Source organism: Cupressus sempervirens, chromosome 9, assembly GCF_028749045.1.
Source record: "Cupressus sempervirens isolate cs-2001-9-10 chromosome 9, ASM2874904v1, whole genome shotgun sequence".
Classification (NCBI taxonomy): domain Eukaryota; kingdom Viridiplantae; phylum Streptophyta; class Pinopsida; order Cupressales; family Cupressaceae; genus Cupressus; species Cupressus sempervirens.
This window is the reverse complement of record NC_143126.1, coordinates 629,600,487-629,672,575: the sequence shown is the minus strand read 5'-3', so window position 1 is coordinate 629,672,575 and position 72,089 is coordinate 629,600,487. Positions and strand designations below refer to the sequence as shown.

At 35.8% G+C, this 72,089-nt stretch overlaps 1 protein-coding gene and 1 pseudogene across 1 annotated transcript; both read right to left on the bottom strand.

The window, feature by feature from the left end:
* Positions 1-9,781: 9,781 nt before the first annotated feature.
* Positions 9,782-10,258, bottom strand: LOC149540284 (homeobox-leucine zipper protein MERISTEM L1 pseudogene; annotated as a pseudogene).
* A 16,790-nt stretch (positions 10,259-27,048) lies between these two features.
* Positions 27,049-61,245, bottom strand: LOC149540283 (putative UDP-arabinose 4-epimerase 2). The gene is made up of 10 exons (XM_089801420.1): positions 61,116-61,245; positions 58,135-58,259; positions 48,037-48,150; positions 47,751-47,858; positions 47,567-47,658; positions 47,288-47,429; positions 47,053-47,147; positions 46,786-46,915; positions 27,829-27,973; positions 27,049-27,702 (listed from the first exon to the last, which is right to left on the bottom strand). The coding sequence occupies exons 1-10, from the start codon at positions 61,174-61,176 to the stop codon at positions 27,461-27,463; spliced, it is 1,254 nt and encodes a 417-aa protein (XP_089657546.1). The 5' UTR covers positions 61,177-61,245; the 3' UTR covers positions 27,049-27,460.
* Positions 61,246-72,089: the final 10,844 nt, after the last annotated feature.

The window sequence follows — 72,089 nt, the reverse complement described above, 5'->3', positions numbered from 1 at the left end:
TTTTAGTCTTCAAACATAATCAATAGAAATAGAAAAACACAAAAAATAGCTAGGAGCTTATCAAGGGTTCTGAGCTTCTGCTAAGGAACAAAGAAGATTGTCTTCCAAAAGAACTACTAGTGGAAACTTCTAACCGAATTTCCAAACAAAATTTCCAGAAAGGAAGAACTTCTAATTTGGTGAAACTTCTAGACTTTAATTTATTTTTAAAAGATTTTATGACGATAAGATTTTCCTATTTTTATAAAAAATAATTTTACTCATTGCTCCACCAATCAAAAAATAGAAAAGTCACATTTATTAATTATTAAAAGTAATTTTTAATATCTAAGTATAATCTTTTCATTCAATAAAATGTAATACTTTACATTGATTGTTTGGTTAAGAAAGCAATTGGCTGGTCAAATAGAAAATTTAGGAGTAAATGGATTGTTTAGTTTACCTACCTATGGTAGGAACTAATAATACTGAATATATAGTGAAAAGGTGATCAATAATTAAGGAATACATGTTAATGGACACAAATATGAATTGTTTGTATATCAACATTTTCAGTAATCATGGTATTCATGTGCTATATTATTTTTCTTACAAACTTGTAACACATGACACTTTTAAAATAATGTTTATTTGAATGTTTGAAGCTCCTCTTAACATTGACTAGCGTTGTTTTTTTTTTGTTTTAAATTATTGGTTTCTATTGTAAAGGCGTGAGACTAAAGTTTTCAATTGCATGTAGGAGAATTATTTTGTAAGTTGGAAATCGTGCATTTGACATAAACTTACACTATAGCTTACAAGATATGATAAAAAATTATGTCATTAATATATTTTAAAAAATTCCTATAGGTTGTTTTTAATTTCTCAAGTTGTCTTTTCTTTTTTCTATAAAAATATTACCCTAAACGTGTGAGCCATAGCAACTTTCATTTTCTAGGAAAATTACGTGTCTTTTGTTACAAATCTTGAGACATGTAATGGCAGCATAGAAACAAAACTTGTTGAATAAGTTTGTTTACATGTGATGAAGTGTAAGTCATTTGAAGGGTTTGGTACATAAATTCTCATGAAAATAAATAGAAAAAATGCAAAGATATTTTTAAGAGTTTTCAATGATGCATTGTCAATGGTTGTAGATTTTTAGAGTTAAAACAATATAATGTATTTTAGATCAAAACAAGTTGTTTGACATTTCTGTTAGTTTGTACAATAAGATTTAGATTGGAACAAAAAGTGAGTAGAGAAAACAATTTAACAAAAAAATAAAATTTTTTGTAAGTTAAAAAGTTGTTTTGAAAAGGTCATTTTCTTCAGTTGCCCATTCTCAATAGTTGGCTTGACAAACAAAATCATCAAGGAGGAAAGCTATAAGGACCTGTCACAAATCTTAAGTGGTACGTAGTTGCACCGTATAACTCTTAAAAAACTTGGATATTTTACTACTACCTACTCAAATGCCCAAAGAAAAAATACAAAGTTTTTTGCATCAATTATAATCTTCTTTAAGTCACAGAGGGGGAATTTGTAGGGGTTTAGTGTTTTCCCTTTACTATATTTGGCATATTCTACTAAATTTTCCAAGTTTTTCATCGAATGTGCTTTCATATATTCCTTAGTAAACGTGTTGGCTTTTCTTTTGTCTTTCTCGTTATCAAATGTGCTATTTTTCTTGAGATGATGGATTTTATGTTTTGGGAAGATTTTGGCATATCTAAATGCACCCAAAGTTGCAACAAAATCCTCAAAAAAATTGAAAACTAATATTTTTACTTTTTTTAATTTAGGACTGAAATTTTTAATACATGTATACTATTGGCAATCATAATGTAGGACTCTCGGTGGCTAACTATCTCTGATGGTCATTGTCTTAAAGAATATAAGAATAAAACATACACTTTCTAGTACATTAGCAAAAGGAGCACTGCAAGCTACTAATTTAATAAAAGGATCTGCAAATAGATAAACATAATGCTCCAATATTCTTAAGGGAGGCTAGGGCATCTCCATCACTAAAAATCTAGGTGGGACATACCTTAGGGCAACATCGCCCAAAGGGGAAGATGTACCAGCCTCCTAGATTTCTCTGCCATTTTAGGATAGTAAATAACATCCTCTCTACATTTCCTAATTCCCAATCCTAGGAGGATGACTGCAACTGTCACCATTTACATCATGTGCCACATGCATGATGACTTATATCAATCATATCATATAGTAATAGGATAGGTGAATGGCAAGACATGGGCCAAAATTCATTTGTCCATTTACTTGTACTATTCTTCAAAATGGACAACCCCTACATAAATATTTGTTTCATTCACTAGTCACAAATTTTACATTAGTTGGGAAAAAATAAATGACTGATGTTGTAACTCATTTCAATAATTATGATATATATTTGCATGAGGGTTGTCATTTGTAGCTAGTTTGAAGACTCCTCTTTAGTTAGATTGCATATGGTGGCACTCAAGAGATGCCTTTCCATATAATGAATTTCATTCATTATAGAATACATCACTAACCAAGAGTGATACTTAGTACACCCCAGATATTCTGAACAAGTTTTTAAATTGATCTTTACATATTACAAAAATTTTCTATAGAATTTTTTTTATCCTGGTCCATTTTTCACCATATCAATATATTTGACTAGTGATAAACTACATTTTTTTTTATCCAACCATGATGAATATAATATTTAAGTAATTTCTCATATACATAGTTACTAGAAATGTGACATCTAGATCATGTTTCACATTTCAATAGCGACAGTGGGTTTCTTGGTGCAAAACAATCATTTCCCTTGCATTCACTTATAGATGCTCTCTCATAGATTAGACTAGAAATTTTGGCACTTTCATCTCACATTTTCAAGGTTTTAAACTATAAAATAAGTAATGTTTGTTGAAGTTGATGAAAGACCAACCCTATAGCTCCCAAGAATCACCTACATGCAAACACCTTTCACAGAAGAGAGAAACAAAAAGCTATGGAGGTTGAAACTGCCAAATCCATAGATGAGACATTCTTGATGAGCAAAAAGAGAAATTGTTGTTATCAAAAGTGAATTGGTTCAATGATTACAAAGAGAGATCATCCTTATAAAGGAGATCGAAACCTGAAAAAGGTCTAACCCAGGATGCATCATAATAATTGATAAAATAAATAATTATTAGATGTCTAAAGTTTAGCTTTAAGAAAACTAAAGTGAATTAGGAAATATCTAATTACTCTTCCCGCCAAGATAAACATAATGAGTAGCTAAAAACCTAGAAACTACTACAAAAAGTAGAATTGGGTCCCAACAACAAAGCCTAATGAGGTACCCAAGCACAACCAAATCTCTAAAAAGAGGATAAATAGATAAAACCACATGAGAAAAACCCTACTCCAAAAAGAGATGGAAAACATGCTGAAAGAAACTAGTGAAGGACTAAAGAAGCCTCCAAACTAGGGAATGCCCCAGAAAATAGAAATAAAAGATGATCATGAAGAAGACCACTAAAGCATGTAGAAACTACAAAGCTCTATCAAAAGTAACTATGGATCTGGAAAACCTCCACTGAAATAAAACCTGACCAGGTAGAGAAGACTATAATCTGCATCGAATCAAGAGGCACACAAAGGAAAACAACTTAACTGAAAGATATAGATGGCATGAAACACCAAAGCTTGAAGAGTTGATCAATCAAAAATGGAAGGTTGCAACCAAAGCAGGAACGAAAAGAAGAGTGTTTATATGGTAAATAATCCATCTCACCGAAATGCATAGGTACCCAGCCACTACATCCGCCTAGTACATAAGAACAAAAACTAAATATATAGCTCACTCCATCGAACCAAGGAAGCATAAGAAACAACAGAATAACCCCTCTAATGTAGACAAGGGTGAGGTGACAGGAAACTAGAAAAGTGGGCCAAAAGAACTGCATGACAAAGAATCACAATCAAGATGCACAAAAGAGTACATATGTGTTTACTAAGGTGATCAATCTCAGACATGTCATGAGGCTAATGTCATAGAATGGAAACTCATTGGACAAAGAAAGATGGCAAACAATGGCAAAACATCAACCCCCCATGGCACTTTAATCACGAGTAGTGCATGTACAGTATGGCACAAGATATGATGAATCCCAAGAATAGAATAATCTATATGAGTGTCCTCAGATTACACTACTCAAATCAAAAGGCAAAACCCAAAACAACTAAAACTAAAATACAGATGAAATATGGCACTTTATCTCAGTGCTTTTGCAAGAATGCATACAAATGAGATCTAACTAGACTAGAAGAGACATAAGACTAATAAAATAGATAGTACAAGTCACTACAAATCATCTGAAGCAACGAAATTGATCATCAAACCTAGAACAACCAAGATATATATCCACTAAAATACAAAAATGCAAAAGATTGAATAGAATGTTCTTAGAGAAGAATCTAGAAAAATAATCGACATCATTGGAAAGAATTTGAAAAGACCTTTCCAATGACATAAAGAATACCCAAATCGAAAATTGGATGCTCAAGATGTATCCCGAAGTGTGAAATTGTACCACTAACTTTGATAGCAAAAAAGCTATCAAAAAAGCATCAAAATTGAAAATCACCTATATCACTGTGACAGGCTTGGAACTAGCTTTCCGACGATATCTCGTTTGCAAAAAATATAGTTTGTATGCCTGAGATACGAGCAAAAACACGAACTTAGGTCCAAACAAAGCCTGAAGAGGTGACAAGATATGTTGATGTAGTGCTAACATGGCGCTGATGCCAGCAAATGATGAGCCCAAATTTGATGGAAAAATGGCTGTCAAGGCAAAAAAATCCCATAAAATGACCCCTTCCAAAAAAAATATCCAGTTGCCAAAAATAAGCTGGAAAACTAAGGGCCAATGTTGGATTAAGAAACTGGTGGCCAAGTAATTTTGCATGTGCTAATGAAAAGGCATGGCTATATAAATAAACATTGTTCTAAAGAAAACTCCACAACTGTCTGTGTACACTGAGAAAAAAGCCTCATAAATCAGGGGGGATGCATTGGCAGTGCCTCCAAAGTTGAGCACAAAATCACAAAGCCCAAAATTCAGCGAATTGCCAAAATAAAACTAGCGATCCAGCTAAAGAAACACGCATACTTCCAGATGTGTGCTAAAAAAAGGTCGTGATTGGTGGGTGAAGCAAATTTTGATGGTATCAACTGCATAGATGTGAGTATTGTCAATTAATCGACAATACTAGAAAAAATCACAATTTTTTGGGGCCGGTGATTTAGTCGCCCCAAAAATCACAAATTTTTTTTGCATATTTTTTCAAAAAAATCACAGATTAATAGGCGATTAATCACCTAAAAACCGCAATTTCTTGGAAAAAATCACCTGCGCCTAGCAATCACATAAAGTGACGAAAAAACATATTTTTTTCATTCGATTTTTAAATTTCTTAAGGCGTTTTGGAGAGGAGAGGATAAAGGAGGAGTTCTTGGCAAGAAAGAGGCGAAATTGAGTGCATTTGTAGGCCTTTTGATTTGATTTCTTCGTTACTAGGTAAGTGATTTGAATCTTTGTTTTTTATTTTTGCAAGAGATTGTATTCTTTTTTCTTGCATGTAAATGGATAAAAATACATTCCTAATTAGTTAGGAATGCATTTGATGAATGTAAGAAAGATTAAATGCATTCATTTTCATTTTTTTCCATTCTAGATCGAATTTATGTTAGAAATTTGCACTTTTTTGAAAAATTTGAAACCCTAGCAGCTAGTTTGTTTGAATGTTATTTGGGTTTCAATTTATTGGCACTGTTATTGGAATGTTGCTTGAATTCTTTGTTTAACTATTAACTTTGATCTTGTTATAATTTATTTATAGTTTTTTTTTAAATTTGTATGCATAAGGAAGCCTGCAGCAGTTTTAAATGGCAGACAAATGGTCATTGACTCCATGCCCTTCAGGTTACATTGGCACTAGGCCAAAGAATGCGAGAGATCAGGCATGGAAATATGCCTATGAAGCACCCAATGAACCAACTAAAGTTATTTTCATTCGATGTGAAAAAGTAATATCCGAGGGCATTTATCGATTCAAATATCACATTGCAGGGATCTCAAAATATGATACGAATCCTTGTGAGAGTACAACAGAAGAAATAAAAAGGTTTGCAAATGCCTTGCTTGTAGTTGGAGAGAAAAAAAATTTGCAAAGAGAGCAAAATAAATTGCATGTCAGGGCAACCATAGCAGAGACCCAGGGCAGTTTCATTGATGTTTAGGAGGAGGAGGCAGCCATTGAAAGCATGGTCAGCTCTTATCGTGGGCCACGTGTGCACAAACAGGGTGGTTTTTCTTTCACGAGTTTCGCTCCCACTCCCACTCCTACACCTCCTAGCACTTCCGCACCATTAGGATCAGCAGGTGCTTCTGGGATAGGGAGCTATTTTGTGCCGAGGCACACACCTAGTGCACAACCTTCATTAGAGGCCACTAGATGGAATAAGGAGGTCCATGACAAGGTGGACAATGCACTAGCAGATTTTTGGGTTTTCAACAACCTTTCTATTAGTGTTGTTGACAGTCCCTATTGGGAGGCTTTGGCCACAAGGTTGACAGTTGCAAGAAAGGGGTACAAGTCCCCTTCTCATTTTGTGTTTGGTGGCAAGTAAGCGAATAAATTTATTACACTCGATTTCCTTTTGATTTTTAACTTTTTACTTAGTTCTAAATTTTAATTAATTTATCTAGAAATTAGAATGTTGATTACTAAAGTCTAAATCAGTTTTAAATTACTAAGAATCTAAGACATAACTAAATTTCATTTTTGTAGGCTTATTGGAACTACTGTTGAAAGGGCCAAAGCATTTGTTGAGGAACAAAAACAATAATGGATAAAATTTAGTTGCACCATTCTTTCTGACGGGTGGACGGATGGGAAGAGCAGGACCATAATTAATTTTTTGGCCTGCTATAATGATAATGTGGTGTTCCTGAAATCAATTGATGCCTCCAGCAAGGTAAAAAATGCTCAAACATTGGCATTGATGTTGGAGAACATGGTCTTAGAGATTGGCATTGAAAATGTGGTGCAAATCATCACAGACAATGCTGTTGCATATGTATCAGCAGGTAAACCATAATTTTATGTTGCATGTGCATTGTGAATTTCACAAGAAGAATTTTTGATAGTTTGATATTTTTGAAAAGTTGGAAACTAATTAGTATTTTCTTTTAAAATTGGTAGGAAAACTCCTACAACAGAGGCACCCCACTCTCTCTTGGACCCCGTGTGTAGCACATGTCCTTGACCTTCTTTTGGAGGACATGGGCAAACTTGAGTGGGTCACTCCAATTGTGGAGGATGCAAGGCGGGTGAAAAAATACATATACAATCACCCATGGGTCCTTAGCCTAATGAGAGAGCACACTTATGGCAAAGAAATTGCCAGGCCTGCCGTCATAAAGTTTGCAATGATTTTCTTGACATTGCAAAGCATTCTCGATAATTTGGTTTCTTTGAAGCAAATGTTTGTTTCTAAAAAATGGCTTGATTCCACATTTTCAAAGAAGAGTGAAGGAGAGAATGTTGTGTGGATTGTGTTTGATAAATATTTTGCAATAAGGCCGATGAAATAGTAAAGGCAACTACAAAACTTTAAGTTTTAGTTTACACTTTACAACTTTATAACATACTAAGTTTGTAACTCAAGTAAATAATAATTTTGTAACTTGTCAACTAATTTCAAATTTATATTGGAGGTGTCTGAGCCTTTAGTCAGAGTTCTGCATTTGGTTGATGGAGACCAAACACCAATGGGTGAACTATATGAGGCCATGGACAAGGCCAAAGAATCTGTCAAAAATTACTACAAGGGGGAAAGCATCAAATATGAACTCATTTGGCAAATCATTGATAGAAGGTAGAATAATCAGCTCCACCAACCCATTCATGCAACAAGATATTTCCTCAACCCACGTTTTAGGTATACCGTAAGCTCATTCTTACTCAAATTTAAGTTAACGAAGACTTGAGTTCATTTTGCTTTCGTAGGGTATTAGGTGTGTACTAAAATTGCAAGACTTATTTGTTTTTAGTTTTTGGTTTTAGGGCTGATGGTACATATGCAGATCCTGATGGAGAGGTCATCAGAGGCCTAAGTGAGTGCATCCAAAAGATGTTAACCAGCGAGGAAACAAGAGATAAAATCATCGTTGAGCAGGAGATCTTCACTTCAATAGGGGGCAAGGTGTTCTCCACTCCTCTCTGCAAGAGAGCAAGGCTTACATAAACCCCAGGTAATACATTTGCAAACTTCTGAATCTCAAATGCTAAATTAACATTTATGTTTCACTTTTTGTTGTCTATTAGTATTTTCCAACTTGTACAATTTTTGTGATGCAGTGGCTTGGTGGACCACTTGGGGTGCAAGCACTCCAAATCTTGCAAAATTTGCTCTCAGAATCCTATCACAGCCTTGTAGCACATCACATTGTGAGCGCAACTGGAGTTTGTTTGAGGCCATCACACAAAAAAGAGAAATAGGTTGTCCCAAAAGAGGATGAATGACATGGTCTATGTGCAATATAATCTTAAATTGCACATGAAAAGGGCACAACAAGATCCTCTTGGGCCAATCAATTTGGATGAGATAGATCCTTATTATGATTGGACGGCATAGGAGCAGGTTCCCTTATTTACATAGGAGGACATCTCCAATTTGGAGAGGGAGGTCGCGGAGGAGGCTGTTAAGGAGGAAGGGGGTGGAACTGGATATGACATCAATTTGGATGACATCGAGGAGGGCAATGATGAGGATGATGACATTGAGCTTACTGTAGAGGACCTTGACATCTTGCGCACAGCGAATGTGGAGCTACCGACATCTAGTTCTATAGCTACACCATCTCCTGCATTGGCACAAACATAGACACAGGCACAGACCCTGCGGGGTTCTAGTTCTAGAGCTTTACCCTCTCCCGCACTCGCTAGTAAAGCGACTAGGAAGAGGAAGATGTAGTCCTATATTTGACATTTGTGCTTATTTGTAGTCATGTTGATGTGCTTATTTGAACTCTTTACATTTGACACTTTATTTATGAGAATACAACTTCTCATGTGTTGTGAACTTGTTAGTTGTTAGTAATTTAGAACTTGTCACTACTTACTTGTTAGTAATTTACCAACTAATAACTCTTTTTGCATTGATATATATCTAAACATGATTGTTTCTTATGTATTGTTAGTAATTAAGTCATTAGATGCAAAAAAACATTGAATTTTGTAAAAAAATTGCTTTTTTTAATTAAAATTTAGTGATTTTTGAGTTCCCGATTTTTCCCCTGATTTTTTTGCCGATTTTTCCCGATTTTTCTCGATTAAACTTTTTCAGACCTAAGCGATTAATCTCCTTAGACGATTTTTACATCAGTGGTATCAAGCACTGAGAAAGTGCAACTCGCACAAATATGTGGCCTCCAAACTAAATGCCTCCCAATCAAATCCTCTCGCAGCATTTATGCTCCCTCCATCGAGCATATCAAGATTAGAGGGCCAATGGGGATGCAAGAAATTGTGGCCTCCGAAAAAAATTGTGCCTCCAAACACACGCGTGATCTTCAAAGCATGTGGTTGTGGCAAAGATGAGGCCAAAAAATCAAAGGCCCTCCATTGCACAAGAAGCCCGTTGATGATAAATATGGTGAACCGCTCTCTCGTCCACCTCAACATTCTCCACCCGTGTCCCCTTGGAATAGCCATTAGGCATCTCTTGAATGAGGCAGTCGGATGGTCATCTTCGATATCTTATCATATTGGCAGGGTTTCCTCGTAGGCTGTCCAATGAAACATTAGCAATAGCCCATAATCCTTCTGCATGTTTCTTACTATACCTCACCAGGTAATTCTCACGAGTGGGCACTACTAGCGAAGGCACATGAAATTCTGCATACATCACTTGCAAGGCACTGTTGTAATTGTCTGCTACACCTGTGGAGAAAACGTCCACCGTGAAGACCCTCGATATTACGTCGGGGAACATGCTCGACCATTGGTTCACGTCCATGAGAGTCTCAACGAGATTGATGGCGTTCATGTTAACAATAGAAGCCCTGGATGCCTCGATTCTGAATCCAAATGGAGTCAGGCCGAGACCTCTGGGAAAACTTGTGATATATTCATCCTGGTTAAGAATTTCGGTACAAGGGTACTCAGGATGCCATGTCCACAAGGGTTCACCCATATGTATCATTCTAACTAGTTCCTCCATTGCAGTAACAAGCTCAACGACCTTGGGCTTCTCAACCTCACTTGGCCCCACAATGGACTTACTGTTATTACAATTACTCCTTATCTCACTGAGGAGGACCCATAACAAAAAAAAATTGTGCTTGAAAAAGGAGACACAGGGGCCAAAGGTGCAGAAGGTGAGGCCCGATGCTTGCATGATGTGACAAAGTCCACAGTGCTATGGAAAAATCAAGTTGCCTCATTTCGAATAAACATGCATGCACTTTTATAAAGTGCCTTTGCTAAATAAACACCTCCAAAAAAATTTCAAAATAAAAACTAAATCACTTCTATCACAATTTTCATGCTCACGTCAATACGAGCTAGGTGTAAAAAAATTTTGCCTCAGATTTTAATGGCATTCAAACCAGATGTATTTTATATAGAAATGGGGGTTTTCAAGTGCTCTGAGCTCAACGATGATGTATGTGTTTTCTCAAAGTGCCTCCAAAAATAGGCCCCCCATATCCAATACAAAACACTTTTGAAAATTGAAACCCTCTAAAATAGAAAAATACAGGTCTAAAAACCATGCCAAACCTCTTAAAAATAGAACAGGGACATGAAGATCTAGTGCTCTGATACCATGTTGAAGTTGATGAAAGATCAATCCACAGCTCCCAAGAATCACATGCATGCAAACACTTGTCACAGAAGAGAGAATCAAAATGTTATGGAGGCAAAAAATTTCAAATCCATAGATGAGATATTATTGATGAGCAAAACGAGAAATTGATATTATCAAAATTGAATTGGTTCAATAATTACAAAGAGAGATTGTCCTTATAAAGTGCTTCAAGCTTGAAGTGCAACTTGGGATTTTCTCAGTAAACATATTACATTGTTGTAAGTTTCTCCTTCTCCAACTCTTTTTCTTGAATCATTTATTTTTAAATAAATAGTTTTACATGTCACTACGAAGCATATTGGTTGTTGTTTCAATTGAGATTGAAAATCACCAATTGAAGTATGGTATTTTCTGAAATTATTGTATAGTATTTTTTGAAACCCTAAATGTGAAATTTTTATGATCATTCTATCGTAGCCATTTATCCATAGATTATTTTCAGCAAGTCATGGGTAGTCTATTGGTTCCAATGGATGCTCTTTTTGCCTTGTCCCATTCTTGAAGTCAGTCCTTGCCATGATTTCAAGGAATTATTTCCAAGTATTCATTTAGGGCTACATCATTTCTCTGTATTCTAAACTAATTTAGTCTCTTATTGGTTTTATGTAGGCATTGGTTGTATGGTCTATTTTGTGAGTTGTTTTATGCTTTTATTAAATTGCAAAGACTCAAAAGGTCTTTAGATGTTCAGTATTTAACAATTAATCATTTTCAAATGATATAGTCTAAGAGACATTTTATAATGTCTTACTTCCTTTAGTCCATACCTACTATTGTTCTATAGGATTCCACATTCAAATTATATAGTTGTTGATGCTAATATGTTCCAACCTTTGTGGGCTTGTCTTCTTGATCCATCTTTGTGGGCTCTTCAACTTCATGTTCATGTGGTTACTCTACCTCTAGCATAAGTGGTTGGTTTCCTTCATAGGGGCCGCCATTTCTCATGTACTTAATCAAAATCTACCTTTTCCTCTAGTACTATTATTTATGGTCCTCCTTTATATTGGTTTGTTTCTATATGTGGCTTCATTGGATTGATTGGTTGTGTCTATGAAGTGTATAAATGAAGATTTGCTTAACTAGTAAACTTTGCATGCTACAAGCCATCTCATGAATTCAACTTTCAAACTTGTTTGCAACTAACTTGTCTAGTTTATATAATTGAGTAGTTTTCATATTTAAAGACATGATCATTTATTTGTATGGAATAAAATCAGCATTCTTCTCTATCTATCTATTTTCCTCTCTTAGGGTGTGCATTTTTCCACAGCTCTTACTACGATGTTTCAGATTTGATTTATTATATGCTTAGTTACCATTTATGCTTCTTGCAATCTCAATCCACCTAATCAATTGAATCTAATCGATTTTTCTTCACATTAAAAATCTGAGGTTAATGAACATTACATGAAAGAGGACTTGCTCATGTACTTTCTTAATATAATTTGAGTTTTACATTAGTGTCCCTTCATCTCACTTGGATTTTGTTAATCTAACTGGGGTTGTATTAGGACTTATGTTTGGAAGCCCCTCTTTCTCTTGTATTGAATGGCTTAGGTCAAAATATTTAACTAATAAACTTATCACATCTAGTTTACATTACTAAATTAATTGCTTTAATTCTTCTCAATATTTTGGTGAGCCTAACATGTGACTCTTTCATCTATATATTGAGTGTTCATCTTCTTTTGGTGAACCCAACCACATAGATATCCAATTTGGTTTTTGGAATTAGATTGTCATTGTTAGCTAGATATACTTTGCTTCATTATCTTGTTAATATTCATTTGCATTGCATTTCTAGATCTAATTTATATGCACTTCTCTTAATCTAATGTTGCAAAATTTGTTTAAAGCATTTTCCCACCACCATTCTATCACCTTTGCAATAGAACAACATCCCCCTTTAAAATATGTTTGCCCTAAAAAGAAATGATATAATGTATGTGATGTTTTTGTCTCTCTTACATCAACTAATAAGGACCTATTAGAAAAAGAAGAAGATTTTCACCTTTCTCTCAATGGTCTTCCTCTTTGTGGAGGAGAGTTGAGGATTAATATCAACTCTTTTCCTAATATAAAACCTATCTATGGTGCCACTTTTGTTAAGAATTACATTATACCTTCTTTCAATTTCTTTCTTTTTCCTTCTATAGTGTGCTTTCTTGACAGAGATACTCTTACCTTTGATGATTATCCTATTTGGGATGAACCCTTAGATAATGACATGGATTACTTTATTCCTCATTAAAGGGCCTTAGTTCAAAAAGATGATATCATGGTTGACATATATTCCATTTCATTTCAACATGACATACTCTGTGTTTCTCCTTCTCCTAAAACATATCCTCCTCTTAGGGATATTTTAGAGCAAGAGGAAGACATTATAAATTCTTTTATCAATGTGACTTAAATTCCTTGATTTGATTCTCCTAGTGGAGATGTATCTTTAATGGAGGATAATAATCCCTATTGTAAGGACTCCTTAGAAAAATTGAATCATATAAAACCCCTTAGTGATTTACTTCCTATTGGTGTGTTTATAAAGAAGCAATATCCTAATATGGTTAATGTGCTCAAACCATTATTATCAACAAACCTATTCTCACTCTCAAAGGTTTCCCTCAATCTACTTCCTCTCACAAACCTTTAATCAACCTTAAAGTTTTTCCACTAATAATTATCAAAGGGAAACCTAAAAATCCTTTAGATTATAATGAGATGTCTCACACCTATCATACAAGAAATAATCTTCAATTTATTACTTCTCTCCCTGAAATGTCCCTTTACTGGTTTTGTATGATATTTCCAACCTCTAATCAGATCTTTAAGATCAAACAACCAATATTTCAAAGATCCACCAATTTCTCAATAAACCCCAAATCGAGTATGCCAGAAATAGTGTCAAAAGCTTCACAGCTTCACCTATTATTAATAAATCTAAAAGTGGACATTTTTACAGAAATTTGAGCAGCATAAAAGCCTATTAAATGACATTTCCATATCTATATAACATGCACACAATAGCTCCCAAACAGAGGACAAAAACAATGCTCATCGGGCTCCCAAAAATAGCACAAAATAGCCCAGAATCACCACAAAAACTTAATAATCTATCACAGAAGTATAATCATATCCAAATACATATTTTCAGCTCTATTTTGACATTTAAAAGTCTGATATATAGCAGCAACCCAAACTGATATGAAATACTCAACTGGAAACACCAAACTCTTACAAAATATACACTCGAAAACCCACAAATTTGCACTGTTCAGCACAAAGGCAAACTTTGCATGAGCATGCACATGGAATGGCTTCAAACTCCCATCTTTAGCCTTCCTAGAAACCTGCAAACTCCCGTTCTTGGGTCTCCTTCTCCACAGGTTTGGCAGCCTCTGAAGAATAACAAAGAAATGAGCATAAATCAAGTTCTGGAATGAGCCCAAAATGCCTCCAAAACCCCTTGAAAGAGGGCATAACCCTAACTCACGTCCAAGAGGGGTTAATAAAATATAATTTAATAATAATTTTATTTATTAGTCCATTGGTTTCCAAAGATTAGCCCCTTTTGCCGAAACTTCACTTTTTTTGAGCCTGCCTGCCTTAGCAAAGTTTATTATTTTTAATTATTTGAAAAGGGGACATGACAAGTCCTCCCCTCCCAAATATTGCTTGTCCTCAAGCAATGGCTAAACAATAAACCAATCAATCCACCTGGATCCCAAATGCAGTCATGAACTATACTACTGTCAATTAACACAGGCTCCTGCAATATCCTCTGCAATATAACCAAGAGGAATCCATAATCAAACTGACAATTACAGGTCAACCAAACTCCAAAATAACCACTACCACAGTCAGAAACCCATGATACACAAACTCTTAGAACATCAAAACTCAAGTAAAGTGGACAAATCAAATTGCCAACATAGTAAATACCATCAACGCATCCCACTAGCCTATACGGAATGTACAATCCAACTCTGCAACAATGGTGAATGCTCCCGAATGAAACTGTACCAAGTATGGAGAATCCACACACTGTACAACTCCTACAGTCAACACAACTCTGCAGATCACCGGCCACTGTCTCATAACCATAACTCCCATGCACCCCTGATGATGAAAAGCCATCACAAGATAAACAGCAAGAAATGGAACCCAAACCAAGTTTGTCTGCCATCAACTCCTCAGCACAAGGATCAAATGCTAACTGATGTACATACCCTGCAATATAATGTTGATAAAAAAAACCAACCTCAGTCAACAGCTCACCATGAACAAGTGATACAACCCACTGTGACTGATCACCAGCTAAGTCAGGAGATGTCATAGCCAAAGGAGTAGAATCAATAACAACACCCGTTGAAGCATCACTCCAAAACTCCTACTCTAAGTCATGTATTATCAAGCTGTCAACTGCGGGACCTATCGCCATGTCATGCCCATCACAACTCTCATCCCGAGGCATCAAACTATCCCATAACTGATGATAAGCACTAGGAACCAAAGTACATCTCTGTATCATCATCTCATCAACATGGTCATCAAAGGTGAATTGATGAGCATACCTCACAATGTAATGTCGATAGAATGCGCCAATCTCAGTCAGTGACACAGACTACAATCCAGATGTAACTAACTGCAATTGATCACTAACCAAGTTGGAACTGACTACTACCTCTAAAGACATCGCCAAGGGAGTAGTATTACTAGCAGGAACCATGCCAACTGTCGGCTCACCAACATCACACATGGTCTTTGATACATCATCTCTAGTCTTCGTGTCGTTAGTACTAGAGGTCACCACCATGTCAGGCATACCACAACAATCTGTTGCAGGACCCAACTCAACTGAACCTGACTCTAGTGGGGACAAACCCAATATGCCAATGTTAGTATCAAGGATCTATGCATCCCCATCTCCACTATCTTTGACAATCTTGACCATGGACATCCTTGGATCACCAGACACCATAGCTTGTGACTGTATAGAATCTGGTAAAGACTGTAGTTACTCTAACTCCATGGTCACCTTAGCCAAATGAAACTGTGACTCCTTGAAAGCCAACTATGTACTCTCAAGAATCTCAGAAGTCACCTCAAGCTGCTAAGTAAGCTCACTCACCTCATCTTCATTAGCCAACAATGCATCGTATGTTGTACTGCCCCACTCCATAAGATAATCTCTATCGACTACCAACTGCATATAATCCTGTCTCAAAATTTGGATAGCCTCCCATAAAGAGTGGAACTCTGTCAAGGAAAGATAACTGCCTCCCTGCTCATCACTAGTAGGAGAACCCCATCCATAAACTGCTAACAATTGACGAGCAGCATCAAAATGCTGGCAAGCAATAGCAATGTCTCGCTCACTAACTCTCAACTGATTAGACACATGATGGCACTAGCTAGACTATCTCCTACAAACCTCCTCTGATGCACTGTCTAAAGGAGTATCCTCAAAGTTACTAGTCTCTAGAGTATTACCATCCATATCCTGTGAATCAACTCCAAAGCTCATATCAACATATGGAGTATCAAAAACTGTAGCACTGATGTCTAACTCCTCTGTACCAAAAGAAACTACCAAGGAAACTAAGTCTTCAAAACTACCCACTGCATCCTCCTGGATGTCATCAATGTCAATATGATCCTGGGACTCATCTGTACACACTGCCAAATATGAAAGATCATCAACACATTCCAGCAAGTATGGTCGACTGGATATATGAACAAAACTCAACACCGGTGTATAAAAACTAATACCAACATTGGACAAGCTGTTGGCACAAGAAAAGACAACACCATGCAATCTACTAATCAAATCCATGATAGCACCCAAACAAACACTGCTACCAAAAAGTGTTAAAGATTTCCAGTCAACTGAATCCCAAATGCCAATATAACAATCTCGAGTCCATATACGTAAACTATAATCAGCTGGTAACTCAAGCAAACTCCTCACCTGAGTAATATGACCAATACCAACTAATTCCACATACCTGTCTAACATTGTCCCTATATCTGGGATGTGAATGCAAGATGAACTCGCAACATTATCAATGACCACATATGATCTACTATTCACAGAAAGTTGAGTATCAGGAGTGCAAGATGAAACTAAACTCAATTCCATGCCATGCTTATCCTCATGTCTCTCCCAGTCTTGTAATGCCAATGGAGTATTCACCAAAGAATCTAGAGTGTCCTCAAGCTCGTGAGAAAGCCTGTCAACTTCCTCCTCAAGGCATCTGAATAGTCTCTAAAAAGGCTAAGAAGATGGTCACAATCTGATAGAAGATGTAAATAACTCAACTTCATCGTTCCCATTCCTTCCCTAATCGCTTGTAAGTCAACACAAGAAGACTTTGCCTGAACTCCCTTATGTCTACCCTGTAACTGAATCATTCGAATGTGATCCTCTATCATATCCCGCATCCTATCATGATGAGATAATGAAGTCACAATACTATCTTTGTTCACCTTCAGCTAGCTGGACAAATCATGTGAAGTACTACCTGCCTCAACCTCATGTGATGAAGCATCTAACTGTGCCTGGTACTCTTTCTCAACAAAGTCATGAATGCTCAATGTCTGCTCATCTCTACCAGGTATCTCACCATCATGCACCACAACATCCTCATAATCATCATCTAAACCCACTATGTTGTTGTCACTACCTGTTGTAACTATACCATCCTGAATACCTGTGACATCAACCTTTGATGACCTGTATACAATTGTCTCAATTTGAGTATCAAGTTGGCCATTACTATCAATCTGCGTAATATCCTTTCTCACTACCTCCTGTGGCGGAGTAGAATCTGAGACCTCAGCCTAGCTACAAGCTAGTTTCTCAAACTCCTCATGCAAGTTCTTGGTAATTGTGTCATCTGCCCTATGAGAAAATCTGCCAAATAGAAATCTAGTCAACTTATCCACCTTAGCTGGGTCAGAGAACATGTCGTTCATTATACGGTGGTGCTCAACCAACTGTTCAGACATGTCGTGGCTTATTTTCCTAAGTTTATCTCTAATGTCTAAATAACCATCCTTTCTACTATTCTGACTCTGGATATCAATTGTCCAAGATTGTGTCCTCTGAGACTCTGTACTATACATGTCCATTCTGGATAAAGTAGAGTGTAACCTCAATAGGTTATAACTTCTTCAAACACCAAGAACTAACATGCAATTGATTAGAAGTAGCATGCAACCATAGATTTTGACATGCAGCTGATTAGAAGCAACATGCAACCACCAAATCCACCAAGAACTAACATGCAAATGATTAGAAGTAGCATGCAACCATAGATTTTGACATGCAACCATAAATTATGACATGCAAGATCTGGGTAGTTGTCAAAACTAACATGCAAGATCTGGGTAATTGTCAAAACTGACATGCAAGATCTGGGTAGTTGTCAAAACTGACATGCAAACTTCTACAAACCCTCAGGCTGGCAAGATCATGGCTCTGATACCACTGAAATGTCCCTTTACTGGTTTTGTATGATATTTCCAACCTCTAATCAGATCTTTAAGATCAAACAACCAATATTTCAAAGATCCACCAATTTCTCAATAAAACCCAAATCGGGTATGCCAGAAATAGTGCCAAAAGCTTCACAGGTTCACCTATTATTAATAAATCTGAAAGTGGACATTTTTATAGAAATTTGAGCAGCGTAATAGCCTATAAAATGACATTTCCATATCTGTATAACATCCACACAATAGCTCCCAAACGGAGGACAAAAACAATGCTCATCGGGCTCCCGAAAATAGCACAAAATAGCTCGGAATCACCACAAAAACTTAATAATCTATCACAGAAGTATAATCATATCCAAATACTTATTTTCAGCTATATTTTAACATTTAAAAGTCTGATATACAGCAGCAACCCAAACTGATATGAAATACTCAACTGGAAACACCAAACTCTTACAAAATATACACCCGAAAACCCACAAATCTGCACTGTTCAGCACAAAGGCAAACTCTGCATGAGCATGCACATGGAATGGCTTCAAACTCCCGTCCTTAGCCTTCCTGGAAACCTGCAAACTCTCGTTCTTGGGTCTCTCTGGAAACCTGCAAACTTTCGTTCTTGGGTCTCCTTCTCCACAAGTTTGGCAGCCTCTGAAGAATAACAAAGAAATGAGCAAAAATCAAGTTCTGGAATGAGCCCAAAATGCCTCCAAAACCCCTTAAAAGAGGGCATAACCCTAACTCACATCCAAGATGGGTTAATAAAATATAATTTAATAATAATTTTATTTATTAGTCCATTGGTTTCCAAAGATTAGCCCCTTTTGCCGAAACTTCACTTTTTTGGAGCTTGCCTGCCTTAGCAAAGTTTATTATTTTTAATTATTTGAAAAGGGGACATGACACTCCCACCTTCTCAACCCATTCTTCCTGGACTCCACTTTGTCTTCCTCAAAATCTTGGAATGGGATATGACTTGACACAACAATCATGAAACCTTGAAAAAATACTTAAACTCTCTTTCAAATACACTTCCCAATCAAGATAACATCAATACTTTTTTGTAGTGCATGCATGTCACCTTGATCAACATAAATTTGTTTCCTTACACACAAGAAAAATGGAATTTTGTTGGGGGGAAGAGGATTCCCTTGGTCAAGCCCACATTTAGGAATTAACCCACAACCTCCTTATTGAATTTTATTTTTCAAGGATGACAGATAAAGTACACTAGGATAACACAACTTTCTAGGGCTAGTTATTCTTCCTTTTTTCATATCTTAGATTGGTTGACTAGCATAATGCAACTTGCTAGACCATTTGATCTATTCTAGTACATACACAAACCATCCTTGTGACATAGGAGTACTATATCATTGGGGTGTACACATGTAAAGACATCAAAAGACACAATTTTTGTAGGATTGACAACTAGACATACAATCCCACTAGACCATTCAATCCTACCTTTTATTTTTTGATGGGATTGACTATTAGACACACTAACCCACTAGATTATTCAATGTTATCCATTTGGTGTGGTTCACAATAAGGAACACCAACCTTATAGGGAAATCGATCCCTCTCTCTCTCTCTCATTATAATTTTGGGATTGGCAAAAACTCAATTTTGTTGAGGACTTGGTAGTTTCGTTGTCTCCTTGGTCATGATAAGATTTTCTCTTTCTTTTTATTCACTTTCAGTGAGCATGAGTTAGTCTCATACTCCTATTAAAGTTGGGGCTAAATGTATCATCTTAAAATGAATATACCTATCATGTAAGACCTTTTAGCTCCCACCCTTTAGTGATTTTATAGTCGATGTATGCATTTGCACTTAAACAACTATTTTTTTCAATTACTTTTGGAATTGAACATCTATGAAACCTAAGGATAACCTAGGTATAAGTTAACCCAGTCAACCTAGCTATACCTAGGCCATTTTTCAATCTCGAGACTGTAATTACCTCAAGCATTTAATTTTTTATTTGGTGCCCCAATCAGCTCACTTTGTTTTCAATCCCAAAAACTAGTATTTAAGGGAGCTTGGGAACTTCATTTTCACATCAAGCATATTACAACACATGCAAGGAGACTACTCAAGGCATACAAAAAGGTTTCTCAAATATTTCTCAAGTTGCATTCAAATATCCAAGGATTCATGTGACCATTTCCTCTTCAAGATCTAGCATTTCATTCTTGGTCACCAAGGGAGGAGAACTACACCATCTTGGCACTCTTCTTCTTCATCCTTTGTGCACATCTACAACCATGGCTTCATGATTTGGTATTTTATTATTTTCCTTGCATTTGTGGATGTTTTCTACATTTCTCATTGAAGACTCAACATCAACAACATCTAGCATTGTGAAGCTCTTCCTAACAAGGGTTTCATCAAGTAATGTAAATTATGTATTTGTCTTACTTTTTTACTTTTTTACGTTCTTTTATATACTTTTCTCTTTCAATGTTAGTTCCCAAATGGGATCTTGAAAGAGGCAAGCCCCTTCCCCCCAACAATTACCCATTTTTCTTGTGTGCAAGTTCTAGAAGCATATTTTGAAGACAAATTTGCATACACTTTTTGTGAAAGATTATAAATTTGCAAAACTCTCAGGCATAAGTATAGGTCATTTTGGTCAACCTATATATCTTATGTCAACCGATACTAGTATATGATCCACCACATCGACCTATACATGGGAAAAATCAAAGACTGACCTAGTTCATATTTTGAGGATTTCTATTGGACAATGTAGAGTTTTTTTGGTTCACAAACTATAGTTGGTAGAAAAATAGTATTCTTCTCCATCTGCCTATTTTCCTCTGTTAAGGTATGCATTTTTCCATAGTTCTTACCTTGATGTTTCAAATTTGATCTTTCGTGTGCTTACTTACTATTTACTCTTCTTGTAATCTCAATCCACCTAATCAATTCAATCTAATCAATTTGCCTTCACATTGCCAATCTAAGGTGAATGAACATTGCATGAAAAAAGACTTGCTTGTGTATAATTGAATTTTTTATTAATATCCCTTCATCTCACTTGGTTTTTGCTAATCTAACTTGGGTTATATTGAGAGTTATATTTGGAAGCCCCTCTTTCTCTTGTATTGAATGGCTTAGGGTGAAGATTATTAACAAATGAACTCATCTCATCTAGTTTACATTAATAAATTGCTTCTTTCCATTTCCCCCCTTAAATAATTTGTCTCAAACTCAATAGATTCAACCCTTTTTTTATGATTTTTGATAGCCTCATACCATCCAAGATGTTATTTTTATGTGTTGGTCATTGTAATGATGTAAACTTTTATTTCCTAGATATGATCATTTAACTACTTTATAAATGAGTCATTTATTTTACTTACATTTTTCATCAAACTTTCTTATGTAGACTTCTTGGATGAAAGCTCATTTACATGTTCAACAATACATTTGGAACCAAACTTGCAATATCACCTAAATAATGTTTCTCTAAAGCATGAGTGATAAGAGCTTAAATTCTAGCTTTATCATGCAATGATCTTGAGAAATATATGTCCCTAGATCTCTTTATGCCTTCTTTTTCTCCAATTGTTTTTTTATATCCTTCCTACTTCATAGTGATCTTCATATGTGGCTTTTGAATCTTCCTTAGCTATTCTTCCTATTCCTCGTATGTTTCTTTCTATTTCTCAGTGTCTTCCTCAATATGCTTGGGCTCATCCAACTCATAACACTCACAATTTGTTTTTTACTTTCTTTTTTCTTCCTCTTATTTCTTGAATTGTGTTGGAGGGAGCCTAACCTCCTCTAGACCTTTCCTTTGCATAGGAAAATTCTTACAGAGTACCACCTATCAACACAATTGTAACAATAAATTCTTCAAATGTCTCAAAATTCTCCTTTTATAAATATACAAGGCACTTGATAAGTTCTTCCACATTTAGTGATTTCATAATGATTTCATAACCAAATTCTTTCAGCTAGAATTTCCTAGGAAGACTTGCTTCCATGAAGCAATGGTTTATACCCACTAAGAATGTGATGTTATCTTTGTACTTTTCCATATGTAATCTATTGGAATTTTGTACCTAAAACTAAGATACCCCTAGATTTCAATGGATATTTTATGTATGCATAAATTTCGGTGTAGAAGTCATACAAGTGGCCATAAATCTATTTTCCCATGCACAACACTTCATTCCATAAAATATTCTCCTTCAATAGAAGTGATATCATAAAATAAAATACAAAGAAAACTACGAGGGACCCAAAACAAAAAGCATATCCTTCCTCCTTTCTCAACATGAAGCTATGCAACAACTATAGTCTCAAAAAGTCACATTGATCAACATCCTTGGCTTCTATGACCATCAAATGTGGAACACATACTACAATTTTTGAAGTGGAAACTTCCCTATTTTAGGAGTAATCTTGTAGGTTTTTCAATATGTCTATTAAAGGATTTGTGATTAAATCAATTTGTAATTCTTCCTCAGTTGTTGTTATAGTGGTCAATTATGTAACTTGTTTTTCTTAACTAGTCTCATGATACCAATCAGTTGACATAAACCTATCACAATGTGTCTTTAGTTATCTAGTAGGGCCTATTAAGAAAGATATGATCATGATGCAAACTTCTCATACATGAGTAAATCAATCGTGTAAAGGTACTAGTTCGAAATGATCTGGAAGGTTAAAAAGATATTCTGACCTTAAAAAAACATCAAACATACAAGGAATGAAGCAATATATAAAGATATGCAACACATTTAAGACATGATGTAATACACTTGAATACATGTCAAACATGTAAGACATGAAATAATGGTATTGGCTAAAGCTCAAACTAAAACATATTTCTTACCAAGGGGAGCACTTGGTAAAATGGAAAAAAAACAAGGTATTTCCCTTGACAAGAAATACATTTTAGTTTAGACTTTGACTTTGCCTGAATATATATATAAGAAATGAAGCAATATATATAAATATATGTTACAGAGCAATAGTTGGTTATATTAGAGATGAGAGCATTACCTTTTTTGGCTTGCCCTTTCTGTTTGAAATCCTTTGGATTGTGTGCAAGTGTAGGAACGAAAATGGTATCAAGGCTAAATGAAGAAAGTGAGCAAGCCCTTTGAAAGACGTGTCTTCAATTTTATTAATTACTTCACTGGCAACTATCACACTTGAAACCTCCATAGAGAGTTTAGAAGGAAGGATTGGATTTGATCAGTCAGTTTTTACCAAACTTACGTTGCTTTATACTGGTCATTTGATTACTTCAAGGAAGAATAATGATGCAATTTTTAATGCCCATTTGGAGTTCCAAATCAAATATTAAAAAGAGCACCAGGGCAGCCCCCTCAATGATTATATCAATGAGCTCCCTAGTAGGAACATTTATGAGTTAAATGTTCCCATTGTTCATGATGCGTATTCAGCATTCTATAGTTGACTCGTAGATGTAGTTTCTCATTTGGCCCAAACTGTATTAAGTTGGTCATTTCAAACCTTACTATGATTGTTGTTGTAATGTATTAGATCTTGCTACTATGTTCTTTATGATATATGCCAAATCTACAGTGTTCTTAGTGTTTGGATATATGGTAGATTTATCTTCTCATGAGTTTGTACACCTTCAAACTTTCATGCTGAATTTGACTTGAGTTTAACTTGATATATCATCCAGTTGATATTGTTTATATTTTCTAGTGGATATCTTGCAGACGCTACTATGTTTTCTTCAGGTGCGAGAACAGCTCTAAAATGCAAGGTATTCTACCCTCTATGATGTAGTGATTGTACTCATATTTTATTTTGGTAACCTCTTATCAATTTTTAAAAATTATATCAACGTCATCAAGGACAACACTAGAGAGTGGAATAAGACTTCTTAGCCAACACAAGTATTAGACCTAATATCTAAGAAACTTAAGGTGGTGAAGAACTTTCCCCTTGAAATTGTTAATGGTATTAGAAATAAGGTTATAATATAATTATGTGATTATGGATATTATTTAATATTAGATCCATATTGCTGTAATTTTGTTCATACAATGTAGTTTAACAAGGTAGATACAAAGAAAATCATTGATTATATACCTTAATTTCACTTGCATTATCTTGGGTAATACTTTTTCATTTAATAAAAGTCGTCATTTTGGATCATAATTTTTCGTTGTAGAATGATATTACAAATTTTGCACTTACAGTAGTGGCTACTAGATAATTCCCAATTTCAATTAGTTTCCTTCATCTCTAAGTTGTACTCATTTTAGCGAGATCATGTTCTTGTGATGATCAGCTAGGTCCAACATATTAGGACAGGTGATACTATGAATTGAATCCTCTCCTATGAATCGTTCAAAACCTCCATAGATTAGTACATTGTTCACAAAGGTAGGATATTGGATGGGTAGAAAAGTTATGACGTCAAGCTTAAGTTTCAAGGTCACTTAACGAGGCACTAGTTCTACTAAGACTATGACTACTATGATTGCTACAACTACCACCACCACTACTATTACTACTACCACCACCACCACCACCACTACTATGACTACCACCACCACCATGACTACTACTACTCTGGGATTGGCGAAAGGATTGAAGACCCATAAAACATGTAAAACTAAAAGGAAAGATAAAATTGACACCTTTAAAGAAGACAAAAAAAAATTGATCAAAGACTGTGTGGGCTTCTTATGAGGCCTTACCAACTCCTTGGGATGAAGTATGGTTCTACTTGATCAAAAATTTCACTCTACTACTACTACATGATCAATGAAGGGAATGAAAGCCCATAAAAGAGGAAATTGAAACCTGTGGAGGACAAAAAAGTTTGGTCAAATAGCACATGGATTTCCTATGAGGTCTTACCAACTCCTTGGAATGAGGTATGGTACTATTTGATCAAATACCTCACTCTGCCGCTATACTTGATCAATTAAGGGATTGAAGGCCCATAAAACAAGTAAAACTAAAATGAAAGATAAAATTGACACCTTTGAAGGAGACAAAATTTTGGTCAAATAGAGTGTAAGCTTCCCATGAGGCCTTACCAACTCCTTGGGATGAGGTACGGTTCTACTTGATCAAATATCTCACTCTATAAGGTCACTAGACAATCATGTCGTTTACTACCATTTTCCTCTTTTAAATCATCTTAAACATATAAAATTGATTAGTTTTCATTTTACTTGCTCATGTGCATTTAATAATCCCATGTTGATGTAATAGTGGATGAATACAAACTACCCCTCCACCAAGGGCTAATTTATTATGTTCATCTAGTTGATAAATCTAAGAGTTGAGTGATAGTAGTAGTCCTAGTAATAGTGGTAGTGGTGATGGCAGCAGTCATGGTGGTGGTGGTAGCAGTCATGGTGGTGGTGGTGGTGGTGGTCATAATAGTAATGGTAGTGGTGGCGGTGGTGATGGTTGTAGTAGTCATAGAAGTCATAGTCGTAGTTGTAATGATAGTCGTAGTAGTAATAGTGCCTCCCTAAGTGAACTCGAAACTTAAGCTTTCCATCACAACTTTTCAACCCTCCAATATCTTGGAGAATTCCCTAGAAAGGAATGATCATTCTCATTTATGCACTACAAGGAAGGAGTCATCATACCTTTGTGAAGAATGTACTAAATTGTGGAGATCTCGGCCCATTCGTAGGAGGAGGATTCAATTCATAGTGTCCTTTGTCTTAATATGTTCAGACCTAACTGGTTATCACAAGAATACGATCTCTCTAAAGAGGAGTACAACTTAGAGATAATTGAAATTGGGAATTCTCTAGTAGCCACTAGATTAAGTGCAAATTTTGGAATATCCTTCTAGAATCAATAATTATGATGTAAAATGATGACTTGTAGTAAATGAATGAAAAAAGCATTATCCAAGGTAACACTAACATTGACATTACATGATTCCTCACTGAATTATATTAGAACTGAAAATTGAAACGGAACATATTCTCAATGCTCTAGGCCATTGAAAAATAGCACATTCAACTTTATAAGCTCATGGAGCACATTCAGAAATCCTCTTTGCTGAACACTTACAAGAATGGTAATTCTTGAGCAACATTATTGTCAAGGCAACTAAATTGATCTGAAAGTGATTCCTTCTTGGCCTATTTAACAGGACTTTATTTTTTTCACTTACGCTCTCCAACATCTAGAAATAAACAGCATGATAATATCATTGCACTTCAGTTCCTGAAAATGACATTTTAAATTACAGGAAATTTTGTTCCAAACACTGGGCCAAGTTTAAGAGAGAGGTACTGCTGAATGCTGTGTCAATCCCCAATACATAGTGATTATTTTATTTTACTTGATAAATAGGTTGTAGCCTTTTCCTTTTCAGCCATTTTCAAAACAATCTAAAAGAAAGGTCAACAGTACTACTAATAATTTATACTTTCCTAAAAGATTAGTCATGTTTTATAAAAGTATTCTATATAGGCCGCCCAGTCTATGAAACTATTCATGAGCCCATTGGTTCTTTACTCGTTTTGAAAAATTATCCTCATATTTCTTCAACCATGTTAGCAGGAACTAGTTATCACATTTTGAGGTTGCTTTGACTATTAGTGGGTTTCGAGTTCATAATATTATTCCAATGTTACATCATCATGCATTGCCCATAGTTTTTATTTCTATAATTTAATGACTGCTTCCCATTTGAAAAATAACACTTCACAAGGCTTTAAACTCCTAACCTTGATAAAGCTTACAATGGGATTCAAAGCAGAATCTTTGCTTGACTAGTTTCAATAAACATACAAAATCTATAGGATCTGCATCTTTGTAAAATGCACACCTTCCACCAGGAATACAAATAAATGGAATAGATCTTGACTAGGCATCCAAGCTGGATGAAAAGAATAAGCTAAATAAATACTCCGGCAGCCAATTATTTCCTAAAAACACCCATTTTCACTTCCTGATACTGTACATTCGAAACAAGTTGGCTTATCCCAGAATCGTAGGATAACCAAGGGCATTTCGTACCAATGAATTGCAACCGATCGATAATGAACTGTGTATAACTTAAGAAAATCAAATTAAGGCCATGGATGACAAACCATATCCATTGGAGTGCTTTTTCTGCCACTCCCAGGCTACACTGAGGCTTTTCTTGAGATCAGTATGTTTTGCAGTCCAGTTCAGCTCCTGATAAATTTTAGAAGGGTCACTATACACTTCTGCATAATCTCCAGGTCGCCTATCAAGATAGTCTACTGTTATGTTGACTCCTGTTGCAGCCTTACAAGCTTCTACAAATTCCTTGACAGACCTCCCTATTGACATGAAAATAATGTGAATGAAGCATGAGCATACCCACAAAAAGTATCAATTATACTAGTAAGTAAATCTGACAAGAAAGAAACAATAAAGAACCAGGTTTAGTGTCACATCTTGCATACCTTTGCCAGTGCCAACATTATATATATGTACTTCACCATGACGAGCACTAGCCAAGGCTTTAACGTGTGCATCCACCAAGTCAGTCACATCAATGTAATCTCTAATACAGGTACCATCAGGGGTGCTATAATCTGTTCCTCTAACCTGCAATATGCGAGGACAAAGAAACCCTCACAATCAGATTACTTTCATGGCAATGATCTCTACATTAATAATGAAATATTAATAGTTTGGAGATCTGAAATTGGCCTTGAATGACTGGTTTTTTGAACATCACAAAACTAAATATTTTAATTAAAAAAATTGGTGCGAACTAATGAAGGTAAAGATTTCAGATGTCATTTAAGATCTCCAGTCCATATATATTTATCCCCAAAACAATTCCAGATTTTATTGGTACCGTGAATGTACTCACTTCCACAATGTTATTTAACAGTATCATAATCCATGCAGACATTGCTGCTTCCCAAGGCGATTTGGAGCTTTAGGCTCAAGCCCAACTAATAGGACTTGATATGTTTGTATCAATAGTATTCAAGAATTATAGCATTGTATATTAAATTAATAATACTCGAGAAACCTAACACTGGATATGCTAACCTGGACTCAATGTGTTGGCTTAACCCACTAAACCAGAGATGTTGCAGGTCAATATTTGACACCTGAAGTGGCACAGTGGAATTTTGATGGCACATTAGCATCTTCTAGAAAATGTGAATCTCTGTCTAGCCTCATACAGTTTCAGGGTATTGAGTTAAATTATTAGAGAGAGGAGTTTTAAGAAGTAGAGTTTGAACAAGTGTTGTGAGAATCACCAAGGACCTGATCAAAAGGCTAGTACAAGACAGTGTGGGTAAGGTTGTGGCCTCAATTCATAATCCTCCAAGTTCCAGATCAGAACAGTTTGCAATTCTGAGATTTACAGCTTTAGGCTCAAGCCCATCTAATAGGACTTGACACGTTTGTAACGGCAGTATTCAAGAATTCTAGCATTGTATTGGAAACCCGGTAAACCACTAAACTAGATATATTGCAGATTCAAATTTGACACATGAAGTGGCACAGTGAAATTTTGAATGACACAATGGCATCTTCTGAATGCAAATCTGTCTACTCTAATACAGCTTCCAGTGTATTTAGTTAAATAAATAAAGAGTGCACTTTAAAAAGTAGAGTTTTAAGTGTTGTGAGAACCTGACCAGACTCACTGTGGCCTCAACTCAGAATCCTCAAAATTTTAGATCAGAATAACTTACACTTCTGTGTTTTAAAGGCAGGATAGAAAACTTTCTTTTTGAAAAAAGACAGAAAAAACTAAACATAAAAGGTATCTAAGACAATTTAAAAAGGCCCCATGAGCATTACAACCATTTTTTGACTTACTCAGGGTATCCACATTCTCCTTGTTTGCTCTTACTTTTCACTTCTCTCTTTAAAGGAGTCGATCTTTCTTGTGCAACAGCTGGGTGCAGCTCGATTGAAAGTTTTGTGCAACACAAGAGGTGATGTAGAGAGTCGGGTTCATGCTGCACATATTTTTTTCTTTCAAAGTCCAGCATCCAGTTAACATAAATGCCAAATGGAACGAACCCTTTCCTCTTTCTTTCTCTCATACTTTTTTTCCTTCACTTGTCAATTTATTTTCTAGGAAATTATTTTCTTTTCCTTTGTTCCTATATTTTAATTTTCTCCTTATCCGTTATTTGTTTGTCTTTAGAATCAAGATTCGTAAAATAACCGTACCACCATATTTTTACTCTCAGCCAAGTAGGTTTTACATTAATAATATATCACTGACATAAAGAAAAGACTCTGCCTAGCAGCATGGGAATCAAGGGGAGAAGATAACACAAATATTTTGCAAGCTAACTTGCCACCTTTCTCCCTGCAAGTCCAAGTTGCCATTCGATTAACTTGAAGTCATAGTTGGTTCGAAATTGCCCAGAAGTGAAGTGCAGACAGAGAAATCCATTCAAAAATTGTGCAGGACCCTGGCCGACTTCAAGCAATTTTTTCCTTTCATTCTGCCCATGTGAACCTGGAATGACTACTGAGCGACTTCAGTGTGAATTTGAGTCACAGGTCAAATTGTGACTCTAAAATAACATATTTGAATATGTTTTTTGGCTTTCTTTTAACGTTTTAACCTAAAAGAGTTGTTGGCTTTTGACTGACAGGAAAAAGCTTGAGTTACGCAACTGTTTTGAACACTAACCACAGCAACAATAGGCTCCATGTACGGCAGGAAACTCACCACCGCAACTGCAGGGAACAACAGTTTTAAAACACTTATACAGGGCAACAACAGATGGCAAACAACAGGTATCAAAAGGGCAAAGCAGATGGCAGCAGTAGCATTTTTTGAATGCCTCTTTGGCATCAACAGACATTTCCCACATCTCCAAACTCACAAGTAGGTTGTTCGTTTTTTAAATTTCAAATAAGTTAAGTAAATCCAAGCTTATACCTATATGAATATGCATAATTGTAGCAAGAAAATGCTTGCTCAAACAGTAGAAAATCTAACTAAGATCTGACCCATTCATTGTTAGTGTTAACATAATTTGATTTGCACATCTGAAGGCTAATAGTAATATTGAAATGAGATCCACAGAAACAAACAGAACTTTCCCATATTCATTTACATCCATGGACTGAGAAAATCTTTTGTGACATTGTTAATGTGATGTCTTTACAAAATGAAATGAGCTTTTTTCATATTTGTTGTGTGTTATTTGTAGATTCAAAGAATGGCTGCAAGTGTCTCTACAACCGGAAACTCACGCTTCAAAATAGGTTGATGCTCCCCACTTTAGAAATATGTAGAAATGGTTCAATCAATGTCAGGTAGAGGAGGTTATATGTGGATTTGCAGCCACTGCAAGGAGGAATTTAGTAGCTCTTATAGTAGAGTGAAAACATATTTGTGCTTTATTCCTCATAAAGGCATTCAATTTTGTACAGGGAAATCAGGAGTTAATGGGGTGCTACCTAAAACCTTTCTTCCAAACCACATTGTAAAAAAATATATTTGAGAACAAAAACAAGCAGATGAAGCACTCAAGAAGGCAAGTTCACATCCTTTGCAAAGTGTTAGGAAAAATGCAAGAACATCATCTATGTCTTCAGCTTCCAGTCTCAATGAACCAACCGTAGAGGGTCATCCATTCTTGTGTGCTCCTCATGTACCAATTGCAATGAAGAGTGCAATGGGGTCCTTCGAAACATCATTTCAAAATGAAGTAAGAGATATTGCCGAGCAAGCAAGATGCATCTATGCATGTGGATTGGAGTTTAATGTTGTTCACTCACACTACTAGAATAAAATTGGTGAGATCAATTAATGAGGCTCCAAAGGGGTTCACGAGCCCGAGTTATGAAAGGTATGAACCACTTTATTGGATAGAGAGGTGAGCAATGTAGAGAGTGCCATGCAGCCAGTCAAGGATTCATGGATATTCGTGGATTGAAACGGGTGTGACCATAGTATTTGATGGATGGAAAGATGTGAGAATTGTCCTTTGGTGAATGTTATTGCAATGTCCACAACAGGTGCAATGTTTCTAAAAGATGTGGATTGTGAAGGAGAGATGAAGGATGGCCCTTTCATTCCCAACATTCTCATCCAAGCCATTGAGCAAGTTGACCCTCGAAATGTTGTTCAAGTAATTACCTACAATGCAAGAATTGCGGGGCTATCTGCTTATTGGTTGAGGAGCACTTCGAACACATTTTTGGACACCATGTGTAGTGCACTCGCTCAAACTAATGCAGCAAAAAAAAAGGCAATAAGATTGAGTGGATTAAAAAAATGTACGAAGGGGCAAAAGAGATCCAAATGTTTGTCACAAACCATATTTAGAAAATTCTCAAAATTAGAGTTCTTGAAGGTAAGTTCAATTGTGTGAAGTTTTAACATATTTTAGAATTCTAGTTACTTTAGCTTAATAAACTTTCCATTTTTTTAAATTTTAATTTAATCTTGACTTTAACTTATTATTGTTTTGATCTTAAAAATAAAATAGGTTGTCGAGACAAAGTTTGCCTCCAACACTATTGTATTGAGATGCCTTGTCAAGATTAAAGAGGCATTGTCTAGAATGATAACCAGTGCTAATTAGAGCATATGGAAGCAATCTAATAGTGCTAAGGCAAGTTTCATTAAGACATTGATACTAGATGACTCTTAGTGGGATTGTGTTGAGTATCTTTTAAAGTTAACCGAGCCTATATTGAGCATGATCCGATACACTGACATGGATAGGCCTTGCTTAGGTGAGGTATATGATGGCATTGACTCCATGATTGAAGATATTAGAAATATCATAAATGAGAAAGAGGAAGATCCTGATGAAAATTTCTTCAAAAAGCTTTAAGTAACCATGGTGGAGAGATGGAATAAAATGACCACCCCTTTGCATCTACTTGCCTTTGAATTGAGCTCCAAATTCTATAGCCAATCAATCTTTAGGGGGGAGTATCACTAGAGTTGCCCCAAATAGAGATCCTCAAGTCGCTCAACCGTACAAGCAAGCCCTTCAAAAACTCTTTCCCAAGCACTTAAGAGCTGCAATGAGACCTGAATTCATGAGTTTCGCGAGCACCAATGGTTGTGATCTTGAAGCTCTTGAAGACAAAATCAATGTTGATGCTCATAAATGTTGGTACTTCCATGGACAAGCATACCAGCACTTGCAACCCATTGCCATAAATTTTTTATCACGAGTTCTTTACTCTTTAGATCCTAATTTCTAAATTCTTGTTAATAAATATTGATGAAATTTGTTATAGATCTTTTTTATTCAAAACTCCTAACTCTCTAATTTCAAATTTGTAAATCTTGATAGGTTGCTAGTTCATCATCATCTGAGAGGGGAACTAGAGCACATACTCCTTCATCCACTCAATAAAACACAACTGACTAAACTCAAGGCAGTAAACTTGGTCTTTACACATTCAAACTTGAGACTCTCAACACACAAAGAAAATACTTACCAAAAAGGGGAAAGCAATGGGATGTTGCACCAGAGTTTGCAGAGTTGGAAGCGCACTCTGATGCACTTGCAATTGATGATAGTGATCGTGAAATACTTAGTGATGTTGAGGTCAGGCTTGAGGCTGCTAGTACTGATGCTAGTGGCACTATTTTTGCTTCTAAACTGCCACAGCAGAAAATGATGATGCTTTTTTTTATGATTTTTGACTGATTATTATTGTTGACACTTGACACTATTGTTTTTGTCATTCAAACTAAAACAATGATATGGTGGTGTTTTTTGACATTTTGCTATGTCATTCAAACTAAATCATTAATATATGTGGGGGTGTATTTTGCTAAAATGCTTTAATATTAGCATAGTGGTGTATGAACTTATTTGCTGCAGCGCACTTTTTTTTTTTAAACCTTGTACGGACGAACTCAACACAAACTCAAAACCAACCCCAAAAAAATTTGGACAAATTCCAAACCCGAATCTCGAGCCTGCATTGTACCAGAATCTAAACCGGCAACTTAGTTTGCAAGTATATGGTGCGGAGTTTCTAGAACATATTAATTGCCTCAAATAGCATATTGTTTGCATACTTAGATGTGCCATGTCATTATGCAAAATCAATCAAAGAGCACCAAGGATATGATGGCTTAATAGGAGAAACTATAGGAGAGGATGGAACAAAGGGTAAAGGTAAAACCAACAAATAGCGGTCCCTTCCACTCCTCCAGAACTCAGAACAAGTTCTAGCATCATTCGGCCTAAAGCTCACAATGTGAGGCAGTGATTTATGCTATGTAGTGCTCCTAGTTCCTAACCATCATTGAAAACTAGCTTCTCCAAGTTTTGGCAATGGGAGCACAAGGTTTCTAGGGTTTTGGGGATGGCTATTAAAATAATATACAAATGTTTTACTTTTTAATTTTGAAAATACAAACAACTTAACTTGGAAAAACTAAAAGAAACTATATTTAAAAAGTGTTTAAGATTTAAATATAGAACATGTACCTATATGAAGTATATTACACTTACAACTTCTCTACATCTGCACAAAGGGGACCATGTTGGTGTCTGGGTGAATGTCAGACGGAGGCAAATTTGATCATAAAGTTGATGAATTTAATCTGTTGGGAAAGTGTGTTAAATATGGTAACATATTGAATGGTTGGATGTATTTCCAACTAAAACCATAGGATAAGAATCTCTTGTTGTAGGCAGCCTCTCAATTCTTACTAGTTTAATGTTGAATTAACATTTCATCTAAATGAGATTCCTAGCTGGCATTCAAAAACAGACCTTAGATGACCACAAGTTTACCATCCAGTTTCCATTCAACATATCCCCTTTCATTTATGCCAGTACATTTCATTCCTTGCTTCTAACCAGCAACACTCACCTCTCTACATTCTTGCAACTAAAATAGATGCCCAGGAGTTGATGTTTATCTTTTTTTGTAAATGCATTTTGATTCAGCTCAAATTTGTCTGAGGAATAACTCGTTCCAGTTCCTGTGCAAAAAAGATGAAATCAATTGTGACAAATCCTGGTAACTGTGTGCTGGATATGGCTTCATTGAATCAGGAAGACCACCAAAATCTATAACTCTCCTCTGTACCTTGTCTGCAAAGGCTTGATTCAGTCACAAGAAGCACATAAAAATCTTCTATGTTTTCTTTTGTTTAAAAGGTACAGCATCTGAGGAAACCCTAATCTCCCTAGAATGCCAAGATGCCCCAATTTTAATTTTAACAAAACAAATCAGAGGGTGTCATTGTCTCTTCCACCTCTCAGAAACATCTCAGTTTTCTTAGAAGGGGTGAGAAGGATAAGGAAGAGGGTCGTATCTTTGTCGTCAGTAGAAATTGTGTATCAGCCGACCGGTCCCTTCGGAAAGGTTCTTGTATGTAGCCAACGGACCCCTTCGGGAAGGTTCTTGTATGTAGCCGACGGGTCCCTTCGGAAAGGTTCTTGTCATGTAGCTAACGGACCCCTTCAAGAAGGTTCTTCGGAAAGTATTTATACCCCCTTCGGGAAGCATTGTAATCATCAAATCTTATTGAGCATAATGTACTGTTTGGCATATGCGAATAATAATAATAAGTTCTACTATTCATATCTATGGTCTGTGCATTGATTTTTTTACCCAGTACGGAAAACATTTGGCACCGTTGCCCGAATGACCTGGTACACAGACAGACGGATGAAGATTAAATGCCGAATCAGTTGAACAAGAATAAGAATAAGTTGAAGGAAAAGAATGAATTACGTGCAGCGCAAGAAACTTTAATTTTGGCACAATAGGCTAAACGTAGACGGAGATTTCAGCAAGTTACCGACGGCCACAGAAGCACTGAAAAATTGTTGGAAGAGACTCGACAACGGCTCGATTTGGTGGAAGAAGGGAGGAGTTTCTGAACCTGTGTACGCCAAGGGGAAGAGAATCCAGACGGAAGGGGATCGACTCGCACGGCTCGGAGTGCCAAGGGAGCACGAGCGTGAAGTGAACTCTTCGTCCGAGATATACTTCCGGAACAGAGAGCTTTAGTTGACGAAAACCCTTCTTCACCAAATAGCGCGACTGTCGAAAACAGCGCGGGTGTTGAAAACAACGCGAGTGTGCGGAACAATGCAAGTGTGCGAAATAGCGCGAGTGTACAAAATAGCATGGGTGTACAAAACAGCACGGGTATTTAGAACAGCGCAAGAGTGCAAAACAACGTGGGAGTGCAAAACAACACAGGTACACAACAAAACCCACAACATCTCATAATAATGGCAAGACCAAAAGAAAAGTTGCCTAAATTTGATGGTGAAGGAACTGCCGATCCGATTCAACATTATAAAACATGTGAAATGATTTGGAGGGCAAATGGCATAACAGATAGAAACGAATGGATCCGACAATTTCTCGCTACCCTACGGGGTGTTGCAATTGATTGGTTTATTGAGACAGATCCACAAAAGTTAAACAGTTGGGATAATATTAAGAAGGAATTTATTGCGAAATTTCAAATATTGCGAGACGATAATGAGATTGTAGCGGAGATATTCAATACTAAGTAAGGGAAGAGTGAAACAGTCTGAGTCTTCGCCAGGAAGTTAAAGGACCTGATCAATAAAATGGAGAATAAGTCGGTTGATGGGCTACAAAAGAGATGGTTCATTGAAGGCCTTCGCCCGAAACTGCGAAAGAAGATGAAGATTGTGCAACCATCGACATACATTGAAGCGTACAATCGGGCAATGAACCTCGAAAGTGAGCAGAAGACAAAGAAGAAGAAGAAGAAGAGTAGCTCGTCCGATTCAGATGACGACGCATCTTCAGGAGAAGATAGCAACGACGATGAATGCAGTAGCAAGAAGGTTCGCGCCCTACAAAAGGACATGATCCGCATGATGGAGTTTAAAAATATGCAGGAGACAAAGAGCAGTGAGCTGTGGTGCACAGAGTGTAAAACCGACGGTCATACTAAAGGATCTTGTCCAAAGAACCAATTCTGCGACATTTGTCAAATCATGGGCCATTCGACAAAGGAATGCCCCTTTAACATGAAAACCAGAGGATCTCCGCAGGTGCTTCTTACACAGGCAGCCTCCACGTCAACAGGGAACAGAAATGCAAACATTGATGGTGCCACTTTGGGTGGGTACAAGAATAATAGCAAAGGGCAAAACAACAACAATAGCAGCAACAACAATAATGGCAGAAGGAGTCGAATTCAATATGATGCGAATAGTCGGCCAATAGTTCAATGTCGCGCATGCAATCTGTGGGGTCACTTTGCCCGAGAGTGCACAATGGCGAACACACCGAAGTTGCTATGCCGATGGTGTGGACCTAGTGATCATGATGATGCTAAGTGCCCAAAGTCCGGAGTAAACTTGATTACTATCAGGATGGACGAGGAAGAAGTTCTGGCAATCACTCGAAAACAGGCGAAGCTCTACCCTAATCCGACGGAGGAAAAGAAGAGACTAGAGGAAGCCCACGCAGAGATCCAGAGAGCAACGCTGGTAGAAACGGCACACTTGAAGGACACGCCTGGTACCCCCGTACAGAACTGTGCACAAAAGAACATCGTACGACAAATATTGCAAGCCGAGGTACCCGTCAGGATAAATGATTTGTTGCTCACTATGCCTCAGCTCTGATCGGCACTCACAAACATCATTCCCGCTGCTAAACTACCAAGAGAACATGGAAGGGAGCAAGAAAGTGGAGCAAGTACAGCAGACAAAAAGGAGAAGGAAAGTGGCGCAAGTGCAGAGGATCCGATGCTGTTAGCCCTCTCATCCGGATGCCACCCGGCAGTCGTCGAAATGGGAATTCTCAGGACTGTATTGACGGAAACGATTGTGGACAGAGGGTCCGGTGTCAATGTGTTGCCTGAAGACACCTGGAAAAGCTTGGGACAACCGACATTATGGCCACCTACATTCCAGCTGCTAACGGCCAATCAACATGGAATCAAGCCATTGGGAGTCTTGACAGCACAACTAGTGACGATTGGAACACAGCCATTCTTGTTGGATTTCGTCGTGATCCCACTAGAGCGGAGAGGATATGATGCCATTCTGGGCCGAGGGTGGTTGATACAAGCCAAGGCAAAGCACGATTGGAAGAAAAATACTTTATCACTTGAAAGCAAAGGGCGAAAGTACGTCATCGATCTACACACTCAAATGGTCGGGGAAGAAGCTCTATCGTCAGATTCCAAAAAAAAGAGGCAGAATATGGAACCAGATTAGGAGGAAATCCTACGGTTGGAAGGAGGATCGACAGACGATGATCTGGATTCGATGAACGATCTTTACCACTGGCAGATAGAGGATTACGAGCTCTTTCCGAGTTAAAATATGCTAAGGATCAACGAAGGTAAGAAAGAAGAAGGAAATGAATGTCCGAAGGAACACAGAGAAGCCGAAGAAGGAAATGGATGTCCGAAGGAACACAAAGAAGTCGAAGAAGGAAATGAATGTCCGAAGGAACAAAGAGAAGCCGAAGAAGGAAATGAATGTCTGAAGCAACACAGAGAAGCCGAAGAAGGAAACGCGGGTATGACTGAAGCTGAAAGAAAGAACATACAGTATGAACTCAAAAGGAGGAAAGATTCCACTGTACGACCGCGCAGGAAGAAAGTATTACGTCAAACCACAGATATAGCAGAAAGGTGCCAGCAGCAAGGAAGACACATCATATGATCCGCACAAGAAACAAAGAGGAAGGGTCCAATAAAAGTTGTAGCAGTATAGAGTGAATGTGTTATTGATGGACAGAAGGGGCAGCTGACAAAGTCCATGGTAGCGAGCTTCAAGAAAAAACTGGGCGATATGGAGATGACACAGAACAGGCGTAGCAGGTTTCAACTCGGACAGTGGGTGTTGAAGTATGACGGACAAAACAAGATCAAACCCGACAAGTTTCAAGTGAAATGGATCAGCGTGTCATGCAAGATTCGGGAAGTGGGTGATAATGGAACAATGAAATCATGGACGCTAGATGGACAGGAAGTGGCCGACACAATGCATAGGTCGAAGATGAATGTCTACCATGAAAGAAATAACGCACCTCCATGGACGAACAACTGAGAAAAGGACTGTAAGTACTATAAATATTGTACATATGTAAGATCAGCAAGGATAGGAATTTTTTTTTTTTTAAAAATTGAGAAGTCACCGTACGGATGTCTCAAGTAACCATATGGCTTTTCTAAAGTCATTATACGGCTTGTAATTGCTCACCGTATGGATTTTCTAATGAAGATGCAGTGTATGGGTTTTAAAAGGCTACCATACAATGTTTAGCAGGTAGGCTATGTACAGGTTTTATGCAGTAATCGTACGGCTTTTGAGCCCCTGTCACCGTACGGACTTTTCAGATGCAATGTAACTTTACGGATTTCTCAGATGCAGTCAGATAGGCACCGTACGGATTTGAAATTTCTTTGCAGGGCTGCGCATGGATTTGGGAGCCAGTCATCGTACGGATTCTAAGGTTAAGTTACCGTACGGCTTTGTTAAAAAGCTTGTCGTACGAATTTCCTCATGTATATGTTATTTGCTGTACGGAATTTGGGAGTCTCAGTGCGAATTTTTTAAAACAGCCATCATACGAATTTTTCAACATGATCACCATACGGATTTTCTAAAGCAGCCAATGTACGGATTTCTATGGTAAAGTCACTGTACAAATTTCAAGATTGTAACACAGGAAACAAGTCTGAGTACGACATACGGATTTTGAGAGTTCTCTTCAACATACGGATTTTGGCGAGATCCCTTCAGCGTACGGAGATGAAGGAGAAATTCATATAGTTGGTCATACAGATTTTGAAGAAGACATTGAATCCCAATTTGGCATACAGCGTCCATTCTCAGCACTCGACATATGCCTTGGTGTACGGATTTTTCAGTGTAGCATTAGCATATTTTGGTGTAACATTTTTTGAAGGGATCTGTCGTACGGATTTTACATATTGTGGAGCAAGGTTTTTGCATAATTTGGTGTATGGATTCTACAGGTTTGGGCATACGGCTTCTACATGTTATTGCATTCAGATTGTGAATGGTATTCCAGGTTATTGCATAAGGAATTGGCGTAACATGGCAGAGGGTGTTAGGAGGTTTTCTTTAAAAAAAAAAAAAAAAGTCGACAAATCAAGCATGCTCAGAATGAGTAACAAAGGATACCAAAGGGAAGGGGACGCATCAGCGATTGCCAGAAAGAGTGTGGAATCAGCAGAAAATGACAAAAATAGTGTGTTTCATGCTTCATGCAGTTTTGTGTGGGTTTCGAAGTGCTAATTTGGTCTTGGCGACGAGGGGAGCGCACCTGGGGCGTTGCCCCTAGACCCCGCGGGGGCGTTGCCCCTTGGACCCCCAGTCGATGCGGATATCAGTCGTGAAACGTGACCAATTGAGAAGACTTGAAGCTGCTGCAGGCATGGAGTGTTTGTGTACCAGAGGCACTAGGAGTAGGTGTTGGCCGAGAGGCTGTCTTGGTGGATGCACAGAAGGCTTGGGAGGAGTGGGTCATCCAGAAGGCAGTACAGCGACACTTAGCTCAGTGGACCCAATGTTGGAAGCAGAGAAAGCAGCACGCATGGCTATCAAGGTCAGTTTGAGGAAACACAAGCAGATTTTTCTGTTGTAGTCACTCTGTTAATGTATTTTGTTTGTAATTGTCGTCCGGAGACGACTTTTTCTTTTGGGGGGGATGATGTCGTCAGTAGAAATTGTGTATCAGCCGACTGGTCCCTTCGGAAAGGTTCTTGTATGTAGCCAACAGACCCCTTCGGGAAGGTTCTTGTATGTAGCCGACGGGTCCCTTCGGAAAGGTTCTTGTCATGTAGCCGACGGACCCCTTCAGGAAGATTCTTCGGAAAGTATTTATACCCCCTTCGAGAAGCATTGTAATCATCAGATCTTATTGAGCATAATGTACTGTTTGGCATATGCGAATAATAATAAGAAGTTCTGCTATTCATATCTATGGTCTGTGCATTGATTTCTTTACCCAATACGGAAAACAATCTTGTCACCAAAGCATTTGGTACTAGTATCAAGGCCACATTGTATTTTATTAGCTAAGTAGGATTTGAAACGCCATGCTGTTGTAAGGCCCAAATTGAACAATTATAAACAACTGTTGGTGAGGAATGTGATGGGTGAATTGATCTGCTGCTATCTTTGTGCCATTTTCTTTAATATGGCATTTTCCGCTTTCAGAATTCTGTAATTTATTTTAACAGTAAAATATATTCAGTTTCCATTTTCAGTCCTAATATATGTTTTTTGAGTGGTTCAAATCCTGGCATTGACATGCATTAGTAAATGATATTGTTGCAGTTGCTCAAAAGTTCAAAGGCCCTTCTCTTAATGACCTAAGGGGGTTAATTTTGACAAAAAAAAGTGGCAAATGTTCAGTCGATTATTAATGAGCAGTGAGCTATTTGGAGGTAGAAGAGCTGCACTGTCATCTCCATTTGGTAAGACTGAAGCAAAAAGTAAGCCACTGAATAGCTCCTTGGTTTATTCTTCCCGAGGCATAATGCTGATTATTTTAGGATCACGAGTGTCCAGAAAAAGTTAAAGGAGGTGGGTAAAAAAACATGTGGTGAAAGCAATCAACAACACAGGAGCAAATTATGCTGTTGCAAGTAGAACAACAATTGTGACCCTTCCATGTTTTAGACTCCCTAGAGCATTGAATTCACCTAATGGTTGAGGATATTGCCAAAATGGAGTGGATCAAGCTAATTGTGGAGTGTGAGCACAAGATAGCTAACAAAGCACCGATTTGACTTAGTATAACCCATTTTATGGCCTAATTCATTGGCTTAAAATGCTTGCTTACTTGAAAAATATCCATTGAAGTATTTTTATTAGCAAGTAATGGAAGTCAATTTAGCTTTAATTTCCTAACTATTCAACTCTTTGTTGGTCATCGATACATTGACTTCTCTCCTCCACATGATCAATGTAGAAAAAAGCCCTAAAACGGCCCTAAAAGAGGCCATTCATTGCCCATTCTTCCCATTTTGTTTGCAGCTGGGCTCTCTTCTCATTTGGTCTCCACTGTAGCATTTTGAAAGCAAGGTCATTTGTTTTGAAGAGGATCATTCGTAGGGTGTCTATTGAGGTTCCACAAAGGATGATCAAGCATCTAAGAAAAGCATTTGATCCATTTCATGAGCTTTTTTAGTGATTTTTTTAGGTCTTCATGACTCTTTAAAGTTTTAGAAGAATTTTTTCCAGATTTTTCGTTATTTTTTTAAGAAATGAAGGAACAAGTGTAGCCATATTTTTTTAATATTTTTTTATTGTATATTTGCACTTCTATGTTTCATGTTCATAGTTCTAAGTTTTTTTTAACATTTTTAAGTTAATTTTTTCTATTTTCTTGTTAGATTCATAGTTTCTATTTGCAAGAATGGCCACTACCGGTAGTCAAAGTTCAGCAGCAAGGCAAGCTGAATGAAGTGATAACTTCAATATTTATGTGGTATCTCCATTATGGAGACACACCACAAGATCATCACAAGTTTCCGAAGGTGGGTCATATATTTGGAAATGCAATGTATGTCATAGTAAACCATTCAACAGCTCATATTCTCGAGTCAAAGCTCATTTTATGGGCCCTACTAGTTAAAGGAATAGCATTGTGCAAGGGAAGTAAAGATGGAAAAAGGTTGAGCGATGCACAGTTAGCCGGATTTATAAAAGAACAAGAGGCTGCTGATCATCTAGTGAGCAAATCAAAAACAAGTTTGTACAAACCTTCATCTACAAAGAGCAAAGCGAATGTGCCCACCAATCATGTTGCATCCTCCGAACATCCATTCTTGGAAGTGGGAGAGGAGGATGATGAAGTAGAAGTTATTACCCGCAATAGAAGTCCGTTGGATCAAGCATTCAAAATGGAGGCAAGAGAGATTGTTGATGAAGCAATTGCACGTTGCCTTTATGCCAATGGTCTTCCTTTCAATTTGGTAAGATCGCCATATTGGAAGGAAATGGTTGCAGCCATCCTTAGAGCACCAAGTGATTACATTAGCCTCGGGTTTGAAAAGGCGTGTACTACTCTTTTGCAGAAAGAAAAAATTTCGATAGACAGATCTCCTTAACCAATTAGGACATCTTGGAAAACTTTCGGCATAACTATTGTGTCTAATGGATGGGAAGACACAAGAAACCGACCATTGATAAATGTGATTGCAATGTCCCCCAAAGGGGCAATGTTTTTGAGGGCTATTGATTGTGAAGGACAAGTTAAGGATTCACAATTCATTTCTAGAGTTCTCATTGAAGCAATAGAGATGGTGGGTAGTGAGAATGTAATCCAGGTGGTCACAGAGAATGCCATGAATTGTAGGGGTGCAAGTGCTTTGGTTGAGTCTTCATACGGTCATATTTTTTGGACACCATGCTCCATACACTCTCTCAACTTGGTCGTGAAACAAATTGGCACCTAGATAGATTGGCTGAAGCAAATCTACCAAGAGGGAGAGGAGATACAAATGTTTGTTACAAACCACCATGTCACAATCTATATTCAAATCATTCTCCAAGTTGGAGTTGTTGAAGGTAGATTTTAAATTGTAATTACTTAGTTTCATTTATTTATTTATTTTGAATAAATTTTATATTCATGTTCAATTATCAAATTATTTCTTGTTTATAACTTCATTTTATATTCAATGTCATATTGTCAACTTGCTTATAGGTTGCTGAGACTAGGCATCTCATACTATTGTTCTTAAACGACTCCTCAAGGTGCGATAGGTATTGGACCAAATGGTTATTTGTAACCAATGGGCTATATGGAAGGCTTCAAATTCAAAGACAGCCTTGAAGGTCAAGGGAAAAGTAACGAGACTCGAACCTGGCTCAGACTCGGCAAGGGTAACTAGACTCGTGACTCAGCTCGGACTCGCCTGTGACTCGGCAAAGTGATAAAACCCTTGAAATTTAGAGAAATTTTTGGATTTACATTAATTCCATGCACCCATTATTGAATAAAGATTAAAGACACAATAACATCATAAAATTAAAGTTAATTTGATCACATACATAACATACATTGATTACATAACTACAAAGGCAAAAAAAATAAAGCAAATGAGTTAACGAAGTCACCTAGGCGAGTCAGCCAAGTCCCGAGTTAGCCGAGTCAGCTTAGTTGACCCACCGAGCCAGGGTCACGGGTCATTTTGACCTGGCTAAGGTAACTTGACTCGCTAACTCAAAGGACTCGCCCAACTCGCGGCGAGTCTCGTTACTATGGTCAGGGGTATGATTTTGGATGAGCATTGGTGGGTTCATGTGCAATTTGGATTGGATTTCATCGAGCCTATCATGACTATGCTACGCTTTTTCGATACAGATGCATCTTGCTTGGGGGATGTGTGATGACATGGACACCATGGTAGAAAAGGTAAAGCTTTCCATACAAGCACATGAGAATAACCCCACTGAATGTGAAGCCTTGTGCAAAAAGGTGGCGGATATCATTCACATTGTTAGGAGAAGATGACTACCCCATTGCACCTCCTTGCATATGCCTTATCTCCAAGGTACTATAGCCAGGAAATACTTGCTATGTCAAATAGAATTGCAACAAATGCAGATGAAGAAGTTGCTACTAGGTGCTACACTGCATTTGGAAGACTCTTCCCAAATGATGAAACACACAAAAAGGTGAGGCTAGAATTTGGCTTATTTGCTTTAGGCTCAAAACTTACTCCATATGCAATAAAGGACCAAAATGGCATGGGAGCTATCACATGGTGGTACATGTATGGTCAACCATTCAAGCATCTACAACCTCTTGCAATCAAGATCCTCTCACAAGTAAGTTTTCTTTTATTTATTTATTTAGCAAATGTATTCTACACTATAGTGTCTAACATTCTCTATTTTGCTTTTCATTTGTATGTTCAATTTTATGAACACTATCCAGGTTGCAAGTTCTTCTATTGCTTAACAGAATTGGAGTACATATTCCTATATCCATTCAGTGAAGCACAACCAATTGGGCTCAAAGAAAGTTGAGGATTTGATTTATATACATATCAACTTGTGTCTTTTGTCACACAAAGAGGATGGATACAAGGAAGGGTCAACCAAGCTTTGGGATGTAGCCCCTGAATGTGCAAACTTGGATGCAACACTTAAGGATCTTACTGTGATGACGGATGATGATGTTGATAACATCATAGCACGTGCATCTAGCACAATTGGAACCATGCTTGGTTCAAATGAACTTGCAAGTGCTGCAGCAGCAGGAGATGTTGAGAATGTGGATTTATTTAAGAATCCTTATGATTTTGATTGACTGGATGTAATTTGTAAATCTTGAGCCTTGACTCTTGATTGATCAACATTGAACCATGAACTATGTTTTGATTTTGTAATTCAAATTGCATTGGAATCTTGAACTTGAGTAATTTACTAATTAGACATTATTGTTATTTCAATTTGATTGTGATAATGATTCAATGAATGGTTTATTTTTGTATATTTCTTGTATTTCTTTGCATACATAAATTATAGTTTACAACTTTATATATATATATGGATGCACCCAAACACATCCAAAATCCAAAAAAAAAATCCAAGCATCCACGCATCAGCACCCCGCACCCACATCAGCATCAGAACCAGCATCAGTAACTTAGATTTTTTGTTATTTATAAATATCAATTGATGAGCTTAAGGGGCTTTTCAATGAATGGTTCATAAGACATAACAATTGGTGAAGCTTTTGCAAATGGGTTTGCAAGCAGAGTGGGTTTAACCATGGAGAAAACTCCGTAGTCAAGCATGCTTAAGCGGGAGTAGTACTAGGATGGGTGACCTCCCGGGAAGTCCCGTTGCTTCACCTTTGTGAGCATCACCTAGATCCAATGAGTGCTAAGTATTCCATTTATTCTCATGAGAGATGGATTTGTGTTGAATCACTACTCATGAAGCATGGGTCAATGAGTTTGACTCAAAAACTACACGGTTAAATTCCGATAGCAATATCACAATTTGACTTGCTGTAGAAATATCTCCTACTTATCAATTGATAAGCTTAAGGGGCTTTCTAGTGAATGGTTCATAAGGCACAACACTTGGTGAAGGTTTTGCAAATGGAGTTACAAGAGTGGGTTTAACCATGGAGGAAACTCTGTAGTTCAGCACGCTCAAGCTGGGGTAGTATTAGGATGGGTGACCTCCTGGGAAGTCCCGGTGCTTCACCACTATGAGCATCACCTAGATCCAATGAGTGCTAAGTGTTCCATTTATTCTCTTGAGAGATGGATTCATGTTGAATCACTACTCATGAAGAATGGGTCAATGAGTTTGACTCAAAAACTACACAGTTAAATCCTTATAGCAATTTCACAATATTAAAGCATTTTTAATATTTTTAGAACATATAATGGTGAGAATAATTTTGCACTAAAGGGGAATATTTAAGATTGTTGACCAATTATTGAGTAAACCATGCAATGTTTTAGAATGTGAGTGCAATTAGAGTATGTTTGAAATTTGAACACTTACTCTCAAAAAAAAATCATCGGTAGTCAATGCAAAGAGATTGAACACCTCATATTTGTGCATGCCAATGTACACTTTCACTGCAAGAAGATTATAGCAATAGATTAAGAATTTGTGCCAATTGAACTCAAAGAGTAAGCTCCTTCATTTAAGTGAACTGCCATGGATGACAAACTAATACTGATGATGAGGTAAAGCTTCCAATTATAATAGACAGATAAGTTCATACAACTTTAGACTAACAAATTGAGTATAATCTCATTTCTACCCCTTATATAAATCAGTTGTGAGTGCTTCCTTGACATACACAGCCTCGGAGGGTCTAGTCATGTATCCAACATTGGGAGGAGATATTGGGTGGAGTGGCTCCTCTCAACCTTGGTTTGATCTTTTCTCTTTTTTTAATTCATGAGCCGATATGGACATATAAATCAGATTTTTCGCATGCAAAAGAAGAAAGTGCAACTAACAAAGCAATTATCCCTTCAAATCAACTTTCAAATTTCAAGCTCACTTTTCAATACTAAATTATTTACTAACTTTTTTGCTGTATTCATATGTTGCCGAATCAGCCTATTTCCTTGCTGACACTAGGTACAATTCATAACATTATTGGGGTCACCCAGAACCCTTACAATATTGACCAAGGTCCACATTTGAAGAGTCTGTAAATTTTTCCTACACTCGCTGAACCTAGGCAAGTTCAATACTAACAAGGCAATTGAAAATGGACTACAACGCAATTCCAGTTTTTATCTTTGTTTCTCTGATCTTTTTAACATTTTCATTTCAAAATATCCCTAGCCAACATATAATCTTCCCAAAAAGCTTCAAATGTTGCTCATTTTTCAATAAATTTTAACATTGCTTTGGCATTCAACCTACTAATCCATTATGTTAGTGTTGTTTAAGTGATACCTTCAATCCAGGAATTACACCCATTGCTGCATCAAAGCATGCACCCGAAATTCGCCCATGCTCACGAAGCTCTGGTCTTGGTGCTTCACCAAGCCTGCCCTCTGGATCTGATCCAATTACATTGAAATATCTGTAGTTGAAAATTTGTCAATAATATGGAAGGGAGTACTTAATATGCTTGAACAAATTGTTAGAGAATCTAACTAGATGTAATATAGGTAAATAATTCAATACGAAAGTAGCTGAAGATTGTTAGAGCAAACAGACCTTAGTATCATTACACCAATTTCCGATCTCCTTGAATAGTCCTGGATAATATCCTCTGCCATTTTCTTAGCCTTGCCATATGGATTAATAGGAACCTACCACAAGACCGCCACAAAAAAGATAAGCTTTGACTGAAGTAAACAAAATTATACACTTTAGTAAGCTATATAATTCTTAAAATTAGTAATTATTTGTGGCAAAAGGACACACTAGAAGGATAATCTAGTGAATTTACCTGAGGAGTTTCCTCAGTAATGGGCATTTTAGATGGCTCTCCATAAGTTGCACATGTGCTTGAATATATCAATTTCTTCACACCATGTGTAGCCATCGCCTCTAGTACTATCAGTGTATTTGATGTAATATTGTGATAGTAACTACAAAAACCAAATTATTAAATCATATACTTTACTATAGAGCAATTATTTCTGTTCTTAAATTACATACGAACTATGCTCTCTGATCCAAAATAAAACAAATATGGGAGAATAAATTCAGGTAAAAAAATGAATACCGGAGAGGATCCATTGTGCTCTCACCAACATATGCAACAGCAGCAAAATGCATTACTGCATCAAATGCATTTTCCGCAAATATTTTGTTTACCTGTGTTGTAGTTAAGAATGATAATGATTGAAAATGCAAGCATAAGCATAGGAGTCAGAAAAATATTGAAGCTAGAATTTGAAGAAGGATACAGCTCCGCTGTCACCCAGGTCAGCATAAATAAACTGCAGCCTTCCTGGTCCAGGGAATTGCTTTTGCAGAACCTTGATGGCCCCTAGATTCCCCCGTGAAAGGTTATCCTGTCATTCCAACCAAATACACCATCTCAAATTGACAAATGAATACTTACTGAACTCAATATCTAACAGATTTGTCAAACTAAACTAATTAAACTGTACCAAATACTGCACTAGACACCATAAAAGTAGACTTTATGAAACATTTTCACCTCAGAAATTGCATTCACAATAATCATACCACAATAGTTACTCTATATGAATCCCTTAGAAGTCGAGCAGCAGCATGTGACCCAATATAACCCGCACCACCTGTTACCAAGACATGAGTGACTCCTGGCTCACGCCTGGTGAACTGGAAAGGATTTAATAGCATTAGTTAAAAAATAAATGATAAAATACCTTTTCTATCAATGATACAACAAATGAGAAATTTTTCGTGTGACATAGTATGCAATTTTGGTAAAATTAATTGCCTACAAATTTAGGATAACTAACACTAATTCCTTAAACAAATTTTTTTAAATTATCTCCCACTTATTGAGCAAAATGGCAGACACTAAAACAATGTCACATAAATCAGCCATAAATAAGGATGAAATTTTCATAATGTTTCTTATCATGACTCAGAGTCAAATCCAATGAATTCAATTTATCATTATATTTCTAAAACTAAAGCTTTTAGGTTTACATGAACAAGATATAAAGCCTGCCAGAGAAGTTAGCAGGAATAGAGTTTCCCTGGTACACGGATTACAAATAATGATGCAGGGCAAACAAATGAAAGATAGGACCCAACACCTGCTGAATAAGCCATGTGAGGAGGAGGTACTATTAAAAATAGTACTGGAAAAAACATTGGTTTATACACCTTGAGCATTAACTCAAGCTATAGGCACTTGCATAAAGTCAAACAACTAACAATTTAGAGACCAGTGACATGGTAATACTCATATCCTGAAGCAAAATACAGGGGCAGGACACAAATTCAAATACAATGAATGCCCTAACAATTTGGGAAGATACTTTAACAAAATATATGTTGCCTTTGGAATAAAATTTAATTTGGAGAGATGCCCTTCTTTTCCTTTACTTGTAAGATAGAAAGGGCTTCTCCTTGTAATTCTTCTCAAACTTAAATATTTAAGTCTTTTATCATTCTAAATCTTCTCCGATGCAAGATGGCATTTTACTATTTTGGTTACCTTTGAAATAGCAATCAAATTTGGAACTCCCATGATGCCTAAACTTCTGATCACTCCTGCCAGAAGGAAATTTTGATCATGGTGAGATTCTAACTCAGGATTTTCCTTGGATCTTATAACAAGTCTAAAATCATTGACTCTCAGTTGTTAGTTTCACTTCTTATTCTTCAGTAGCAGGTGTGGAACTTCCAGTAGGACGTCTGATACTGGCAGTGTAATTCTCCCAGCAGGTGAAAAGAGAAATTTGGTAATCTAGGACATAATTTTATACCTATGAGCACATTAAGGGATGTAGCAGAGTATAATGGAATGTCCTTAAGATAAATACTAATTGACCTCTTTCAGGATATGATAGGCTCATGTATCAATAGACCACAATGCAACTCTTGAAATGGAAATGGTCATTCTTGGGATGAAATGTGTTCCATTAATGCTCATCCCCAGGTAGCAGCAGTGCTTTCCACACTCAAGTAATCGCGTTCAAGGTTGAAGATCTACTTATTCATCAAAAGAAGTCCTCCAAGAAGATACAAATCTATAATACAAGATTACTTTCCAGCATGGTAAAATGAGGAAAAAATTATCTCTGTTAAATAATTGTACTCACCTTGCGAACATTAACAACTTTGCACATTAGTTAGGAATGGACATTTAAGTGTAGCTTATAAAAGGAAACCTCAATAAGTTAATTTTGAGGATGCTAAATTCTTAACAGTGGTTAGAATGAAACAAAATCTATGGTCAAAGTATAAACATCCCACGCAGTTTGTCCTCATTTTATTGTTAGATTGGGGGTATTAATTTAAGGGATTTAGAACCTCACATGTACATCAGCACCTGGTGAATGCATCTGTGGAAAAGTTTATATTTTCCCTGAAGAAAAAACATAAATTTGAAAGTTCCACTGCTTTGAATGGACTTATGAAATCCTGTAGCTTCATGGCAGATTGTCACAGATGAACAATTACAATAATTCTGGATAATAACTTCATACCAAAAACATCTCTATTTGTACGGCAAAGCTGTGTAAAGGTAAACAGCCATATAAAATGTGGGTGTGAGAGAGTTACATGAGTATGTTGCTCATAAGCTATGGTCCACAATTTTAAAGCCTATAACAAACAAATTGCTGCATATTTTAAATTCTTTTATTGAGATTATTGAGAGAACACAGTGCATGAGTCGTCCAATCAATTTTTCTTTAGGTAGTTGACTTCTAATTAGAGAATGATGAATTAGAGATGGCATTAAGACAAGGACAATGATAAATGGTACAGGAAGATAACATAAATCTCACAAATTGCATAAAGTAATTTATAGATGATGCTAAAATCTACATACCTAAGACAACCAAAAACATTGATGTATCCTCTTCACTAAGATGAATAAATTGATTTATAATGATGAGGTTAAGTGAATGCAAATTGCCATTGAATTGACCATCCATTGACATGAACTAATTGTTGCTGAAAATCTGGAGTTTATCTTCTTGGTGAGTGATGGAAATCTCCTCTTCAAAGTGAGGGGATTCAAAAATCTTGAGCTTGCTCAGTTTGACATCATCAAGGATGCCAAGTTTAGCTGTGACATCCAAGCAAAAAGCATTGGAATAATCAGCTTTAAAAAGGTGTAAAATCAATTTGTGGTATTGTTGGTTCTAGAACCTCAAATTACTTAAGTAAAGCTAAACATGGTCATCCATTTGGAAAGAATGAGGTACTTGATGGCAAGGGTAACATAGAGTGCCTTAAATTTGATATAAGCCAGTCGAAATATCTTGGTTTTTTAGGTGAAGCTAAGACAATACTACACACTAAGAAAAATTTATCCTGTTCCTTCTATTTGTGGGATGTAGCCAGAGCCAATGGAGCAATTGAAGTCCCTGAATGTCAACAGATGGAAGCACATACAAACTTCAAAAGAAGAATACCTTGTTAACAGATAGGTGGCCCAGTTATAACTATATGAGGGACATGTATACAGTTATCCTGCTGCTTGTTCTGGTGATGATGGATGCAGAGAGCACGGATTAAAATGTAACATCTAACCATCAGCAAGTAGATGATGGCAAGCGGGAAAGCAAAATTGGTGGCAAAGAAACTTTCACACCCCTTTCCAAAAGCATTTCATAAAGCAAGAGTTGCAACAAAGAACAATAGTAACTTGTAGCTCAAAAGTGCTCCAAACATTTTTGAAAAACAAATCAGCAACTTACGAAGCATCAAATACATTGATGCAAGGCATATAACTGCCACTTTGAAAACTGGCACATCAAAACAAATGGAGTAATGCTGATGCTGGTGCTGATTTAGGAGTCAACACTGTAAAATTTCTGGAAGGCTTACACTAGCAACAAAGCAAGCACCCTGAAAGGCATTCTCATACATATAGAGGCAACAATTGTAATTTCACAAATTTTGCAAAGGCTTCTAAATACTGAAGTACCCACCATATGACAATGATTGAACCTTGAAGAGAAGCTCACAAGAATTGCCAATGGGAATGTAAATCTGAAATCTTGTATGACAATCTATATCTTAAAATGTACTCAAAAGGTATTTGATTGATCACTTTGGACAGCAAAATATCATCGATGACCAGACCAAAGTGAGGATCTCTGGCATAGAGATGTTTCCATTAATCATAGAATGCACATTGAAAATTTAAGATGCTAAAAGCTTGAGAAGCAGAGCAAATCAGAAGATCTAACACTTGGTTGTTTGTGCTCAATTTGTAATTGAAGACTAAATGGAACTCACTTCAGATGTTAATGTTCTTGAATAATAGATTAAAAGTTAAAGCACAAATTACCTCCTTGCCAAAAAGAAATAGTAACATTGTCTGAGTGCTTAGACCAAAGCATAGATATCTTGCTACAGCAAACTGGAAACCATAGAGCTGAAGAAAGCATCAATTTGGAGCATGTAAGGACAAGAAAACCTGTCTTGGTGAATCGTATATTGGAATAGCTTGGTCAAATATAGATCAAATGGTATTGAAGCTTCACGAGTTTGAAGAAATTCCATCAGATCCTTAAAAGCTAAAGATGTCACACCACTTCGCGAATGGGAATCAAAAGTTCCAAGTTAAATTGACCACTAATGAAGGCTTTACAAAATGATGATTTCTAAATAATGAATTTAGTGTATTGCACATTGGGTACAGTAAGATGGAAACCATGGAGCTGTGAAAGCATTAATTTGGAGCATGTAAGGACTAGAAAGTCTGTATTGGTGAATCATAAATAAGAATAGCCTAGCTGAGTATAGATCAAATGGTGTTAAAGTGTCAAGGGCTTAAAGAAATTTATTAACTCCATATGAAACTCAGGAAACTAAAGAATATATCACAGCACTTGGATGATGTAAATAAAAAGTTGAAAGTTAAATTGACTACTAATAGAAACTTTAAAAAATGATGATTGGTGACAAAGGAAATTCATGTATCACAATCAAGTTTAGTATTGGGTACAGCAAGATAGAAACCATAGAGCAACAAAAAGCATCAATTCGGAGAATGTAAAGACAAGAAAGTCAGTGAATTATAAATTGGAATAGCCTGGCCAAATCAAGATCAAATGGTGGTAAAGCTTCAAGAGCTTGAAGAAGTTTCCCCAAATTCAAATGAAGATTAGAGAACTAAAAGAAGATGTCATGGTGGAGAATAGGAATCAACTGTTGTAAGTTGTGTAGCAATAATCTAGATATCATCAACCTAACCTACAAAAGTGTGTGCACTGAAGTAACAGAACTGAAAGGAGAAGTGACGAGAAAAAGAAAACCAATAAATAAGCACAGAGCTCCGCAGAGAGCAAGACAATCAAATGGTAAAGATTTGAAGCAGTCACAAACTTCATAAACAATATAGTTTTGCAAATTAAAATTAGAACACTAGACCCAAAGAGAGAAAACACTGTTACTCCATGAGAAGCTGTGAACTATAGCTCTCCAATTTAAAAAGGAAAAAAGTAAATCCTTTTCTTTTCATCATAGTACTTTTTTGGGATCCCATGCTTTGGATCGAGGACATGTGATCTTAAGTGGATCATGAAAGAATTGTTCAACTTCAGATGGTTAAGTTCAACAATTGTACTTCTTAATTACTAGTTTATGAATCTAGAAAAGGATTGAGGAAATGTTTACACCTCACAAGACATTCAGATTCTGAGACAGAACAGATCAGAAAGGAAAAATAAACAAGCAGGGAACACTCGTCAGGAAAACAATGCTGCCCAGCACAGCAATCTTTCGTTGGTGTATTTGAATGTGTCATTGTTGTTTCTAATGTTTCAAGTGATTTTACCAGCAAATCTTTTGTAATAGTTCAGTACATGAGAGGCAGTTTTGCATTAGGGTAGGAAGTGGTTTCTCCTGTTTCAAATGCATTAAAGTGACATCAGAAAAGCTGTCTCTTCAATTCCTTGTCAGTTGGGATCTATTGTTTAACTCTTTGGTTGTGATCCTTTTCCATAATATATATATGAAATAGGCAATGAACTCTAAACAAGATTGCAAAAAGCTATCTAGGGAAGTATTGCGAACAGCTAGGTTGGATAAGAGCAGCTAAACATGTTTGAATAAACAAGCAATTCTCAGTATGTTGAAGGTCATTTTCAAGTGTTAGAATGGTGTTAATAACATGTTGGTGTTCTTGAAGACCTTGAGGAAGCAAGAAGCTTGTAAATTTGCAATTAATATAATGGAAATGAGGAAGTATTACTTCAATCTTATATAATTTTCCTAAATTGTATTTCTTAAGAGCAATTCCTTTTGTCTATCTCCCATTCCTATTTTTGTTTAGTTATAATTATCTTTCTTGATTGCTTTCATTTCATGCAATTACTTTACTATCTCAGACACTTAAGAGAGCATAAACAAGAGAAATTCACATAAATGCATAGCACTTGCTCAAAACAGCAGTTAAGAATCAAAACCATTTCCACAGATAGTTTGAGAACCAATGTACTTTTTGTTGCACTGTAATCTTCAGAAACTTTAGGAAGGCCATATGCAGATGGTAGCACAGTTGGAGCATAAAATAAGATATGCAATGAAAGGATGCATCAATGTCCAGCCTTAGATTGTTGTTCCAATAGCATAGAACTTGGGAACAACACAAGTAAGAGAAAAATCAGTAGAATAGAATTATGCATTAGAATATCCAGGCAAACTGTTGATCATATGTCTTGGGCAAGAGATAAATGCAGGAATGATTAAATCAATTACCACACCAGGAGAACTGAATGTCAAAAATTGGAGACAAATTACACTCTCGCATATTCTGCCATATCCATTGCAACATAACTGAAGCTTATATATCCCAACTTTCTTGTTCTTACTCAACAAGACTTTGGGAGGAAAAAATGCATTGTGCACATAATTCAAAAGAGCAGGTGGTTGAGCCATTAACAGCATTTGAAAATGCCTATGATAGAAAGCGGACATAAAAATATTGAAGTGATTCTTTAATGTTTTAAGTTTTGATACCGAATAAAACTAATGATTATGACTTTTTCACCCATGCCTCAGCAGTAACTGAGGTTTATGCTTACCATCTGAGACATTTGTCTTAAAAAAGGTTTATTACCTGTCTGTCCATATTTGTTTGAATTATATATGTTAATCCTATATTCTGTAAATGGGTGTTTTAAACTTTTAAGGTCTTAAACGCCCTATCAAGGGACTCAGCTGCTTGAACATGTGATATTACTAGATATTCAACTAGATAGCAATACAACCTTATTTCCTCTATCTCCCTGAGATAATTATTACAATCATACAAAAAAAGACTCCATTGTATCATATTTCCTTGATTCAGATATTCATTAAAATTTAAATATATAAAGCTATGAGATGGTAAGAATCTCCACTCAAATGGCTCACTCTAATGCCTTTGTAATGGTGTAATTTTTGCATGTTGGGAAATTGTTATTTTCTTTATATGAAAACCCCATTTGGCAGACATGAACCCAGGTTATACTTTTAAATGGAGACATTCATTAAACCAAAATTTGATGATAAAGATATTTCCAATATTTGGCTTGGAAATAGACCATTTTGTGAAGATTTAACATGAAAGAGATGGATTAGTAATAAAAAGTAAGAGAAGAACCTGATGCCCACGTTGTTCAATCTAAGTCCAGAATTGAGCATGATGAAAACATGTGACCTAAAGCACCTTTTAGATGTATTCTACACTACTTATCTCAAAATATTAACTCTTCCCTCCTGTAACTGGCTGAGAATTAACATTTGATCACAAAGGCCAGAAAAAAATTTTAAAAACTATATTCTCAACAGGAAGATGATGCTGAGCACAAAGCTACTTCCAATTGTGCTTGTGAAACTTTGATTAAAAAAAACTGTCTGTTTAGAGAATCCAGGGCTTAAAAATTTGACTAAACTTTTTTTAATTTTTAGCTTTTCAGAATTCATGTGGATTTCAGATTCCCACACTGTTTTGCATAGAAATTTACCACAAGATGGCATTCTTTTTTAATTTATTTTGCTATTTGTAAGAAAAGGAAATAGAGAAGAAGAAAAATATGCTCTGAAGTTTCCTTTATGCCTGTCCATCTTCAATATTTTTTGGAAATGGACCATTTTGAGAAGATTTAACAGGAAAGACAGAGTAGTAATAAAAAATAAGAAAAGAACCTGATGCCCAGGTTGTTCAATCTAAGTCCAGAATTGAGCATGATGACAACAACATGTGAGTCCAGAATTGAGCATAATGAAAACATGTAGCCTACAGCACCTTTTACAAGTATTCTACACTACTTATCTCAAAACATTAAACATGTAACCTAAAGCACCTTTTAGAAGTATTCTACACTACTTATCTCAAAACATTAACTCTTACCTCCTGTGACTGGTTGAGAATTAACATCTGATCATGAAGAACACAAAAAAACTATTCTCCTCAACAGGAAGATGATGCTGAGCACAAAGCTACTTCAAATTGTGCTTGTGAAACTTTGATTAAAAAAAACTGTCTGTTTAGAGAATCTGGAGCTTAAGAATTTGACTCAACTTTTTTTAATTTTTAGCTTTTCAGAATTCATGTAGATTTCACATGCCCACACTGTTTTGCATAGAAATATACCACAAGATGGCATGCTTTTTTAATTTTATTTTGCTATTTTCAGAATAGGGAATAGAAAAGAAAAAACATATGCTCATAAGTTTCCTTTATGGGTGAAGTGCTTCACATGCTTGGCAAATAGCTTTTCTATTATAGCAATTCAAGAAGACACTTTTGCCATATGAACACTGGTGAAAACAACATAACTTTTCCTCCATCATGTACACAATCTGGTCAACATCAGCCACTCCCCTCAAACATGTTACTTTGTTATGAAGATTAGCCATCTATTCTTCCAACCAAGTTGTCTTGCTAATAAACTTGGCATCTCACTTTCATTTCTAAAACATATATAATTATGGCCCTGGCTTTGCAAAAATTCCATTTTATTCATGAGTCGTCAGTATCTTTAGCTTTCCCCTATGTTAATAATATGCACAACATAATATTGAAATCAACCGGATACATTTATGCTAGGGTGACCATGAGGACTCGGAATTAGAGGATAATCTGCATTTACTGATATCATGCAATTTCTTCTTAATGTTCATGCTCTTGAAAGATTTGATGTGCTTTTTTTTCCTTTGCCTAATATCTTACAAACTGCTACCAAGCAACGGAAATGTTCTCCAATGTTTGCATTTTCAAAATACAATCATACTTAAAATGAGATTGTCCTCAATATATATTATTGCTACAATAATTGAGACCTAGGATCATTTTCTAGTGCCCTATTCAGCTGCTATTTTATTGGCAATATGAGAAGATTCTGTGTAAGAGTAATCCAATTTAAAAGAATTCTCAAGTCAATGAATATCAACTGTCCTTTTCGTCTGTCCCCAGTGACCGCACTTTACAAATAAAAAGAACATCGCACTTGACAACTGGTTCAAAGTTCTAATGAAATTCCAAGGCTTCTGATATGAAGGTTTTTTTAAATATACGTTACTGGACCAATCTGCACCATGAACTCTGAATTCAAATGAATCTTTTCATCGTCTTTAACTTTTTCAAAGTAGCCAAGTTCATGTTCAAGAGAAAAGAAAGTACCTCTTGCTCTCTAGTATTGAAATATAATCGAGGAAAAAAACATGGCAGACTAAAACAAATAGAAAAACGACAGAGTAAAGCAATGGAAATTTTATGGCAACTTTTTAACATGAAGCACCATGGAGGAAATATAATAAAAATGCTCAATTGCTCAAAATATGTAATGTCCTCACCCAAAACTTAAAGATTCTAAACTGCAATTTTTTTATGTCCATATAATTCCAAGGGCCTTGAAAGGATAATAATCACAGATCATTAATAACAGAAGATAGGTGGCAGCAGGTCCAAGAATAACATTAATAAAAATATAATATTTATCATTCATTAGTCATGACTCATAACTGCAATTTCCCCAAATAAAAAATTAAATAATAATTAGCATAACCAAAAGGTGTATATGACAGCCTATGATTGTTGAAGAGAAGGGGGTAAATAAGAAGGATAACTCGAGAAGAAGAGGCATGAAGATGTGAAGATATTTTATTTTCTTATTTCCCTTGAGGAATATGAACCAAGTTTCTAAAAGCCTTAGGATGAGACCCCTATAGGCCCAAAAGTTAAGGACAAAATCCCTTACTTTCTATAACTGAGTTAGCCACCAGAATCCCCTAAACTAAGGCAAGATAGAGAGATATTTGGCATTTTTGTTGAAGATAAATCATTGCAGATCAGAGGAAGATTTACCTCAGAACTAAGAGGACAAATTGAACATGTTCTAAAATACATTCTAAGTACTGACTATTAATTTATTTAAGAAGTTATGAAGTTGCATTTCCAAAGTTACATTCATACTTGTAACTAGCCATTCAACATTTATTGAGCTAGAGTTTTTTTACTCATAAAAACTAAGGAAAGCTTGGAAAAGGAGAATTACAAAATAATCATAAATCTGCGTTCAAACACCAAAATATGGTTGTTTATATCCTAAATGTTATTAAAAAGAACTTAAGCTCAATTGATCTAAAACCTGTTTCACTAGGAGCAATGTTAACAAAACTTACCACTTCTGAGCCATCAGAACCCGATGAATGTCTGAGAATGGCTATACAGAGGATAGTGAGAAAACCAGCCAATAGAATTTTAGTAAGTAAGTGAGGCCTTCGCTTTAGTTCAACTGGATCCATTCCTGTAAATAAATAAGATCGAATTTACCATTCAAAACCACCAAGTATCAAACAAGAAATGGATAGCATCAAAGGAAAACATATCGTGCAAACCACATTGGAGCATTCCTATCAAGCATTAGCTTTGCAACTTTAGTTTAACCACAAAAGATTTGAAAGATTCTCAGTAATAGATTACAAAGTCAATTCTTTAATTGATCCAACTAGAATCTCAATAAATTTTGCATATCAATGACAATCCTTTTATCATCTACCCTAGTTGTGTGATTTGTTTTTAAATGCAAATTGATTATATCAGCCACAACAAGAAATAAGGAAAACAACAGTGCAGAAGCAATTATAAAATCTGATTTAAGTAAAATGCCTATGATATTTTTTGACAGCATAAATTTAAAACAGACCAATGGATAAAATGAAAAGGAAACTTTTTACTTTTGGGTGTGATACAAAACACTCATAGGCTGCAGGAAAAATTATGTAGCCAGTACCAGCCATCTATTGCACCCAAGAAAAACTACATCTAACATGAGGATAAATCATTTTCACTAAAGTCTAGGTTCCTACTGTATAGTCATCTATACGGGAACATCCTTATGAACAAGATTTACTTAGCCTAAAACTACTTATGCAATACATTCCACATAAAATGGAAGAGGCAAGAAAGCAAAAACCAGTAATTATTAAAGTTGTCTCTCAAAACAATTGAACAGATCAAGGTTCATGATCGAACAGAAGGTTGACCGCCAAACAAAATTTTGCTCAGTAGTTGGAAAATATGGATGCCTGACCTTATAAACACTTACCAATTACAAAACCAATATTTTATTTTTAAAGTGTAAATAGTGATTGTATGGAAAGAGGTATTAGAACTTTTTGTCAATAATAATGTCTTGAATACACCAATATGTTTCAAAATTATATCATGAGTTCTTGAAAAGGTATCATCAGAATGTAGTTAACAAAAATGAGACAGTGGGTAAGAGGAATTCAGGGAATCTTGAACAAAATCCAGCCATCATAACATTAATGTGTTCTTGGAATATTCTGAAATATGAAGCATCTTTGCTTAAGATACAACTTCCAACCAAATTAGGCATAAGACTGGAAAAAGAGGAAGCTAGTAGTAGTCTAAAATGTTTCTGGATTTAAGTGAGCCTTTTCATTAACATCTCACATCAAGCTGCATAATCCTTCATCAAGATATAGAAAAGCAAAAAAAATAAAAAGAAATGAGTGACTATTAGCAGACCAAGCTAACTAAAAGGAAGGCCGGGTCTGCAAGGAAAGCTTGATCCAGAGCTTCTCTAGTTGTTTGGCTTTGCACCATAAAGCCCTCCCATGAAAGGTATTAATAACAGATATAAAATCTCCACGGTTCATGACATTGGTAAGTTCTAAATATTACTGCATGAGCTTTTTCATCAACAATTAGGATCCAACTACATGGTCCATTATCAAGACGGAGAAAGCAAGAGAAGGGCAACAAATGATTATTAGCAAATCAAACTAGCTAAAAGGAAGGACAGGATCACTATAGCTTCTTTGAAAGCTAGATTGTGAGCTTCTCTAGATGTTTGTCTAAGACTGAAAGTCAGTAGATCATTAAAAAAACATTTTGTTTATTTCTCAACCAATTACAAAATGCATAAAAACAACAGCTATATGATCAATTGAACAGACTGGCATTGAAATTAAGAAAAATATGTTCTCAGAGTCAACTAAACACAGGTGAAAGAAGTAATCTAATAATATTGATTGAAAGTAGAGACAACCGATGGCTACAGGCTGCAGGGTATAGTATAGAACTGTAAGTGAGTGGGCCAGTGAGAGAATTGTTGCATGTCATTGAAACATTGCATACGCCATCAATATCTTCACTCAAAAGCCCTCAACAACAAAACAAGATGCATCGTCCATCTAAACTCCATAACAATCGATACAGTAACTTGACAATTATATGTACTTTGCTTTAGCATATCTAAGGGGGGCCATAATCAAATAATTAATAAAAGCTTCGACTAATGATGAGAGACAAATTCCAATATGATAGAAATCTTGGCATGGGGCAAGAAATAGACAGCGTGTTAGCTGTAGGATCTCATTTTCGCAGACTTCGAGGAAAACCACAAGAGATGTAAAGGTTTGTCGGGCATCGGCACAGAGAGATGGATCTTCAAGGCTTTCACGTTTCCATTCTGTGTAGTGAAAGCTAAACCCTTTCCTTTGTTAAATATAATACATCTATGCCTTAACCAATGATGATCTCCCTTTTATAACCATTCCTGCTTAGGGTATGATGTAGATGAATTTCTTTCCACGATTAAGTCTGAACTATTAGAAATAAAGACTTCTCATTGAAATATTGCTCGCTCTTTCGCAACATGTATAAATACCTGGTAGGATGAACAAAGAAAACACACCGCTTCCTGCTATCAATAATGTTTCACTTGTCTCGGAATTCACAGAAGTCAAACCAGAATACCCTGCCTTTTTGCACCACTAATATAACTATATCATAAACTAACTGACACGATTTAAAGTGAAAAAGAAATGCCCTACGCTACTGAAACAACTGCATATGTAATTTCCCCAGTAAAAAGCTGACATATTCCTGTATTCATCAAAGTCCTGACTTAATCATTTGGATGAGAAGAAAACCACCCACTTAGCCAATTGACTGAGAAGAAATCGCCCAAATTTTCAAAAGCACTTCAACCTCTTCTTCCAAGAAGCAAAACTAGAAAACCGATTTTACTTACAAACAAGACTGAAAACACAAAATCCAACAGAAACCCACTTCAGCAACGATGTAAAGCATTGACTAAAACTATCAGAAAGAGTTCTTGAGAGAAATTCACCAATCAAGCCCGGTGATCTAGTGGCTCGAGGCTGGCTTCTCCGGCGACCAAAGGCGAACATCACAATTTCTCCTGCCACGCCCCTAAAACCTCCAATTTCCAAAATTACAGTCAATCAACAGAAATATCTGTCAAATCTTCCCCTATGAGCTGATAAATAAGCTCCAAGCTCTCCCTTATCGTGCAATTTCGAGCTAGCGTCGTAAAGCCGTGCAAGAAGCGTGAATGGTGGAAAGAAGAAACAGGTGGAAAGGAATAAGTCGTGAAACAAAGAATGAATTGGTAATTTATTTATTTTAATTTAGGAAATGGAGGGAGAGAAGTTCCATGATCACCGGCACAGTCAGTCACAGCCGGCAAGCCGCCTTATCCGACTCACTAGTTTACATTTGACTTTAGGAGACATGAACAGCTGCTTATGCCCACTTTGAGCTTGCCAGATCCTGCCCGTTCGGTTTTATGGATCGAATTAGGCCTGTACTGACGTCAGATTCCGGCCATTCTCTACGAAAAAATTTGCTTCTCCGTTGACAAATGGCGATTGCCTGGAACGTGCTGTGACGTGGACTGGAATGAAATGGGTTTGGAATCTTTGAAATACGTGTTAGAAATTTGACAGTTCACGAAAATCTTACGCGTTTAATTTAGCAAAGCACTGCCAGATCCTCAATTACAGGGACAGTTTAGAAAAACTGTATGATTGAACTGTTTGTCGCGCATCGTGTTTCTTTCTTTAAATAAATATATTTTTAGATGTTAATTTTTGTTTTTGGATTAATTACAGGCTCGGCATTGTTTGCTTTATGATAGCTTTGAGTCTTTTGATTCAATAATTCTTAAGAAAAAGTACTCAACTATTAAAAAAGTAACTGATAGTTTTAAAGATAGGTTGTAAATTGCTCAACGTACATGGTAATCTTAAATTTTATTAAAAAATTATAATCTTACCTTGTAATCTTTGCAAAATAATTTTATAATAAAAATTATAATCTTACCTTTTAGCCTTTGCAAAATAATTTTATTTTTTAACTTTCTAAGATGTCTTAGAGAATTTTATTTTTATCTTTTTTTATACTTATTATTAATAAAATTGTTTTTATATTGGTAGATTTTTATTCTATCAAAGTTCTTATTTGGTCAAAGTTAGTTAAATATCTTAGACTAGATTCTTATATTGAGAAGGGTTTTCATTTCATCAAAGTTGGATATAATTCTTATATTTAAACAAGGACGCAAAGCGTCTAGTTCCTGCCGTCATGTATTTTGAATTGTAGCTTATAGTGTTGAGGTGAGAGAACTTGCTAAATTTGTTAATTGTTGCTATTTGATTTTCTTGTATTTATTTTATTTGAGTAATTAAATAAAGCACTAAGAAGATAGAATCTTGTTTCCATAATTTAGACATGTAATCCTTCGTGCATTATCTAAAAATGAAACTCAGCATTAATTCTATTTCAAATTACATAATTTATATCGAAACAGTCATAAAAGCATTGTGCAAAGTTAACAAAGAAGCATTTGCATCATATCCATTCACATGCATTATAACAGTAGTATTTGTATTGATATATCATATTTTTTGATATGCATGACATATGCATGAGAATAGTAAAATTTATGCATATATATCACATATGATAGTAACAAATAGTTGTTTCATTTTATTTTATTTACTTCATGCCATGTAGACTAATTTTATAGATACAATGCTATAGAGGGTCATAAAGAAATGATCCCTGATTAACAATTTACAAATATGTCTACAAATAAGGTACATAGTTATAGTCATATTTGGTATAGTACTCAACCTAAGCTATCAGTGGAATATTGTATGTAAGCATATTTACAATATAGCAATCTGGTTCATTATAGTTTGCTGCACTTTGTAACAAAGCTTCTTCTAAAATATCTATAGTTTCTTTATTGTTCTTTGTCCTGCAATGTAAACAAAAGAATCAAATTACATATTTGTTATTGGCATATAAAAAAATTGTGTACTAATTTATGTTTTCAATGCTTTCCTTAAAGTATTTGTAGGCTTACCTTTTAAGTTGCTTGATTGTTATGAAGCATATTGACATGCATAATTGCATTGGCTTGTGTCAATGTGAAAGTTCCTTCAATGCAAAGCTCTCTAAGGATGAATACAATTCTGGATTTCTGCTGCATATATTCCTCATACTTGATGTTGCGGAGTGCTGGGATTAATTGTTCAACCATTGTGTTGTCCATGAAGCATGGGATTGGTTGTTTATTCTGACTGAAAAGCAATGTCTTTAGCTGTAACTTGTGGACATAGTTGACATCTTGCTTGCATCGAATACAGTGTGCAGTTTCTTCTTCAAGGATTCCTTATCCTTCAAATTTGTGTTGGCAGTGTAGGCAAAATGCTCCATATGGATTGGAGAATGGATTTGCAATCTTCAATTTCCCATTGACCTATTGCAAAGTACCGTTTCTAGGTGTTAATTACATTTAATATTAGCAATTGTTTACAATTTAACAGTGGTTTTCTATTACCTCTGTAGTTTTCTGCATTATGCCATGTAATATTTGCAATGTCATTTTGTCATTTAACTTGCAAATAAATGTCGATAGGCCTGTACGAAGTGTTTGTTGTCTGTCTGTCCTTGTTATAATGTTTCTAAAAAGCAATGCTGGTGTTTCATTTTGAGCAAGATGTTCTTCTGCTGAGATGTAGTGCCGAATAAAATTTGGATGGATTTCCAACTGTATAAAATATATAGATAGAGTTTCATTTATTGAGTTGAGTATTTGTATAATAAATGCTCTAGTAATTTGGCAAAGTGTGATTGAAGAGGTGATTGCTAGTAATTGTTACCTGTGCTCTATCTTCATCAGAATGACCATCCTTTATTTCTAGGATGTTGACGTTGCCTTGTTTTTTAGCTATAATGACCAGTGCACCTACTGTTCCAATGGGGTAATTGCTTGTGCTATTCAACAAGTTCCTTATTGTAGTGCTGGGGATGAAATTGTACTCGTTGCATATGCGATTTATTGTTTCAACAGTGCTTGTTTCCTTCAGTACAATAATGCAATCACAATCACCTCTATCATAGTCTGATTTTGACTAAATTTCAAATCCACTTATGGAAACACCCATGTCTGGGATTATTTTGTCCTCATATTGGGGAATTAAGTTTTCATTGACACTGACTGTTATTGTCATCTCTGCTTTGATATCTGTCAAGTCTGCTCGTAGAACTTCTCGTGTTTTGTTGACTTTATCAAGATTGACTTTGTACACAACTAAGACATCTCCTTGAAATGTGTGGCCTCGTTTTCTTGCATTTATGTCTTCTATAGAAATGCAGTCAGCAGTTTTGACTTTTGTCCTGCATTATCATATATGTTAGTGCATTTTCCATGTGCATATGAAATTGAAATTTTTTTGAGAAAAAACAAAGATTACCTTTTTGTAGACAATTCTTGCCTCATTTGTGTAGTCTTTCCTGCTCTTTTGTTTGCATCCATTGATTCCCGTACATAAATTGTGGGTAGGAGAAATTGGCTTAGTGCATTATATTGTTTGTTAGTATGCAAATATTTTGTAATTTGTTTAATGCGGTTATTGAGTTTTAAAGTTTGATGTTTATACAATAATTAGTACAATATTGTTAATATTATTATTTGCCATGGATTATTCTTAATCTTTTTTTATTTTGAACATTGTAATATTGCACATTTTGTTTGTTATAGTATGTAATTTTGTCAATGTCAAGAAGTGGCAAAAGGAGTTGTTATCTGATTTGCTTATTTGAATTGGATGGATTGTTAGTAATTTTAGTAATGTTGGTTGAAATTGTCATTTGTTGGATGGATTTTTAGTACTGTTGTTAGGTGATCAGTCCAGTATGCTTCTGATTTGTAAATATTGCATATATTTGTAGTTGTATTGGACCAAATGTGGTCAATAAGTGAGATGTTAATGTTGTCTATATGTTGTAAGAGAAATTTTAGTTTGTGGTGTTGCATGTAATTGTTAAGAGTTTTAGCTTGAATGTTGTTTGTTTGCATATTTATTTTGAAATCTCCTACTATGTACAATATGTTATTTTGGTCTATGTTGTTCAATACGTAGTTTAGAGCTGTCTTTATCTCATCTATATTGGTGTTTGGCCTTGCATATAAGTTGGTAATATTAATTTGATTGTTGAAACTTGTTATTTTGATTGTTAGTATTTCTACCTTTTTTGTAATGTGTTCTTGGACCTTGGTTGCTAATAATTCTTTTTTTTGTTAAAGTTAGTAAACCATGAATACCATGAATAGAAAAGTCACTGTATTTGTCAGTAAAAGATATGGAGCCATGAATTTTTCCATTGACTTCATGTAGGCATAAGATGTCAGAAGAGATGATGTCATAGTCATTTGTGAGGTCAAGTAAATGTGCATGGTATCCGTGAGTGTTTAATGAGAATATGGTCAAATGTTGTGATGATTTGAAGCATATGTCATCATGTTCAAGTTTCCACTGTGCAATTGTAGTTAGTCGTTCCATCTCTTTAATTATTTTTTTCTTTACTTTGAAATTTTTCATTGTAAGTGGCTTGAGCAAGTATAGTTGATCAATTGTTCTAGTTCGTGAAAGTGTTGTATATGCGAGACCGTGATTTTTTACCCATGTTGGATCACAGGCAAGTGCCCCCATTGTTAGTCCTTGAGATCGATGGATAGTGCGAGCACATGCAAGTTGAATTGGAAATTGTTTTCGTATAGTTATTTTTTTATTTGCAGTCATTTTAAGGATTGGTCTTGCAATGCGTAGAATTGGTACCCAATCTTGTTCAATTTTGTGATTGTAATATGTAATATACTTTGTTTTTTGTTGCTGGCCTATGTTTTTGTCATTGAATTTGATCCATACAATGTCATTATCATTAGTTGTACTATATAATTTAAAAATGCCATCAGACCCATTGACAATACCATCTTGTGTGTTGTAATTGCCAGAGTATATTTCTACAAGGACTCCTTCCTTCATGTGTATTTCAATTGGAAGTGTTGTGGTGTGAGAATATAGTCGTATTGTGTTGTATTGTTCTTCGTATTCATCTATAGCTTTCAATGTGATGGTTTCACCAGGCATGGTTGCTAACATTTTGCTATTATGTCTATCTACATCTAACTTCCTAAAGAATAGGAACGAAAGGGTTGGATCATTTGTTATGGCTTGTAGACAATGCTCATTAAGGTATTGGATGTCTTCAGTTGTATGTTTACCTATACGAATTCTATTTAGAATAAGAATGAATGTGGTATCTTTTTGTCGCATTGTGGTTGTCAAAGAGTAACACTTTATGTAGTCTTTCTAGAAATTGTAGGGCATTAATTCTTGAGAAGTTAGTCTGATTTCAAAAACATTGGAATCTAGAACCGGTGAAGCTTGGTATAGATCACCACAGAAGATTGTGTCTAAGCCTCCAAAGTGAACAGTAGGTTTTAACATGATGTCACGTAGATGTAAGTCAATGTGTCGTAAGAAAGTCGATCCTACCAAGGATATCTCATCTATGAGCAGAACTCGTAATTGGCAGTAATGCTTGCACATTTTGTCTACTACATCACTGTTTAAAGGGATGAATTCAGACTTGTTGAATGGTATGTGTAATGCTGAATGTAATGTGACACCTCCGATGTTATAGGCTGCTTTTCCTGTATATGTTGCAATCAGTCCCTTTGGTTTTTCAGGGTCATTGTTAATGTCATTACTATAGAGACGGATGAGTGCATGGTATATTGCCTTTGCAGTAAATGTTTTGCCCGTGCCAACACCTCCTGTTAGGAAGAGATGCATTGGTGTTGTTATATTTTTTTGTTTTTTCATTATGATTTCTTTAACTATTGTTTGTTGTTCATGATTAAGCATTCGACGTATTTTGAAGTATTCAAGGTTATTCATGATTTGAGGTTGTTTACCTATCTCAAATCCAACATGTGGCAATGTACGTATGTATTTACATGATTGTATCGGAATGTCTTTAGATATATCGTATTCTTTAGGTTTTTTTTCATTTTCTTCTAAATTTGATTTCTCAGTGATCCAATCTTTTGAACATAGTTCATTATCCTCTATTTCAATGTCTCCCCATGAAGTGTTCATTTTGTAACAGAATTTAGCATGATTTTTTTCAATAACTTGTTCATGATGTGCATATGCTAGTTGGCATGTGTTGAATTTATGTAATATTGTTTGAACATTTGTCTGAAATGGAACGTATAGGAGGATTTGTTCTCGGTAATAGTTGTCTGGATCAATATGCATATTGTAATTCATAAAAAGAATAATTGCATTTTTATTTTTCCTTTTAGAATGATTATTTTTTCTATATTGTGAACGTATTCAGCAAAGCATATGTTCCATAGCATTGTAGACCACTCAACATAGTACTATAGCAGGGACTTTTCCATTACATCTTCTGATTCATCGGGCTCATCACTCAGTTCTTTTGTAGATTTCAACACAAAAATGCGGTCGTTGTCAATTCTTGTATCAATGAATATGCAACTTCGGGAACTTTGATTTAGTGGCATTGATAGGACTAAATGTGTCGCTTGGTGTGCCGACATCTGTTGTAAATTAAGTAGAGTGTTTCCAAGTTTGCTTATCATGTGAAGTGCATCTATATTATTTCTCTTATGGTCATCTCATATTCGTTTGAATGAATTTGTCATTGATTTGTCGACTTTTTCCATATATGAACTACAATACATAGCTGCAGCATATGCATTAAGTACAAATTGTGCATCTGTATTTGCTTTCCACAGTGGCGGTATTTTCTTTGCAAAGCTATTGTTCCATATTTCAAATGGTGCTCGTCTTAAAAATAGAGTAGGCCTATGTAATGTAGATCTTATTGCATTTATGTACTCATATTCTGTTAAGTGCAACTCATTGAGAAACATCTCATATGTCCATGAATAATCGTAATTCCCTTTTTCTAGTATTGTGAATATGTGTTTCACATTTGCACAATGCAACTCAGTAGTTTCCAATAAAGGCTCTAGTATTACTGTTTGTCGAAAGGGAGGAATGGGGAAGTTATATCGACATGTTTTTTTTTAGATTTTCTGCATTGTTTTGTATGATGATGTTTTTGTAATTTTGCAAGAGGAGGTTCTAAGTGCTTTGTACAACATGTTAAGTACCTATTGACAAAGGTTACTATCTCGATATTGCTTTCTCTACCATAGATTGGTGCATTTTCTATCCAAACTAATAGATGATCATGTTCAGTACCCCTATTTTGAAATTCAGTTACTGAGAAGAAATCAATTATTTTTCCAAAAAATGAAATGTCATTGGTTATTAGCTTTCTCATTGAACTAATTTGTTGTCGATAGTAATGGGAACATGTAATCGGATCTTTCCGAATGAGGGTGGTTATGTCATCATTACATTGCAAATTTGGTACAAAATTGCCTATCTTTGTTGCATGTGCTTTGTGTAGGGCGAGTAGAGTGTTAGTTAATGGTTCCCAATTTTGTTCTGCACTTGTAAATGTAAGGAAAAAAGTAGGAGGTTCTAATTGTCGTATCATAGCAAATACATTCTTTTTTAGTTGTTGGCAATAGTCTGGAGATATTCTTATTCTTTTGAAATCAATGTAACCAATGTTTGATTTCAAAATCTTTTCCAAGTTAGGCTTTGTCTTGACATCTTTTGCAAATAGTTTTCTACCTTTCAATTGACCTTTTCTAATTCTTACCCACATTGTTGATAGCACTTGGTGTATGAGTATCTTAATTGCTTTGAAAAAAAGATTTGTTATATGGAGTGCAAAATTATGATTAGAATTTAGAAGTTCCCATTGTGCAACTTTTTGATAGCTTAATTTTTCTAAGATATGACTACTTCGTGGCTCCCCGAAAAATAGTGTAGGAAAATTCATTTCCTCTACATATTTATCTCTGAATATTCCTATTGGAAAAGATTCTTGTGCAGGTGCTATTTCAATAATTTTGTCCTCCATGTTTCGAATGCTTCTTGAATCTGTAAATCCATGTACCAATGTTTCTGATGGGCACAAATTGTCACCATCACTATCTTCATTTGAATCAGATGACATGGTTTTTGTTAAAGTTTCATTTTTTTCTTCTTCTTGTACTAATTTTAACCATGTATCATTGATGCTGACATTTTCTAACTGATACAATGTTGTTTGTGCTAATTCAAAAAGAGCTTGCATTATAATATTAGGTCTTACCATTCCTTTTTGAAAGGCACTCTTATATTCAAGTCGTCGCTTAAGAGAGACTGCAATTGTTGATGTGTTATTCAATGATACAGGTAAAGCTTTTTGCACAATGTTCAAATTCACAGGCACATTTATTATAGATCCAGTTAGGCCCAATTGTGATCTTTTGTGTCCTAATTCCCATATTTGTGCAAAAGCAATTCTCAGAAACACCAATCTTTCTTCTAATTGACTTAACACTTTGATGTGCTCAAGAGGACTATTCATTTGAATATTGTCTGGTGTTGCAAACTTTGGTAGAGTTGACTTCTTCAATGATTTGTCACAAGTTTTGTAGATGTTGGCACTATCATTTGGGTAATTATGTTTTGTTAACACTTTGTATGTGTCTATTTCCTCTGTTCTCACATGCTTGATATGTTTTCTAAATTTTAGAGTTTGACAAATTGGACAGGTGTATTTTTGGGTGTCTTGTATTTCAAGTTCATATTTTTCGATTGCTGTCTTTTTTGTTCTTGTTTTCTTTCTTTTTATACTGTGATTTGTTCTTGACATCGATAGTGCATTAGTATTGCTTTTTTTTAAACTATTGTCTAGAGCAACTTTGCTAAAATTTACATATGTTATTTTATTGGTTACCATTTTAGTTCGAATTATTTTCTTAATTTTTCTAAGAGATGCAAGAAGCCTTTCCCAAACAATATGTGTATCTTCTCCTTCTTGACAGTTGTCAATCTTTGTTTGCTGTTGATGTTGGACTACATACAAATTTTCTGTGATCACCATATCTGTTGAAGGCTTCTCCTCTTGTTCATCTAAATTACAAATTTGGTTCATGCATTCCATGTGATCTAATTCTAGTAGAGGTTCAAAGTGGCCACTAAGAGGATTTGTGTCATAAAATAGTATACGATATGGTTTCATGTTCAATGAATTATTGAAGTCTAGGTACTATTTTCCTATTCTTAGCGAGAAAATACAAATACGAATATCCTGATGTTGTACACATAAATGGTGGCATAGGAGTAGTTTCACATTGGTTGGGTAGAATTGTTGAGGATTCAGAAGGTTTACCAACTTGGCCTAGAGAGCAATTCTGAATTGTATTATCAAATGGGATATTCTCTAGGGACGACATTTCTGAGACTAAAGCGTTAGGAATATTAGCCAATGTTGCATATCTAGTACTTGCCTTTTTTTCTTCAGCCATGAAGGTTTGACAAAGTGGTCTTGTTGTAATTAATGCCTCATTGTTCAGTACTGGAAGTTCAGTATAATAGTTGACACACTCTATATTGTGCTTCATGGAAAGTGCTGCAATGTTATATGCATTTGCAGCCTCCTCTGCAATCTCAAATGTTCCAAGCCATTGACGACATTTAGTTTTTGGGTTCCTTATCTTTGCAGCATAGCGACCCCATGGGTGTTTTTTGACACCTTTGTATCTCTTATGCTTCAAACATTTTTCACATTTGGTGGAGATCAATTTAATTTGATTGAAATTGCACACGTCTTCATTCTCCAAATCAATCATTGTTTTTCGTGTGAAAGTAGCCATTGTTATAGTTGCCTATGTAGATCGTGTGAATAACGTCGAAAGAAAACATAAATGCAATACATGAGAAAGGAAAAAATTAGTAGATTGAAACCTTTATATCAAAATTGTATACAGAGGATGCAAGGAACATCTATAATGTTGTTATTTTGGCTTTACTTTAACTTTAAATCATATTCAAATATTGTTTTATGTATTGACATTAAGGCTGACTATGGTTTATTATGCAAAAATATTCAAAAAAATATTGAATAGAACAATTCAGTCATGGTGGACAAAGAGCTTAAACAATTCAACCTAATAATACTAGGAAACTTGGGACATTGTTCATTTGAGATGTATATTAGGAATCAAAATTCTTAGATATTGTAACTATTAAAGAAACTGTTTCTATGGCTACTATCAATAAGTTGAAGAACTTTAACATCATGTTCATCTTGAAAATTAAATTACTTCACCCATTTTTCATATGATCATTACAACTCGGTTATGCAATAAATAGTGAAATATTTGTAAAGTATGACATTAATGTATTTAATGAATTTTTATATCAAAAAGAGATCACAACCTTTAAAACTTAGATATGCACAAATTATTCAGATGCAAATGACCAAGATACATATTGTAGTAGATTTTTCCAATCCATACAAATGGAGCCCAAGCTTATATGTTATTACTATTACATTTGCTAATTTGCATGTGGTAACAGTTAATTCATCCATTGAAAATGCGCCATCTTCCAATATCTGCTATAAGGTGAATGCCAGGTGACATCTCACTGTTTGCAAATGGAAACAAATAATAGTAAGAGTAATGGTGCTCTGTGGTTTTACTTGATAGGGCTCCTGTCTCTTCATCATACCATTTTCCAACAAGCTCTACATTATCATGTCTTATAATCCATTCAAGTGTAAGAGTTGGATATGATATGATGAGGTTTACTATGCACAACAGTGTCTCGCCTTCAACGCTAGCTCTAAATGGTGATAACTGAGAAAACAATGTCTTGCATGCTGGATTGAAAATGGTAGTCAAATCTTCTATGGTGTGATTTCTATGAGGGAAATGTATTATAATATCTTGACAGTGAAAAATTATATGAGCCTCCTTGTATAACCTTACCAAATATTTAAGGTAAATCAATTCTCCTTTCGTCATGAATGGAGATAGAACACGAATTTGATTAGTGTCTAGTAT

What these genes read in the sequence shown, in the direction of transcription:
- LOC149540283 (XM_089801420.1), bottom strand. Translation starts at nt 61,176, where the DNA reads ATGTTCGCCTTTGGTCGCCGGAGAAGCCAGCCTCGAGCCACTAGATCA. An exon ending in TTACTGAGGAAACTCCTCAG is followed by an intron (nt 47,148 to 47,287) that starts GTAAATTCACTA and finishes GTCTTGTGGTAG; the next exon opens with GTTCCTATTAATCCATATGG. An exon ending in GTGTAATTCCTGGATTGAAG is followed by an intron (nt 27,974 to 46,785) that starts GTATCACTTAAA and finishes CGCATATTGCAG; the next exon opens with GTTAGAGGAACAGATTATAG.